Source organism: Pseudochaenichthys georgianus, chromosome 20 (genome assembly GCF_902827115.2).
Source record: "Pseudochaenichthys georgianus chromosome 20, fPseGeo1.2, whole genome shotgun sequence".
Classification (NCBI taxonomy): domain Eukaryota; kingdom Metazoa; phylum Chordata; class Actinopteri; order Perciformes; family Channichthyidae; genus Pseudochaenichthys; species Pseudochaenichthys georgianus.
Window position 1 is genome coordinate 15,016,142 of NC_047522.1, and position 68,735 is coordinate 15,084,876.

Below are 68,735 nucleotides of genomic sequence, written 5' to 3' on the forward strand. Positions count from 1 at the left end.
ATAATTTGGAATTGTTGTAGTTGAAGGTATAATTTGATATGAATAATTTTGCAGTTTTCCCCAAATAATTGAGATGGGACTTTTTGCTTGTTACAATGATACTATGCAAAAACGTATTACTCCACATTTTGTATTGAAAAACTTCGATTACTAGTTACTCTGAAGATTCAGATTAATAATACACAGTGGATTAGCAAACAAATCTTATTATAGGATAACATGCAAATTGTTTCAGTCATTTACTCTGATATTAGCTATTGTGGAATGGATTATTTTACTTTTGGTACTAAAATGAGTTTTTGATGATACACGTACCTACCTTTACTCAAGTAATTGGAATTCAGAACTTTTACGCTACTTGTAATTCATTATTCTACTTTTACTAAAGTAGAGTATCTGAGTACTTCTCTCACCACTACCATTGAATCACAGTCTGTCGATGGCTTATCTTTCTTTAAATATCCAGCTCTGCCTCCCTGGTCTGCGGTCTCTTTAAATCCAGATCCAGAGGAGGAGAGCAGCGAGTCCTCTCACAGTTGTCTGGCCGCACTCAGCCTGATAAACAGCTGCTTACCATTTAGGCCACTTCACAAAAGTTTTCTCCGAACTCCTCGAATCGGGATTTTTTTTTCTGCTCACCGCTCTTTGTCGGTGGAAGTTCAGATATAGAAAGTCTGCACTGCTGGAAGCTGGATTCTGGACTGTAGCTTTGCGTAATGCTGAGGCGTCCTCTGCTCAACATCTGGATTAACTATTTGGAGTCAGAGCTAGCGGCCCTACACAAAACTCTGACTGTCTAGCCTATCTCTGTGGAAAGACTACCCGTTTCTCTGGAATTTAACTGCTTTTGATACACCGAGTTTTGCGCATAGATTATGTATTCTTTAAAATGGGTGCGAACAATGGAAAACAGTATGGAAGCGAGGGTAAGTGCTGCAGTTATGACTTTTTAACAACTTTTATTTGAATTCCACTGGAAACAAAGTATTTTTAAATCAAACCATACACTATCATGTTACCGCCGTGCCATAGAGTCTCTCATAAACTAAAACAGAAAATGTGCGGTTTCTTGGCTCTGTAGCTTCGTTCAGTTTGCCCCTGGACATCAGAGAGCTTGCCTAAAATGAACGTGTTTTTCCCTATAACTCCAGTTTTCTCTGAGTAAGAGCTTCCTCTTTGTGTGGAGATCAACTTATGCCTTATTCCATTCAACAATCTTCAAATTGTTACGATATGCATTGATATCGAGCTTAAAGCAACCCTTGACCATAATTTCCACACGTTTAATTGATGGTCAAAATAATTTAACTAAATTATGGTTAATTGATTTGGACTCTTTAGTAATGGTTATATTCTTCAAAGATACAGAGTGGTTTCTGGTTTGCATCTTTTAAACAATAACAGTAGCCTAAAGCATTTTAAATGCAAATATATCTAACTTTTAGCCACATCCCTAAAAAATGTTTTGCCAGATTTGTTGTCTTATCTTATTGTGTTATTGTCTATGGCTTGAGTGAAATGCATTTAACCAACTTAATGTAAGTTAAAGTTACATTTATAAGCTATAATGAAAGTGTGGGGGTGGTTACCCTCCTATAACTTTGGTATTTTTGGACATGCAAAACGTTAAGTTAGAAGCAAAGCATCTTGCACAACAACGTTTAATTGTTCAAATATCATCTCATACGGTATCATCAGTCAAAAACAGCTGACTTGGCAGGGCAGTTCATAGGACAACACCAAGTAGCCAAATGTATGTATTTTTTTTAGATTCTGTAGATTCAGAGGAGGTGGGTCAAAGTGCACGAGTGTTTGGGCATGTGGGCACTCAGTCACTCTTATCTTGATAAGAACCAATTCCTAAGATTTTTTTGTCTGCAATCCTTTAAACTAATGGGGTTTTATTTGGCAGCCATTTTGTGCAAGTATGTCAATGAATTTATGTAAACTAAAATATATAGACACCCTGACAAAACATAAATTACCTATGTCATTAAAAGATGTGGTAAAGCTTATGGAAACAGCCCCTCTTTCTTAACGTACAAGCATTTCTACAGTTTATAGTAGCTAAAATGTTAAGTAAATATGTATTTTGACATTAACTAGCTCTTGTTAAGAAGTATCGTACATAAAACATACAAATAATGTCGCACAGAATTCCTCTCTTATTCATAAAGGAAAATAACCAGACAGAATATGACTAGAAATGCTACAACATTTGGGCTCATTATTATCAATAATAAGCCAGTATTACAGTTGTATAAGACAACACAAAGTCATTAGTAGTGTAGAGCTGATGGTCAGGCAAGCACAGACATTCACTGTCCTTCTCACTCAGCTAATGGATATATTTAGAATATCATTTCACTCAACTGGAATGCAGCTTAAATCCCTGGGAAATCACGTTTTCCTGATATCATAATAGCGAAAATCCATATCTGCCAACCGAATCTCATACCACCATATTGCTGAAATCTCAGCAGGACATTGAGCCTCAGCTTTATTGCTATGGGCATGGTTGGTTTATTCAGTTTATACCAGGGTATTAGCCTTTATATTATCCGCCTCCTCCTCCCATCCCAACTGTCTTTTTCAGCTAATCTCCAACATTACTTATTCAGGAAAACTGTGGCTGGAATCCACCAAACATATCGTTTCTGTCTCCAGAGCAGAGATGTTTGTATAAATAACATTCCAGTGAGCTCTCTTCCTAAGTCAATAACTGCGGAGAAAAGATTGAAAGTCATGATGTTAAAACATAACAAGTGGACCAGCTCCACCCAGGAATCCGGCCTGTTCAGGTACATGAAGAGATTCTGTCTCAGATTTCAGTCTTCCTTGAGCTGAATCTGCAACATATCAACTTGTTTTACTCTCATTAGTTTAGCAGGTTGGACAAATGTGATGTGCATTATAAAACACAGGCATTATAAATCAAACTAAGTGAGGTCGGCTACAAACATTGGCTTTCTCACTGTTGAGATATCCTCTCACTAAAACCTTCATCTTTCAAAAACATTTTGAGGTAGGCCCATCAAAAGAAAAGTCAAGACAATGTAGCAAGGACAATATGACAGTATGAATATGAACAATTAAAGACATCAGATTTCATGCAGAGGTTCCATTGCGGTTCACATAAATGTTATGACACTAACGCATGCCTGTTAAGTATCTAAATCCTGACTGAGCCATGTATCTGAAGTGTCCTATCAACAAACATCCATTACAACTTTAAGTTATATATATAAGATTGCAGTCCTTCTTGAGTTAGAGAGGCCAGTGGTTACTAGTAGCTTAATTCTTACACTATTTTGTCAGAAGAGAAAAAAGAAATGTGTCTGCATTGTAAACAGCCAAACAAAGACCAAAGTTGTATAGTTTCAGGCTACAACTTACTATTATTTTCATTACTGATTATACAGCTGATGAATCAATTTGTCTATGACATGTCAGCAAATAGTAAAAAGTCCATCAGAACCCAAGGGGACATCTTCAAATGTCTTGTTTTGTCCAACCAACAGGCCAAAATCAAAGATATTCCATTTAAAAGTATGGAATACTCAGGACACCATCTCATATCATTTTTGGAAAAGTGACACAGGCAATTATTAGATTATGAAATCGTTGACAATTGGATATCCAAACAATCAATCAACTAGTAATTGCAGCTTTAGGTTTTTTTTTAGGTTAGGGTTAGGTTAAAGGGACCAGCATCTTCTCAACAACTGCAGAATTTTGCAGTTAATCAGTCCACATCTATTTTTTAGTGTGATTTCTTAATTAATTACACACTAAACTATGCACCAACCACCCACCGACAAATTATATAAACATCAGACAGGAAGCAGGAGCTTTTCTGAAAGTCTTTTTTTCCATGAAAATCAGAAAACAATTGTTCAATGTTCAATGTTCATACGGAGGAAAATAACACTGTAACAAGCAAAAGATGAATATATAAAATAACTTTCTAGGCTGCTAACATATTAAAAAAGTGGACACCTGCAAGCATGAGTAATGCTGAGTAATTTCTGGGGACTGAAGAAGCCATAGCAGATGTGCAGGCTCAGTGATGTCACCGCAAAATGTCACACCATATGAGCTGCACTGGTTAAAAAGGATTTTATACGTATCGGTGGGATCGTGTGTCTCTCGTGCGGCTGAACATGGCGTCACAGGTTGCATTTTTTCTTATTTTGGGAACTGTCTAGTCTGCACTTGATGTGCATGTGGGCGTGACTGTTTGGGAATACCTCTTTGTGCTGGGTGAAAGGCTCAAACTAGTCTCAGGAAAGCCACAAAGCTGCATTTATGATCTGACAGTGGAATGAAATGCCATAAACAACTACTCCGCCTGCAGTCACCATGGCAGTCAAGCTTGTTGTACTCTAGCAGCAGATGCACATGTTCAAAGAATATCTCTTTGAAATGTTGCACTCGTGTGTGACTGTGTAGAAAAATCTAAAATCCAACAAACACAAGAAAAGCTCATAAAGTGAGAGTTGTAAAAGTGTGTAAACCGAATAACAAGCACTTTTGTTTGGCGGTTGTACAGGAGCTAAGAAGTACACAGCTGATGATAAAAGCTATTGTAATAATTCATTATTGTACTTGCTTAAATCTTTTCTCATTCGTGTAAGTGAAGGCTGAGAGGGATTTGAGGAAACTTTATTCTTCTTCAGATATAGCAAAAAATGGACACTTGTGCATGTGCCAAGCTTAACCATTCTTCCAAAATGGAGAATCGTAAAAGTCATGAAAGCAGAGAGGGATGGGCTTCATATTTTTCTTACACCTCATTCATTCTTACCACATTTCCTAAAGAAATTAAGCTTAGAAATATTTTTTTCTCAACAAATTTCAAAGGCTGTACCGTAAATACTGTTGTAGAATAAGTATTTAGATCCTTTACTAAAGTAAAAGTGCCAGTACATACTCTGTAACAAGTGTAACATGTGACCTATTACTATATATAATTCATTATTAGATTGTTATCAAGTTATGTCACTAGTTATTCCTGTTTTGTTCTTTTTTTGGAAAATGTGACCTCTTTTGTTTCTCTACCACTAGTTTAGTCTTTAGAAATGCATTGTGAGATACTTACGAGTATTATTTGAGTGAATATACTTTTTCTAACAATGGTAAAAACCAGTATATCATAACTTTACTGTGTCATGTTAAAGTGGTTATACTCTGTCCCAGCAGTTTTGTTTTTCTTCCCTTCTCCCCTGCAGGTAAAGGGAGCTCAAGCATCTCTTCTGACATAAGTTCGAGCACAGATCACACACCAACCAAAGCTCCAAAGAATGTGGCTACCACTGAAGGTAAGGCATCTGGTGCTTATTAACCAAACTCCACTCCCTTCGTATTCTTCTCCTCCTCCCACCCCTCTTTTTCCTCCTCATCCACTCTCTGTACTGCCTATTTTTGGAGAGAAACCTGCGTGTTCCTGGGATAACCCTAAACTGAAAACACAGCTCCCATCAGAAACCAAAGGCATTTCTTTGGACTTTGTTTGAGGAGAAGAAAAAAGAAAACACTTCTGGCTTCTCATTGTGGAAGAATGCTTATCTAAACTGTGGTCGTATCAGGCTTAAAGCGTTGCCAGGGAGGGAGGTACGTGTGCTGGAGAGAGAGAGGAGGGTGAGAGGGTTTTTTGCTGTAGAAGGTGTAGGGAGTAAAAATGGGAAAAGAGAGTTTCACCTTCTGCAAAGGCACTCTTCCAAACCCTGGCAGACAGACTGTAGGGAACGGCTCCTCTCTGTCAGGAGTGTATGTGTTACAATGTAAACTGTGTGTTCACTGTAATGGTTAGAAAATGCGTTGCAGATGATAGATGCCTTTGGAAGCCTCCTGTCAGCAGGTCTAAAACATTTGTAACAATCTGTCAGTCAACGCTAAAGTATTTTATATATTATTTTAAAAGAACAGGGCAAAATAATTTAAAGTTGGAGCCTAAAAGTACTGCAATGCCAGGTGCTTTTTGTTCAAATTCCTTATAAAAACATTGAATTTGACCACCATATGGCAACTTGAAATCCTAAAGGCAAATTCCATTCTTATTATTTGACAAATACATATATTTAGAATCTTAACACAAGCTTAAATCTTTAATATACATGTACATTTGCAGTTATCTTTTCACTGCTCGGATATATCCTACATTTAAACTTGCGCAACAAGCTAAAAACATGGACAAACCTTCTAAAGTTGATATAGCTAAAGTGTTAGCTAAAGTTATTTCCCCGTCTAAGACACAGAGCAAGCTTAGTATTACATTGCAGTTCGGTTTCTGAATGTAATCGAATATTTCCTTTCCTTTTTGGCTCCGTTTTGGTCTCCACCAATTCCTCAGGAAAAATATTTTGCTCTTTAGCGGCTAAATGCCTCTTGATGTTCACAAGCTAGCTAAGCTAACTTTGTTTGATGGGCATGTAGCATATGGTGGGTTTTGCAGAGCATTTTCATAGAGAAAAGAGTCACATACGGGAAACAAGGTTAACAACACAACAAAAAAGTTGGGAAAACAAAGATCTAAACACGATAAAAGTTCTTCATAACGCTGAGCTGAACTGCGGAGTTAGTTCACTGTGGGTTCATCCCTCAGAGAACTCCTCCAAACATAGTCATTTGATCCTTTGTTTAAATAATATGTATAGATAAGTGCCGTGAAGCATTACAGTATAGAAGACTCCTTGCTTTATATCATTAAAACGACATTGCATCCTACAGCTCATTTAAGATTTAAAGTATACCCCACAGAGCTTTACAGGTTCTGGAAGTGTGTTAAACTTCCACAGGGCAGGGAATGTTACAGGAGTATGAGTCAGTCACTGTAAATTAAATCTCAGAACCCTGTGAAGTCATTGACTTCTCTCAAAAACTGTATCAAACCCCACCCATGGTCTCTCTGTCTTTGTGCTTGTGTTTCTCTCTCTCTGAGTTGACCACTCAAACTCACGACTCTTTTGCACGCTCATTCACATATACACTTACCCTGTTCCCCTCATGCATTGTCATCACCAATCTTACATTTGCTCTGGCACGGTGAATGTAGTATTCTTGTGGTTTTAGAGCTGCCCACAAGAAAACAAATAGCAGCCTGTACTTGTAAGTGTCACTCAAATGAAGATTTCAAGGTGTTTCTCTGAGAGAGAAAAACCCCGGTCGAGCTCCTCACGAGACGTCAGATCTGCTTTTTGTCAATTAGTTTGCTTTAGTGAGGTTAATCAATTGAATAACCTCGCTAAATTCAGAGCGAGATGTTCTGTCCTCCTCTGGGTGGGACCAGGGAGATTACTTTTTCAAATGATCTGTAATGACTCACTTGGATTTGTCCATTGAGGAGCTGTATTGTGGAAATTGATAATTGTCTTACTTAGAGAACAACCTGTACAGATATAAATATACGGAGTAAAAACCATGACCAGTGGCTTCACTCCCATCATTTTGCTCCTGTGTTATGACTAAAGCTGTTATTTTTTTCCTTCATGCTTAGTGGGAGTAATTACATGGTCTGGAACCGCTATGGCCACAGTCAAATCCCCCCTCTTTAAAAAGACACACACATGCATGTACACACGCTTAAATGCCAACCAACACTCACACACTCACACACAGTGGTAGATCACACAGTCCATGCCCACCTCGTCCTGTGGTCCACTAAACCAATCAGGAAGTAGTCTGGGCTGTTCCCCCACCACACACTGGAGGTATCCATATTAACACAGTATCCTGCAAAGATGTCACTTTGTTAGTTAGTTTGTTAGTTAGATAAAGGAGACCTATCCTGTTATATTTTAATAATATATTGTAGGGCCATACATATATATGGTATATTTATACGTTTTCTTTTTCAAAATACCAAACAGATCATGTATTTTAGCCATGCCTCATTTTGCTCTATTTTCCTCTCCTCCACCCTCTCTTTGCATGAGCTGCAGCTGACCACGCCCCTGGCAAAGGAGGGGGCCGAGTTACAAGCGTCATGTTACCATGCTGCATGCCACGGCAACCGCTCATTCCCCTGATTGGTGGAGAGTTGGCCATATAGGCGGAGCTCCTCGTCACTGACGTCACACTATTTTCAAATCTGTATCAGTCTGTATCAGATCCGTTTTTAGAGATTTGGGCAGTGGCGGCCGGCCCATAAGGGCGCTAAGGGCGCCGCCCCACCTCTTGCCAGATACAAAATAAAAAATAAAAATAAATATTAAATAAAAAAATATATATTTAAAAAATATATATTTAAAAAAAATATATATTTTATATTTTAATTTTTAATGAACAAGGTAAATATCATACAATTGGTATCACAAAAATGTATAATCTACAATACAATCTCGTTTAAAATTGTGTTACGATGTCTAAAGTTACTGATAAGTCACCTGTTTCCTGCCTGGCCTTGCCCATGGCATTAGTTTATCATTACCGGGCAGAGCCCCCGAGCGAAACAGCAGCAACCAGCAGGTTGCAAAAGTCTCAATAGTAAACTGTGCCGCCGAAACATAATTTCAGCCAATCAGCGCCATCAAATATTTTGGTCACGTGGGCGCTCACGTTGGCGCCCATGTTGCTTACGTGCGTTGACGTGAGTTGTTTTTTAGACTCGTGAGTGACCAAGGTGACGCAGTATTTGGATGAGAATGGTGTGCAGGTGGAGTCGCCGGAACCTCGGTCCGCCCAAGAGCCACTCTCCAATCCTTTTGAAAGGAGAAGTTTGGGAGATAAATTGATACTTAAAGACCTTGGACCGGACCAACCCGATTTGTATATATCACAGCAAGCTCGTGAAAAAGACAAAACGTATTAACAAGGCTTCTCACATGGCTAGCTGGATGCAAACAGGTAAATGCTATCTTTTGTTTCACATGCTTGCTCTTCAAACAGCCGGGGACAGATACGATCTGTTCAGAAACTAGACAAAAGTTAAACAAGTACAAACCACAGACTGTCTGTGTCATGGCGAATACAGTCGCTGGTTTATTTATGTCTGTAGGCCGTTGTTGTGAGTGTGGACGGTCGGAGCATATATAGCCTTAGCTTAGCCAAGCTCCATTCAGGGAACAAGCATTCAAAATGGTTTTTCGCCTGCCGTATGTCTGCAGACTTGTCAAAGCATTAATTCATGGTTTTTACTAACCGGTATCAGTATGTTGTTACGTCGGCATCATTTAGAAACGTGTATTACAATTTAATCACGGTAAAATATGTTCATGTTGTTGTAGTTGTAGCTCCCGAGCCAGCGCGTCTTGTTTGAATGATGCGAGTAAACACAGCTGGCAGCTGCGGTGAAACCCGAGCGACTAGAGCGATGCGATAGGAGCGTTTAGAGCGAAGCGAATATTCGCATCGCGTCCGGTCTGAACGCAGCATTAAAGCGAGCTCCGCGCTGCACTGGAAACGCGCCATTACATCACCAGAAGTCCTAATTTAAGGGGTCATTTCTCCCAAAAAAAATGTTTTTACTCACTCTATTAATAGCCCCACCAAAAATATTTTCCACCAGCCGCCACTGGATTTGGGTATGGAGGAAAAGAGAGACGGTTGTGTTTTCTGACACTTGGTGAGTTCCCTGACACACCGGGGACATATATTCATGTATAAAAGACGTACAAAAGTGCATTTTGCATGATAGGTCCCCTTTAACACAACAACTCATTCACAGAAAACATTTAAAGTTTATAATACATACTTTTTTATTCTTATTATATTCTTATTAATTGTATTATTATTTTTGACTGCATTTGTGCACTTTTAGTTGGAGTGTGAAATATTACATTTGAAAAAAAAAAAATAAAAAAAAGTTATTAAGTGGTAATAATCGTTATTGTGATTTTGTCCCTAATAGACTTCAATAGAAGTCAATATCTGATTTGGTTACAGCCCAAGTAAAGAATACTAAATGGTACAAGCTGACGATTTATCCCTATAAAGTATTTATCCTCTTTTCCCAGGCATTGTCCAAGTAATGAGACCAGCCGTCTTTGGTTCTGCTTTTTCTTACAATCAACAACATATTATTTGGTTTCAAGTAAAAGGCATATAAATGATATTGTGACAAGTGAACCATATAATTGCACTGCTTTATAACTTTAGCTGAGCAGCAGCCACTCTGGCTACAAGTGATAATTACAAGATAATGGCAAATGTTAAAGCAAGAAGTGTCAGTGAACTCTGAACTGAACTATAAGACGTTGTGTCTCCAAAACCCCAGAGTGTATTCAATTAAGAAAAAGCATTATTTAATTGTTATGGCTTCAACTTTTTAATTGTGAAAGAATTACTATTTTTTCCTCTTTCAAAAGACACATACTATTATTTTAAAACCCTGTGTCAAAGATCCAAACCAGAGCCACTAGGAATGAGGTGCTGGAGACTGCACCGAGAATAAGCAGAAATGTTTCATTTTTTCTAAAAATAAAACATCTGAAAATGTGATAATCATCGCAAGACGCTTTAAACTCAATGAACCGTAATATTAAACAGCCCTAATATCAGCATATGGATGGAAAGTGGCAAGTTGCCTGTAACATGCATTCCCACAAAATCAACACGAAGGAGTAACACTTATTCTGCTCCTGAAAACAAACCGAGTCAGACACATTTTTGTCTCTGTTTTCATTTATTATTTAGAATGGCTTGTGGCTTGTGGTCAGACCCAGTTGCTTATTAGCCACATATTGAAAAGACAGTAAATACTTCCTGTGGGAGGAAAGTGAGTATCTCCCAGCAGGGGTTCCACAAGGACCCTGTCTGGGCCTCTAGGGTTTTGCTTTTGCCCAGCCAAACTCAGGGTACCTTAGGAATGTGGCTCAGACATGACTGAAGCTAAACTGACAACACCCTGAGATGTTCAGCCTGTGTGTGGTAACTCTCTTACCTCCTCCTGTGTCAGCTGTGCAGAATTTGAGATGTAACGCCGACTCACAGGGGCGTCAATCATCGTCAAAGCAGCCATACTTTAAGGTCAGCTCCTTCACCCGTTTATAATGGCAGCAGGAAGGTAGCTGAGGAACAGGGAATGGTGGGAACAAAGAACATGTCCACTTCCTTTATGCCTGCCAAGGACCACAGAAACAGTGATAACAGCAACGGGGAAAAGCTGACTCTGTCCTTCCAAGAAAACACTGTAGTAAAAGATAACACTGTAAACATGTTGTGATTTGTATTAGGAAATTATGAAGCTGTATCAAACTGAGATTTTTATTCTTTACAAGTGTCTGTCTATAAATTAGTTACAGCCTTATGCACAAGTACTTATTGCCAGGTTTATATAGTACACTATCACGCTAATTATAGCCAGATCAGACAGTGGAGAGAAAACTACTATACATGTTTCACAAGTATATGATAGAAAGGTAAGCAAGTTGGAACTGTTTACCTCATTAAGAATCAGAATGCCTAAGATATATATTTTTTAATTGCATACATGTAAACAAATAAATCCAGGCCATTATAATCTTTATTTTATTAGATATGTTACATTTTCAAGACCTGAGTACACATACTGTACAATAATACAATATACTTAATAAGAACCATAACATAGATTGAAAATAAAAACATAAAAGAGAAAGAACATTATTTAGAGCCATGACTAAATAATAAGATTATGCAAAAAAGAAGAAGTAGTAGTAGTAGTAGAACCTTTATTTATCCAGGAAAATCAATTAAGAACAAATTATTATTTACAATGATGACCTGACAGGAGGCAAAGGCTTCCTGAGGGGATGGGGTTTGGGAGGAAAAAAAATAAAAAGACAGACTCCGGGCACTACAGAACACATAGAGCAAAGATGACAGGCATAGCAGTTAAACATATAAAAACTCTAAAACAATATTGCTGTGGTTCAATCAGTCATTAAAATCAGCATCAGGCAAAGCAGCTACATGTGTGTACCAGGGTGTCAATAATAGTGACATTGAAGGTGCGGGGGAAGACAAAGATTTTCATTTTCAACGTTTTTTGAATGACATTCCAGCTATCTGCTGCTGCAAATTGAAAGGCGGAGCGGCCAAAGGATGTATGGGCTTTGGGGATCTTTAACAGGATGCTTGTAGCTGACCGGGTGTTGTGCGTCGGGGGTGGGCGGAGTTGCAGTAATTGTGTGAGGTAGAAGGGGGTGAGGCCTAGGAGTGTTTTGTAAACAAACATCAGCCAGTGGATGTTGCGCCTGGTCTCAAGAGAGGGCCAGTTAGCCAGAGAGTACAGGTCACAGTGGTGTGTCCTGTAGGGGGCATTCGGCGAAGCGAATGGCGGAGTGATACAGAACGTCTAAATGATCGAAAGCTCCTTTACACGCCAAGCGGTATATTGTATCGCCGTAGTCGAACAGAGGAAGGACAGTCATCTGGACCAGAGAGAGTTTAGCAGATGAAGTGAATGAGGAGCGATTCCTATATAGAAAGCTGAGTCTAGCTTTAACCTTGGTCTGCATTTTGGAGAGATGTTCTGAGAATGACAGATTACTGTCAATCCAAAATCCAAGGTATTTATAAGATTTAACTATTTCCAGGTCCCGGCCATCGGCGGTCACAATAGTGCCAGTTTGGGAGGCACCACTGCGGCCAAACTACATGATCTTGGTTTTAGAGGTGTTCAGGACCAGGCCAAGGGCAGAGAGATGTGACTGGATTCTCTGAAAACTATCCTGAAGAGTTTTCAGGACAGTATCTGGGGAAGGGCCAGCAGTGTACAGAATTGTGTCATCGGCATGTGGATAGAGGAGTTGCCCACTGATTTCTCCATGTCATTTATACATATTGAGAATAGGATGGGTGCTAGAATAGAGCCTTGTGGTACTCCCAAAGAAAGACAAATATACTTCAGCATGTCAGGCATGTTCATTAGAGACCACAATTAAATGATTATTCAGATTCAGTCTATCATTTGATGTTTAGAAACCAAGTCAAATAAGAAATGAAAGGCTTACGGTCACCTTGTTTTTTGTAAATTATTGTTCTAGTTAAATGTTATGCAAGTTTTTAAATTAGTATTGGCATACATTTGCTTTAATCTGGTCCATTGCCATTTTCTACCTCTACCAGTCCCCGCTCACCTGATCCCACTTTTCCTCATCAGCCATGCACATATTTAAGCAGACCTTTCCACTTGCTCTGTTTCTTGCCTTTGCTTTCTGGCCCCTGTGTTGTTGACCTGAAACTTACAATCTGAAACCTGTCTGTTTGAACATTTTGACTTCGGGTATTCCTGCATGACTCTCTTCTGATCCATGTGTGTAGCCACTTGGTGACTGCCTGTGGAAACCAATTATCTCCAAACAACAGCTTTTTCTCAGCTGAAACAAAACGTGCCCTGTTTCAAGCTTTGTGACAATGCATTTCCTAGATCCAATGGGTTTTTAGACAGTTGCCTCCCATGACTGCCAACTTGGTAATTTGATACAACAAATGCCCTTGACTCACAAAGCAAGAACTGGGTTAACGTTGTCGTAGACCAACACCGTTTGGAGGTTTTACCTAAAAAAACACTTCACTTTAATTAACACAGGAGGAGACCACTCTCTGCTTCACATTAACAATCAAAAGTAAATGTTTTTTTGTAAAGCATGACCATGATTAATCCCTAAATATAATCATAAGTTTAATGCTCAAATGACAAAGATCCTCTCTCCTTAACCAAATAGTAACTTAACCTTAATTAGCAAATGAAAGGCTCTGCACACACACCAGTGTTTTCTATATTCATGGGATCACACCATCTTATATAATAATGTTTCATCAATACACACTTCGATCAGTTTTAGTTGACAGTGTTGCCACTTGAGGGTCAGCTGTGCAGTCTAAACAGCCCCTCCACAAATCCCCTGTCTCCAGCATGTTAAATATTTTTGCCCTCCCAAAGGCAACAAATCCCTCGCACTTCATCTGCAAAGTAACCTCACTCACTGATGACTATTTTCTCGTGTTTACTCAAGCAGCTATATAGTGTTTCACTGTTGATTTTTGCCGTGCCAAGTATGAGAGAGCCTTAGCGAGGTGTTTGTGTCTGTCATTGCCGTTGGGAATTATAAACTGCAGAGAGGAGATTTTAAGCTATCCTCCATTTATTTTGTAACTTTCTTTTACCATTCATCAGTAGATACCACTGCACTATATCTTTTAAATCAAACAATTCTGGCAAAACTTTGATCCCAGACTGACAAATGTACCTTTTAGAGAAACTTAATGCTGAATTTGTTGTGCTGCTCTACAGCTGTGTTGGAGTTTCTCACACGGGAAAAATACGTTTGTTTAGATGAAGAAGCATCTGTTTTTTGAGGGGGAAATATTTGGCAGGTGATTGACTATTTTATGGAGCGTTAGAGGAAGTTGTGTTGTAGATTGATCCCATTTTATGCTGAGGAATTCACCGTCTCAAGAAGTTTGTACTAGCAGTTTTGGGGGGAAAAGAAGACTGTCCCTTTTTACTCTCCCTCTGAAGACAAAGTAGTTTTAATACTTTTTTAAGAAGCAAGAAATCAGTGCTGTACTTTTAAACCTCATTGGAAAGTGTCTTCGTAAAGAGAGCTACACAGAGAAACTAAGTATGCTAATGCTATTTTCCCCCAGATTTTCTCCATCAGCTGTCCACGCTCCTCCCCCTTCCTTTCTACCGCCTAGAAATCTGAGCGAAAAAGCACAGAACAAGGCAGTGAAAAAAAAAAGAAAACAAGTGAAAGCAGTTTAGGGAAAGAGCTGGAGGAGGAGGGGAGGTAAAGGCAGTTCAGTGAGGAGATCTCATAACTCTTCTCTGATTACGGCTCTGTTTTCTCATTCTCTGTCTCAGGGAGGAAGCGCCAGCCCTGTTGTTTGAATACCATTTTCTTCCACAGGCTCACATTTTTCAGTCCTACTAGCAGCATGTTTGACAGGGGTTGGGGAAAATGCCACTTGGCCCAAAACGCACGCATGCTTACTTTAAGATGTTGGCTTGCGAGTGATGTTTTTACTGGGAGACACCTGGGTCTTTGGGCTTTTCATGTGGCAATATGACCAGCTCAACTGACAAATTGGACCTCCCCTCCTCCTCTTTTCAATATGTGGTTTGTTACATTACGTAAGCAGCAAAGTGTCAGATGTGGCTTAAGCTGCAGTGGTACAAAAACAGAGGGGGTCTTGGTTCAATAAATTAAACCAGAACAACTAAAGTTGTTTTATACTAGGTTGTAAAAAGAAAACGGCTTTACCAGCGCCAGGAAGTGGTACAAATCTTATCTAACATTTTTTGTCAAAATCATTGGAGTTTATGCCCTTTAACTCTGCCTGGAATGGCAATTGTATACACTCAAACTTGATAAGATAATAGCCAACTCTCTTTGTGTGACTCATTTTCACCAACTCAAATTTTAGACCCGGTTCCATGATGTGACTGGTCAGAACTGTGGTATGTATGTGATGCACAATGGAACACACATGGAAAAACAGTGGAAAAGATAACCATGCAAAGGGTCTCAAAAACGAAAAGTCCCTTCTACCATTTCAGACAAAACAACATCTTTCTGGAGTTAAAATGAAAGATTTTTCGTCAAGAGTGTAATATAACCGCAGCAGTTCCAGCACTTCCCTTGTTCTGTTGCTTCGACCACATGAGATCATTACATTTGCTCCTCGTCACGACCAAATGAACCGTTTAGGCCAGCGCTCGCTTTTCCATTCCCGTGTGATGTGGAGTTCTTCTAACTGTTTGCTGTGTGTAGCCAACGTTACCCTCCTCAGTCATTTAGCTCTACTGTCACTCCACACTCCAACCCTCCTCACACACCACTGCCAAATTGGATCGATTGTACAGAAAGGCATTTCATGCACACGATTCTCTGAAGAAAAAGTAATCTTAAAAATCATGATCTAACAACCTATTAAACAATTATTGAATGTTATGGCTGAACTGTCATGTTTAGTGGAAAATCTGTGCCGTGAACAAATGGTCATTTCTGACTTTCGATAGATCAGACTTTTAGATTTGGCTTCAAGATATCCATCGGCTGTCCTCCTCAGCTGAGGATTTATAAAGTGACAGAAGTGTGGAGACGTCTGTGTCTTGTCAACTGACAGAAGGGTCTTTAAGAGGCGGAGAACTCCCGAGGAAATTAGTCGTGTTGTGGGGGAAAGAGTTTAATTGTTCCTGGTGCATGTGTAGCGAATCTGTTGCTGCACAGGCTTCAAAACTCAATCCCGAGACTGAGTGAGTGTGAGAATAGCTGCAGACCAGAAGTAATGGGGGTTGTGTGGAACTAAGGAGTCTGTTTCCTGTCCGAGTGTGCACATTGTAAAGCAGGGGTGGGGAACCTTTTTCCTCTAAAGGGCCATTTCAATTTTTTCAACATCCTCCGAGAGCCGTACAAATTATTGACCTCTGCTTAAAAATCACAGCACATTCATTTGGCCTTTCTTTCATGCTGTGCAAAGAAAAAGCAACCTCTTAATCCAGATATCTCACCATGACTCGCGCATGCATGCACGTGCACGGAGTGGCATGACCACCAAAACAGAAAGATATGGACACAAGATGTGTGCAAATTTATTTAGTTTCCTATCCATGTGGACATGATTTAAGTGGGGGGGGGGGGGGAACCTAACCTCCTCTAGGGCGGTCCAGGGGGGCTTGCTCCCCCGGGAAGATTTTTTTTTAAATATTGAAGTTGAAAGCGTCACTTTGGTGCACTTTGAGAGCAAAATGAAGAGATCTATGGAAACATCTCTCAACACCCATATGAAACAGAACTGTAAGCAGATTTACTTTTTCTTTATGGATATTTTACAAATCACTCTCCTTTCAAACTGTATTCTTGTTTATTAATAACAACTTTGTTTTACTGTCATATAGTATTTTATACCTGTTTACTTTATTCTCTTGTTTTTTGATAACTATAATGATCATATAAAGATGTGCCTTTACCTCACTGGTTGGAGAAAAAGCTTCTTATATTCGTTAGCATAGCTAGCTAACCAGATGCTAATAACAACACAGTTATTGACTGTATGATCAGAATGACAGATGAACAGATCGCGACTGGGCTTACAACTAAAGACACAGCCACGCAAAAACTGCGGCATGTGTAGCCTACGGATTTATGGGTACGGCAATTTTGTTTTGCAAGTCCCGGAGTAGCGTTCTGGTGCTCTCCGTCAGCACTGCACCCCTGTCAGACGAGACATATACCACGTGATGACACGTTAGGCTCGTGTTGTGTTCAAGGACCATGACCGTTGCCAGGAAAAACAGGAACTCGCTTGTTTAATTATTTTGCGGTCTAGATTTCTTTAATTTTCTTATTTTTTGCGTGTGTTTATAAATTACCTCGAGGGCCAAACCAAATGGTCTGGCGGGAGGTTCCCCACCCCTGTTGTAAAGGAACCAGCAGGCCCTATTGTCTCCCCGGTCGTCCGGTGACGTAACACCTTCCTGTAGTGAAGGCTTTACTGATAGCCCCACCGCCATACCGTAATATCAACTTCCTTGTATTCAATAAAACCCAAGACAGAGCCAGATGTTTTTTTTATCTCAGGAGTTCTCTCTCAGTCGGATCTTTCCCCTTTAAAAACAAAAACTGGAGCACATAACCGTTTAGAGCTGATAAATCAATTTCAGTCAAATCCCTCCTGCCTGGTTGTTTTTCAAAAACACATTCTTTGCTTTTTTTACCCCCGTGTGGATTTTTCATTTGATTTCCTGACCTATGAGCAGAAAATGAGCATCTCTAATTCCCTCACATGCAGCCCATCACCCTGTCACGGTGCTGGGAGGCTTGCAGAGCAGGAACATGTCACAAGGCTAATGGCATCGAGGTAATGGATTGGTCTGTTCTGCCAGATGCAGCAGTAATAATCCTGCGAGCTCCAGACAGGGTTTTAGCAGAGCTTCACGGCACTGCGAGATCCTGAAAAGAATCCCTATAGCTTTAGTTTATGAGCAGACTGCGTCAAAGTCTGGATTGACCCTGCCTGTGCACTTGTCTTCGTCTCTGCTAAAGTCTGCAGACTCTTTTGCCAATGTATCTTCCCCCTCTCTTGCCTCTCTTTTAGAGGCCTTCAAATGAATCTGTTTTTGTGCGTTACTTATTCTTTCAAAAGTCAGAGGGTTTATGTCATTAAGGCGACATCGCTCAAAACATGCAGCTGCGCCTCTTCATCACGCAAGCATCTTCAGTGATCACTCCCATTGATGTACATTTAAACTTGTGGTATCAAAGCACGATCCAGATGTGTCTCAGAAGTACGTTGATGTTAATGTGATCCTGCTGCGGCACTGCTGTGGATCAGCTTAGATTTGGGTATTAGTGGCAAATGATTTCAGCCAAGTATGCCTTTCTGTGGCTATATGCACATTCAAAATGCATGACTTTCTCTTTCATTTCACCACTGCCTCGTTGTTCTTTGTCCAGGGTAAAGACCAGATGTTCCACTGTTTCTCCTCTGATTTCCTAAACCAAGCTGAATCTTCCACCATCTGCACTTACAGTCCCTTCAAAAGCATTTGAACAGCTGCATGGTATTTGTTCTGTTAATGATAGGTTTGCAGTGATACAGAGATATAAAACACGACACCTCACTGGTTAACATATACAGATTCCAGCACTAACTTCATTATTTCACACTTAAAGTGTGGAGCTGAAGGTATAAGTCCCAACAATCCTGACCCAAGGACCAATGACTAGCTTTTTCTAGAACTTTCAATTGTATCAGATGGTCTTTATTAGTGGATAGAGTTTGCAAAGTTGTCATGGTAGTAGATCTGTTGACGTGCAATGATTTCATCCAAAGCGCTTCTGGGACTCCTCATGTCTGTTGGCAAATAATTTGAGCATAGAGTTCATTTTGGACCAAGGAAAATGCAGCACACTTAACAAGCAATGTGAACTCATGTCATATTTTGAGGCTTTGGCAGATGCGTTTTGCGTCGCATTTTGGCGCAGAAGGTTTGCAACACGCTACTTAGTGATGTAGCTTCATGTGATATAACATAGAATGTAGGTCTAAGAAACAACACTACTTGGTAAGGTTTAGTTAACAAAATCACTATTAGAAAATGACCTACAGTTTGAATGGTTATGGTTTGGGTTGAAACATGCTACGGATGCTATATCATGGACTCAGTGACGTAGCATCCCGGAAAACATTGTGCCATATACAAATAAGTAAGCTTTGGGTTTTACCGGGGCCATGAATTGCGTGACTGCTCAAAGTCCTGTGATTTCTGACCCATGCCAACCCCATTTCTTGGCTTATAATTATGCTGATGGTTTTACATTGGAGTTTTGTTAGGGTTAGGTTTAAGGAAACAGGGGTTAGGGTTGCCTTGTGGATTGTTAAATAAAATGTTGATACACGTTGCCCAAGTTGCAGCTTATGGGGCCCTGGCAGTGACACCATGCTGTAAAAAGCCCAAGTTTAGGGCCACTTAAATGTGATAGTTTTAAGCTCTTGAAAAACCTTGTAGAGTAAGTTCACCTTGAAGTTTCCAACAACAGCTTCAAAAGTCAATGTAGTTTATTATTTAGAGTGACTTTTTATATTATAGTCAATACAACAATAGTGTATTTTTTAAGGCAGGTCCCTGATTGTAACCTAAAGATGATAAGGATTTTAACAACCTAATTACGTATGATATAAATGTTGCTCTGCACCAGATTACATTTCTTTGCTTCCTTGTTGGGTACATTAATATGCTTCATGTGTTTTTGTTATTATACGAAATGTCTTATTTCCACAGTATCTAAATGACTATGGGTTGTAAATAGATCATAGTATATCAACATCACATAGATTTAAAAAAAAAAAAATAGCAGAGGTTGTCCAGATGCTTAAAGGATTTACTCCATATCCAGAAATGACAAAGTGTGAAAAGAAAAGTGAATATTTCCGTCATAAGATTATTTTCCGCCACTTCAACAATGCCTTTTCTTTGTGCAGAATCAGTGGTCAATAGGGATTGGATAAACAGATGTCTGACTCGACAAGGAAACACAGATACAAAACACCTGCACATCCCAGGTGATATCGATCCGAGATCCAGTGCGTCCAACTGCAAAGCTGTCTTCATTTATCTTTTCCCATCAGCTGTGTCCAAGTGTGACTGAAAGAGGAAGGAGGTGAATGTAGTGTACTTATTAGAATTTTGTTTCTCCAGGCTTGTAGCTCTTTTCTGATCAGTACATGTAATTACACAATTACTCAAGCAATGTGTCTGTGTGGAAAACCGGATCCTCTCCTAGACTTTGAGAGACTCTTTACCACAGGATTGATAGTTGAATTCAGCTTTTTTACCTTAAATATAAGGTTAACAAATATTATTTTTGTTATATGGAAATATTAAACTGAAATGGCAAAAATAGACTGATTTGTTTGTATAGCTCTGTGTTGCATATCGTGTGGTTTCCAGCCCTGTTGGATAACTCCACAATCACTAGGTATTAACTCAGGAATCTTGCAATATTTGCGGTGCACATGAATAAACATTAAAACTCAGCACCACGCATGTCATGACATATTTGGACAGGTGTGTGAAATTTGAAATAGGTGAGGTGTTTATAATAAAATCAGACGGTTAAATCCTTTGTATTAAGGTAAAACAATAAACAGGCGAGTGTAAGCTAGATGACCTTAAGGGAAAATTCCTAACCATAGGAAGACCACCCACAAGAATCTGGTGCAATAAAGTCAACCCACAAGAACAATTAAGCTGTAGGTGAATGGAGTTTGATGTAGATTTCTTGATTTATTTTTCCAACTGAGAATGTTAAGTCCCACAAATAGGATTTAAAGTAGCCGTGAAACAGTGGACATGTCCCCGAGAGGAAGAGTCTGTGGATGTCATCAGAGGCGAGGCAGGAGGCTGACAGAGCCAAAGTCTGGAATACCTATCTGCAGGACAGTCGTAAGGACAGTGTCACTGCCCAGCTGTCTGTCCCTGCACACAAATCCACATGACAGGCAGGATGTGGTCCATTTGTCATGAAGATGCTGACATAGGCTGTGTAGAACCAGCTGACCTGGTCCTGAAGCATCTATTAACAAACACGGTTCAGTCTGCATGACTGCGACTCGAAATGGAGGTTAAAACGTTGAAACAGTTACAACGGAACACTTTCTGACGGTTCATTAAAAAACACACATAAGGTTCAAATGTACAATATGTTTTACCATATGTGTAAAAATCCTGCAAGAACGCAGGTACTCAAATTTAACAAACTTTAGATCAAAATCATGATCTAAAATATCAGCAAATTGTTGTTTCTTAAAGCATCTTAAAAGAGATAAGACAAACTAAACCAATACATTATTTAAACGTTTTCTTTTTTATATGGCTGTTATTGTCTCCATCACATTGTTAATCCTACAGACTTATATGACATATTTAGTGCAAACTATAATCTATATAATAACTTGAAGAGCAATTTTAACTCAGTAACAGTTTGCCCTTTCTACCCATATTTTAAGACTCACAGAATAAATTGCATGAGATCGTAAAGATGCATGGAATATTTTGTCAAAGTTGTACATTTAAAAATAAAAACATAGATTAATGCCTTTGACCAAAACTTGTATATTGTATTTTGGAATAATAGTCCCAATTTATTACTTTGAAAATGATATATAACTAGACACAAGTTCTAGATCCATCCTTATCATTTCATAACTAAGTCTAAAACATCCAGAATGATCTGTATATTAAAAGATGCCCATAAAGCCTTCCCACTCATTGTTGGACATGTAAGCGACATAATACTCGTGACTACTTGAAATGCTTTTAGTGATTACTATCAATCCAGCTTAGTTTCACGATATGGATGACTTGGAGATGTGGTGAGTGGAGGCAGATAGCATCAGAGAGGAGCAGTCCGTGTCCGGGTGTGACGGTTCGAGCCCAGGACTCAGATCCCCACACCCCTGCTTACGAGACGGAGGGCTCCACCGTCTCACGCCACGGTGATGGGATCCAGCCACCGCCTCTCACAGCTGCATCTTTAGACGTGGCGGTAATCAGTGCACATCTGTCAGGAGGGCCTCAGTGTTTACACAGGGTTTATCGTATATTGTCAGCCCCGGCACCAAACTCTTCAGCTGGTCGCTTTGAAGCCATAAAGTGCATCTGATGAGGAGGCCCTGTAAGTGCCACGAAGATAAATGTGACACATTTTTCCCAAAACAAGATAACGATGTCCATGGAAACTCCTCTTTTTTGATGATAAAAGCTGGTGTGGCTATGGCACCATCAGAACGAACCCTGACCCAATTTCCTCAGCTTTTTTTAATTCCCTCAAATAACTGACAAATATAATGTCATTGTTTTGAAACAGCAGCGGTGAAGATCTGGTGCTGGTTCTTCAAAAAGAACATTGAATAGTTAAATACATTTCATAGAAGAAGAAGAAAAACCAGTGTCGCCACGGACAGAAGCCTCAAAGGACCAGAAGAAAGTCTATCAATATATCTGGTTTAAGGCGGAGTTTACACATCAAAGTCTGTAAACAGGTCTTGCTGAGTGTGACTGCATATGAGAAAAAGCAGTCTGTTTGTAGATGTTCAAGAAAAGAAATGCTAAATCTGTGAAGTACAAGTCTCTGGTAAAACTCAGTCTGTATAAAGTCTTCTGTGGCTCTGAAGGGAGCTTTGATGAGTCTTGAGCATATACCCCGAGGGTTATCTCAGTTAGGGCTTGGAGTCTACAAGCCTGCATTACAAATTGGGTGCATGGAGTTCGACAGATGTTGCAATTTACCAGGCAATGAAGAGATGCTGTAGGTTCCATTATTGGAAGTGTAGGACCCTATGTTTTTGCAATGTGACCCTATAAAGGCCTAGATTTTTTATTAAAATCGTATGTCACTTTAATGTAAAGCACATTGAGTTTCCCTATGCTATATGGATACAGTTGCCTCACTTTGAAAAGTCAGCCCTAAAAGTCTGGATATCCCCTCTGCTTCGTAAATTATGACAAGTGTTTTTTCAATATGTCTCATATGAGTCCCCCAACTATGTGTAAGTACAATACTAAATTGCTGGAATACCCCTATGGAAACTCTTTTGTTGCAGGGTCTTACTAACAGGATCACCATTAGCCGCTCTCTCCACCTTTGTGAAACCCACAGATGACAGTACGTACTACGGTCATTGTTTTATTAGTTGTCAGAAAGCAATTCAAGGAAATGAAAAGTGCATGAGTCAGATTGAAGGGAAATAAAATGAAAAGTGAAATGACAGTTTTCATTGCCATTAGGGTTGGGAACCGAAACTCGGTTCCAGATGAGAACCGATAAGAGAATGCCGGGTACCGGGTACCCATACAAAATACACAATTGCGGTTCTGCTTAACGGTTCCTAAACGCGGTAGACCCTGTATTCCACCGGGTCAGTCTGCGCCGCGGGTCAGTCTGCGCCGCGGGTCCGTCTGCGCCGCGGGTCCGTCTGCGCCGCGGGTCAGTCTGCGCCACGGGTCCGTCTGCGCCGCGGCGACCTGGTGGGATACAGCCAGGGGAGGACTGGCCATCTGTGTGTTCTGGAGAATCACAGAACGGCCGGTCGTCAGCAGGCCGTTGACGGCCGGCTCGGTACGCTGACGGCCGGCACCGCCCTTCATTTTTTTAAACGGCATCATGTAAGTTGCGGCGACAGAGGTCCACAGTTTCCCCGCAGCGAGGCTCCCCCGCCCTCCCGTAGACAGTTCACAAGCTCAGTCACTTCATAACACCAAAGATGGATCGCGGTAAACGCTCTAAAGTGATGCTCCACTACACTAAAAAATAAGGCACAGGCATAGCTCAGTTAAAATAAAGCACAGCTATTGTGCAATACATTTGTATTGCATGTATATTTTTTATTTGTAAAAATGTCAGTTAAAGCTTAAAAAAATAAAGATATTTTTGCTATCTAAACGTTTGACCTCTTTCTTTTACAATTTTGGAATTGAAACGGGGAATCGATAAGAACCGGAATCGATACATTTCAAACGATACCCATCCCTAATTGCCATGTTATTTCTGGAATACTTTCAACATCATTGATGATATTAAAAAGGTTAAGGTGGATTTTCCCTCTTTTATAGAGGCTGATACTGTCTAGTGTGCCGGATTAGTACCTCCAGGGGCCCCTGGGCACTGAGCGCGCATGGGCCCCCCCCAACCCACGTACCAACAAGTAACACCACGCCTACCCAATCATACCAACATGACCAATATTTAGAATTTTCAGTCTATCTGGCATGTCAAATCGCACACCCATTTGTCAAAAGCAGGGACTCAGCTATAGGTCAACCAAAGTAGGTCTAGCCTTTTGCCCTTTTAGTAAAAAATCACAAGACAAAGATACAATGTATGGCTCAGGAATACCTAATATCACTCAAAACCTCAGAGCAGCACCCCACTTAATGCCAAAATATGACTGGCTGGCTGTACAAGTACACAAGGAGTTGTATTAGTTACGAACATGCCGGGCAGCGCGGCCCCGTGGGTTAGATGCACGTTCATAATGCTGAGGAAAATAACTCTGAGAAGAATGTTATTAGCACATTTTACAACTTGAGGACCTAATGTTTTTAATAAGGGCTATACAAACGTTCATACTGGGTAGTTAAAAAAAAATTATCCAACGATTTACAGACCACTCTTTCCCAATGTAAATCATTAGGCGCATTCACACTGCAGTACTTTTCCCACAAAGGTTCATGAGAACTTAGTTCATGAGAACTCTTTTGTCAAGCGGCAAACTCTGGGGAAGAGCCGGGAAGCCAATACGGAAGTGCCACACACTGCAGTTCATATATTGGCCGATAGGCGATGGCTGCAGAAAGGAGCAATTTACATAGACCCCCATGTTAAAATGCCCAATTTTACAGCAGAAAAAAACATGTTTCTACCCCTGGCTCCATACATTTTTATTATCGATATAGTTAGATTCCACCTTCATGATTATGGATCTGTGAGTGAATTGTTTTCTAACGCGACCCTTTTATTTATATTAGGTCTTAAAGTTTGTGCATAAATTAGGGCGTGGTCACATTGAGTGACGGCTCTGTCAAGTGCCTGCCGCTGTTAGCTTCTTGTCTCTCTGCTAGCTGCTCCGTGAAGCTAGCTACAGGGACTCTGCCTGTTCAGCTCATCCAGGAAACACAACTTGTAGCCGGCCGTGGTTGTTTGTTCTTCATGCTTATATATCGGACTATTGTGACTCTCTCTGCGGTTAAAACAGACGGTGCATGAATGCGGTAAGTACAATTCGAGTGCTTTATTTATGTGTTAATGATTTTAATCAGCTACGTAATGAATGGTAAGGCTTGGGTTAGCATGTAAGCTAGTGGTAGCTACATCGGTGCTAACGATGCTAATCGTAGCCTCCAAGTTAAAATCATAGACTGTATATATAAAGGTTAAAACGAAATAGACAAGTGTTAAGCGTTAAGTGGGATAATACTGTTGAACAAACGGCTTCTGTTTGAGGTTGATAAAATAAGGTTACATCCTTGTAACTTAGAGATATTTTATTATGTAGGTAGAACTGTATGTATCTAAGGTTAATTTAAATTGGCTATGCTCAAGTATGTAGACAAGCTAATGTCGAAGTAGTGTATGTGAAATCAACCTCACAATAAGATGTGTGTATATTACAATTATTAATGTCATATTTCAAGATGATTACTTGGATATTACAATATGGTTGATTGAGCTGGACTTCATTATCGAGCTTACACGTTAACGTCACAGTCATCTGAAGAACGAACCCAAACCTTATTGTTTTTATTAATTGCATTACCAAATGGGTATCAAATAAACAGTAAGCATTGGTAACACAACTTCCAAAGTTACAGTAAAATAAAAAGGACCCTTACTCGGACAATACACAATCCAACATGTTCAACAGAAGAGAATCAGTTATATTGTTTGTACACATGGTACTTTACATATATATATATATATATATGTTGGTTTAAGGTGTCCAGGTGATGCAGACAGGCTGGACCAGAGAGTGAGAGACAGAACTGGACTCCTCACAGCAGTGAACTTCAGCTCAGGTACAAAGACTCTTTTTTCATACTGTACAAAGAATCAAGAAAGATATTGGTTTAAATGAATGAAGTATTGACTTGAATACACTGATATACATTCCAATAAACAATACTAAATACTAGATCACCTACACATCAGTTAAGTTGAGGGTTTATTCCATGCAAAAAGTTACATTTAGATATTTAGCAATATGACTTTGTCAGCTTTCTAATTTAATGTATTGAAGGCAAAGATATTTAACACATAGTGAGAACTGCTACTATTTATCTCTCAATATTGTCTGTAAAAATGTAGTAACAGTTATTCTTTCAGTGAGACAACAGAGCAAGCTTCTACAGTTGCACTACGTTTTGTAACAGTTAAATATTATTTTGATAATAACATATATTTCAATGTTGATGAACTTCATACTGTTCATTCATAATCTGATTGCTCACTGTTCAAATAAAAAAAAACCATTACAATTACAAAATAATTATATCTACACCCCCTAAACACACAAACACACCGCTTTCATAAATAACACACTTGTTCTGCAATAATATGTTTTATGTTTCCTGTCATTTTTGTTAGGAAAGGACATGCCTGAAAGACACGACATTTTCTCCTTCTCTGAGGGTCAAGAAGAACATCCAAGAGTATCATTAAAAGCTGATGTTATGAGATTTTAAGACCAGTACAGGACATTCACTAAGAAACTACTTTTATTGTAAAAACAGTCAGCTGATTGAATGCAGCTATTTCCACATCTACACTCCATCCGCTGATTATTTCTATTTGCCTTTCTAACTTTATGAGCTTCACATCACTTGTGCCTTGTACCGCAGAGTTTGCAACGTCACAAATAAATGGGGCCAATCTTCAGTTAGATGTGAATGTGTAATCTAACATTTTCAGTAAGAATAATGGACAAAAGGAATGCAAATACAAATACAATTTATTGATATGTGAACCAAAAGTTAATCAAATGTTTTAAATAAAAAGCACATATGGACAGAAGGTGTAAACCTATTAAATGTATAAGTAAACACATTTAGTCAAATAACGTGACAGACTAGGCCTGTGCAGTTGGTATCAGCTTTGCCCAGCATGGGCTCCTTCATCAGCCCTGGTCCTCCTCACTGAGGAAAGACCCTCAGTCCTCTCCAAACCAACAGACAGGACGTCCATCACACGGAGGTTTCTCCCTGAAGTCTCTGCTGCTCTCTGGACACCAGGCTGTCTCAATCCGTCCACACTGAATATGAGAGGGGAAAAATGAAAATAATAAATGCTTTAGACAATAAGAAACATAAAGTTGACTGTTGAGTTGCTCAGTTTTTTTAGATTGTCAATACTATTACTGTATAACTAATATCTCAGGTTAAGAGGCACATTCAAATAAAGATTGGTCTTTAAATACATTTTGTCTTTTGAATTGTTTGTCTACTCTAAAGTCAAGGATCTAGAACTGGTACTTAGTTTGAATAATACAGTCTGGTTATTATGCTGTTTGGAGGAGGCCTCACAGGTAAGAGCACTAACTAGCTACCATCACATGTACCTTAGCTTGACTTAAATGTATTAAACGTATAGTTAAGTGATATCAAAATATAAATAACTAATGTCATGCAAACATTAATATTTGCTTGATTCCAGTGTTGAATTTAGCACAATTGCATACAAATGTTAAGGGGTTTTAAGATTCTGAAGTATTATGCTAAAAACTCAATAACTTAGATTAATATTTATAGTTTTGCTGAATAGTTTCAAGGCCGCTTACCTTAGAAACGTAAAATACGACGGCAGCTTGCAGATGGGGAGCATGTTAGCTTAGCTTGGTAGCTTCAGCTAGCTCTGGAACTTCCAGCTCGGTGGCAGCAGGTCCCGCCTCGGCTCCGCCTCTTTGCCCTTATTTGGAGAAGGCGGGAGTTGAATTCTGACGTCACTGTTGAGCCGTTAGTGGCCGACTCCGCCTACTAAGGGCTTCACGGCAACTGCAGAATCCTATGGGTGACGTCACGGACCCTACGTCCATTTATATATACAGTCTATGGTTCACACCAAAAAGAGCCGGGACTAAAATTAGTTCATGAGAACCTTTTTACCCCCTTTTCAGTCCGACTTTCGTGGGAGAAAAAGGTTCCTATGTCTGATTGGCTGGGCGGATTGCAAACCACGCCCCGTAAAACTCCCAAAAAGTTTTGTGAAGCCGCCATTTTAGTATCCTTGCATTAGCATTATTAGCATTAGCATTAGCCCAGCGCAGAAACGCAGAGAGACTAAGTTATGGCAACACAAAATAAAACATGGGAGCGGTGGAGATGAGGAGGTGTCGGCGTTCTGGCGATTTACTCGGAAGCCAGTCCCCAACTCCGGGGACTTCCGGCCGGGGACTTTGGGCGGCAGTATACGCCGTGAAGTGGTTTGCGGCCTGCCAGTAAACCCAAAGCAGAAGAAGAAGAAGTGACGTCAGCGGCTTCATTTGCCTAATCCACCCCCAGGGATTTATTCCGGTGTGAACGCGATCTGTACTATAGTTCATGAGAACTAAAGAGTTCTCGTGAACTAAGTTCTCATGAACCTTTGTGGGAAAAGTACTGCAGTGTGAATGCGCCTAATGGAAAAAAGTGTTTCCGGGCCCAGCAACCTAACGGAGGTGTAGTACTGCCGTTTGGCCACAACGAATATTCTCATCAGAGTCCGGCGCACTTCTTGGGGGGCTTGAGTGAGACCTACAGTAGCCTACAGAGACGGTTTAGAAAATATATTAATTTGACCCTATAGAAAAGCTGTGTTATTTATGGCGAAGAGTTAGTGTCATTTAAAACAATGTATGATGAGTGAGGTTGTGCTCGAAAAAAAATTATAATTAAAATATTTGTTTAGGTTGCCCATATGGTTAATCCGGCCTTGAGTGTACATTTAAGGATGGTTTAAGTTGGCTTCCAATTTCACAGCTTTTAATTTGGACATTAAGCAAAAGTTAGGGGCAGATATATTACTTAATGTTGTAGAACATTTTTGAGATTTATTTTTTGTCATTGCCTTTTCAGGTTCGACTTAAGAAACCTTGTGTTTATACCTTTTTAAATCAGCAATGGTAGGTAGACTCCAGGTAGACTCCAGAGACTGCTTAAAACACAACTCAGATTTGTCATAGCTTTTCCCTATCAAGCTAAGTAGCTGTATCCTTATCAAGTTAAGATGTGATATGGCTGAGAGAATGTTTAAGAAGAGGTTACAATCTGATGGTTTGCAAGATAATAAGGAAGATTGGACATGAGAACATTCACATATCGACATATCTTTCTTGTCCTCCTCTCAGGTTTAGACTCCAGCCCTCGGACTCTGAGCACCCCCAGCCCCGGTCTCATCCTCCCATCCAAGTCCTCCTCTCTCTCCTCTCCTGCCCTCTCCAGTAACGGCCATGAGACTCACTCCTCTTCCTCCTCCTCTGCCCACGCTGAAACCGTCGCCGTGGTCCACTCTCAGCCTGGCACTCACACACGCTCCCGCCAGTCCAAAACCCACCACCACGCCCTCGTTGACCTCCTCCCTGACCTCACCTTTCTGCAGATCTTCTCCCACCTCCCCACCAATCAGCTGTGCCGCTGCGCTCGAGTATGCCGCCGCTGGTACAATCTGGCGTGGGACCCGAGGCTGTGGAGCACTGTACGGCTAACGGGGGAGCTTCTCCATGCCGACCGCGCCATCAGGGTGCTGACCCACCGGCTGTGCCAGGACACCCCCAACGTGTGTCTGACCCTGGAGACGGTGGTGGTGAACGGCTGCAAAAGGCTCACCGACCGGGGGCTTCATGTGTTGGCTCAGTGCTGCCCGGAGCTCCGTCGCCTGGAGGTCGCTGGCTGTTACAACATCTCCAACGATGCTGTGTTTGAGGTGGTGTCCCGCTGTCCTGGCCTGGAACACCTAAACCTCTCAGGTACAAAGAAGTCACCTAATCAATCATAATGTCTTGAAACAGACCAATATGACAAATGGTTTTAAGATAGGTACAGCATGTGACACCCTCTGTCCTTTTAATATAGCAAGGAAAACTCCCCAAAATAAACCCAACAATAAAAATTGAAGGAACTTCACGAAAGCCAAGGATAGAGATCCGTCTCCCAGGAAGATAGATTGGTAATATATGTGAGGTTACAGAATAAAAACATAGTAAAATTACAAGATAGACCAAGGGTGTCAAACTCAATTTCATTGTGGGCCACATTAGCATTATGGTTGCACTCAAAGTTGTCACTTTAAAACTATATAAATATATGTATATAGCCTAATATAAGTAATGTATTATTACATTATGTGCTCTGCATTGGATTATTATCAGTTCTGGTAATAACTTCATACATAACTACGTCTGAAAGCAGAAGTCTAGGGCAAATAATTGAAAGCAAATATTCAACAATTACACCAATTGTATTGTATATTATATTCTTTGCAAGCTCTTGCGGGCCACATAAAATGAGGTCGGATTTGGCCCGTTTGACACCCCTGACATAGACAATCTAAATGGTACAATTATATATGAAAAATAAGGATCAAGGCAATGTCATAAAGCTTCCAGCCGGCAAAACAAACCATGGCTGTCCTTCAGAACCTCTGCAAAAAATCTATAGCATCTTATCTAGCCTATTACACAATACCACGATTGGTGTCTAATGGTTGGCTCTTCTAGAATTATTACTACTACCCTATATCACGCACATGTGTGGATGTACCTCTCTTCAATCCCTCTCTTCATTTCCACTGGAGCTGGTGAAATCATTAGAGGAGCAGGAGAAGCTCTGCCAACCTTAAGCTCCCATGTGGGAGAAGAAAGGCTTTCTTAGCTGAAAGCAAAACTTACCTCAACGCGAGTAAGGAGAGGGGTCTGCTGCTTTCATTAAGGAAGTGACACAAATAACATTGACTTGGACTGGACTCTGCGGCAGAGCAGAGTCTGCACCATTAGCATCAGGAAGTGAGCCCTTTGTTGTAAAAATAGACTTTAAAGAAAATTGTGGTTCTCTTTGAAAGGAATACAATCATGAAAATCAAGTGTTTTTTTTATCTGGTAAGGACATCGGCCTTAGATTATTTATTTTTTTAGAAAACCGACCACAATAATTGGTTTTCTTGAATGCACTCATGCTACTAGCTACAGGCATGCAGCCAAATACAGCAGGTTTTACTCTGGCGCCCTCCAGTGGCAGGGCATAGAGCTTCAAAAGTGGAATTTTGCTAAAGAAAAGTTAGTCTTAAAACAAAACCCACTTTGTTCTTGCTGTAGTTATTCCTCCTGTTGCCTCTGGCAATAAATAATTTTAGCATTCAGAATAAGCAGTCTGTATTGTAAGTCCTTTTAAGTTTGAAATTACACCTCCAAAATGAATTGGTCATGTGAACATCTGTGAACTTATCCTTTAAACAAAAACAATCTCCTTGTCAGAAACCAATTGCCTTTGAGCTGACAACCTCTGCTTCCTCTTCCTCCAGGCTGTTCCAAGGTCACATGTATCAGCCTTACCCAGGAGGCTTCCCTGCAGCTGTCCCCTCTTCACGGCCAGCAGATCTCCATCCACTACCTGGACATGACAGATTGTTTTTCCCTGGAGGACGAGGGCTTGCGAACTATCGCCTCGCACTGCCCCCGCCTGACACATCTGTATTTGCGCCGCTGCATCAGACTGACGGATGAAGCCTTGCGCCACCTGGCTCTCCACTGCCCATCAATAAAGGAGCTAAGTCTCAGTGACTGCCGCCTGGTGGGGGATTTCGGCCTGCGTGAAGTCGCCCGCCTGGAGGGCTGCCTTCGCTACCTGAGTGTGGCCCACTGCACCCGTATAACTGATGTAGGCATGCGCTACGTGGCTCGATATTGCCCTAGACTGCGTTATTTGAATGCCAGAGGTTGCGAGGGGCTGACAGACCACGGTATGAGCCACTTGGCCAGGAGCTGCCCCAAACTCAAGTCCCTGGACGTGGGTAAGTGCCCGCTTGTGTCGGACAGCGGGTTGGAGCAGCTGGCTATGTACTGCCAAGGCCTGAGAAGAATGAGCCTCAGAGCGTGCGAGAGTGTGACAGGCCGAGGACTCAAAGCTCTGGCTGCCAACTGCTGCGAGCTGCAGCTTCTCAACGTGCAGGACTGCGAGGTGTCGCCAGAGGCTCTGCGCTTCGTGAGACGCCACTGCCGGCGCTGCGTCATCGAGCACACAAACCCTGCTTTCTACTGAAAGAAGGCAGGGGAGTTATTGGACTGACAAGTGGATGTTCCAATATTCCCTGCTCCGGAGTTGGCAGAGTTCAGAGGCCGATGCGTCAGAACTGGTGTGCAATACTGGCCAGAAATTGACTCTTTAATTCCGCTTGGTGGCTGTTAGGGCTGAGATTACTTCCATAGACTGTATTTAACCTATTTATCTGTAAAAAGGCAGAGAAGTGTTTCAGTATTTGACTTTTCTCGACATCACACATTACAATGTAACAACATGAGCACTTGGTACAGTTGTGTTACCATGTAAAAGCAATGAAATATATTGTATTTCAACACCATACGGCCTTAGAATATCATAATCATTCATTACTGCATCTATTTATAAACAGGTTCAGATTAAACCACTGAGATGTACCTACAAATATGATTTGGCGACTTAAATTTGCAGTTTCACTTTTGTTATGTTGCATATGCACTTTATGCAATCGTGTTGACAATCACTTCAACTGAGCTCATCCTGTTTTTTTTTTTCATTTCCTGTATATTAAACTATTAGCCAGAGATTTTTGACAGCCAAATAGAAACAAACTGTTGTTGGGAATAAACACATTGCTGCTATAACTGTGCCAATAAACGTCTTCAAAATCCAACTGTGGGTGTTTAACTGAACTCCTCTTCACAGTTAGAGGATTTAAGCCAGCACATGTTTGTGAGTCATTAAGGTAACTGAGTAAATATCCAGGATAACCATATATGGATGTTTTGAGGAGTGCGTGTGTGTGTGTGTGTGTGTGTGTGTGTGTGTGTGTGTGTGTGTGTGTGTGTGTGTGTGTGTGTGTGTGTGTGTGTGTGTGTGTGTGTGTGTGTGTGTGTGTGTGTGTGTGTGTGTGTGTGTGTGTGTGTGTGTGTGTGTGTGTGTGTGTGTGTGTGTGTGTGTGTGTGTGTGTGTGTGTGTGTGTGTGTGTGCTTGTAACCTTAGACGGTGGTGAACACACCTGTCTACAAGGTATCATTCAGATATAAATATCAACTTTGCACTCTGGTTTTAAGGCTTCAGAGTTATTTAAGTGTGTATGTAAGTCATTATTCCTGCAGTTATAGTTCCTGTCAGCTATGGGAAACCTTCTCCTCCACCTGTTCCTTATTGTTGTGCTCCTGCAGTGTTCCTTGGCTCAAGCACAACACAAAGTAAAACCAGATCATCTCCAAACTGATCGAAATGACTTTTAATCATATTTGTTTTGATACCTTCTGTGTATTAGAGAGCTCTGGACCTGAAGTGACTCTAAAATCTGGCACTGTGCGAGGACATTACACAGCAGTGAAAGGTGTAGAGCAGCAGGTTGAGGAGTATTTAGGCATCCCATTCGCTCATCCACCTGTGGGGCCCTTGAGGTTTGCTGCCCCCCAGCCAGCTGAGCCCTGAGATGGGGAGAGGGATGCAACTAAAATGCCTAAAATGTGAGTACAGTATACACAAGGGTTGTTGTTGGAGCCCCTGTATCTTAATATAATCTCTTACTAATTGGTCTTTAATCTTCCTTAAACAATTAGGAGGGTTCTTGAGGTTTACATTACGCTACATTTCATTTCAATTCAATTTACTGACAGTAAAAGCGAATAACCATACGCTTAGATTACTTACCTTAGACAAATTGTCTATTTTAAGACAAAGAGAATCCAAGTACTGTTTTTTCTATAAGAAGTAAAACAAGTTTGATTTAAACAAAAATCAGTACACAACAAATGATAGTGCACATAAAAATGTGCAGGTCAGGGTTAGGGTCAAGACTTTGTGTCATCAAAGCGAAGTATCATGGTCTATGATCATATTCTGCTTTTATGAAGAAATATCTGAACTATACATGTCCTTAACCTATAAACACACAATATTAATGTAGTTTGATTATCAGCCTCATTGCTAACGTCAAGGGGATTTTGGATGAGGTTTTCTACTCCTAAAACAGAACAGAGAACTTCCTGTTTCACTTTGGTTCTCTGTAGCATATCTGCAAAACTAATAATATTCCCATCAGCCTCAGTTGTGGTTTGTGTTAAGTGCTAGTTGGGAAAAGTTGTTGATCGCACACGAAACTAATGTGGTTTACGTGGTCAACATTATACGTGCTAAACAACAGCATGTAGCTCAAAATAATCATGGCTTAAATCAGACTTTCTGTGTCTGCAGGATACAGCACCTGTGGAGGAAGCGTGGAAAACATTCCCACTGACGTATCCATCAGTAGAAATATCCGAGGACTGCCTTTATCTTAATGTGTACAGACCTACTGGGACTGTCTCAGGAGACAAACTGCCTGTTAGTTCACATGCACAGCACACATATAATGACTCAGCAGAATATGCAACAGTAATAAAATATGGCAGTACTGATCAGCTGCATGGAGTGAATGAGTGTAGCGGAATGAATGGAAAACAGGCATTTGCTTAAAACTCAATCATACAAAGATCACAGAGACTGTGTTCAGTTTGAGTAATTTGGGTTTGTTTGTTTTCCAGGTGATGGTGTGGATCCATGGGGGAGGCCTGGCTGCAGGGTTGTGGTTGTAATTCAGTATCACCTTAGTATTTTGGGATTCCTAAGGTACGTTTCAGACTCAGATACATTTAACATTTTCGGTTTATCGTCCAAAAACGTGTTTAAATAGGAAACATAAGGTGTCAAATCATCATAAATAGTTATTTAAATAAAAAACAGCCTTAGTAGTTCATCATAAAGTTAGTTATTAAGCGATAATACAGATGTACAAGTCATTTGCCATTTTAAAAAACAGTTAGTAATTGTAGTTCCTTCTGTTTGCCAGTAGAGGTCTCTAGAGGTCCTAGATATCTCTGCGCTCCTGATGCTAACATGAGGTGAAAGTAGGCTATAATGTTGTGGCATTAATATCCCTCCACCATAATGTATTGTTTGCTGTTTTAAAAAAGCACGGGTGACCAGCATGCACCTGGTAACTGCAGGGGCTTCCTGGATCAAATAGACGGCCTTCAGTGGGTTCGTGGCAACATAACGGCCTTTAATGGAGACCCTAATTCAGTGACCATCTTTGGACAATCTGCAGGTGGCATCAGTGTCTCTATGCTGGTGAGATAAAGGTGAATAATTCACTTAATATATGGAATACAGACTTGTAACACATGTTTCTGTGCAGGTACTGTCTCCATTAGTTGAGGATTTATTCCACAAAACTATCGCCATGAGTGGAGTGGCACCACTGGAAGCTCATTACGCCAGCAATCCACTGGCTATTGCTCAGGTACTACAACTGATAATAACTGATAATAATAATTTACTTTTCCCTGATATTATTCCACCAATCCCTCCTGCAGATGATAGCCAATCTGTCTGACTGTGAGAGCAGCAACAGTAAGAAGCTTGTCGAGTGTATCAAAGGCCGGTCTGAGGAGGAAATACTGAGCGCCATGAAGAAGGTACAATAAGCAGTTTATTGTTTTTTAATTTCCTAACATTTCGGAGAAGTCAGTTGAGCGCCTTTGTAAAGCTGAACAGGGTATTTTTGGTGATTAAAATCAGAAGAAGGGCCCCTAAAACCCAGTGGCGTTTTCTCCCGGAGGCCAAGGGAAGCCAGGCTGCCCCTGTTTTTTCGTATTGTAGTTATAATTTAAACAAATAAATAAAAACACTTTGTTTTGTTTCTGTAATTCTCCTTTCATGTGTGTTCCTGCCGGACCGTCTCTCCGTCTCTCCCCCATTCTCATTGAGTATTTTACAAAGAGTGAAACAGCGCCCCTCTAGATGTCATGGTGAAACAGTAGATTGCATTCACTGTTGCGAGAGGAGGCCAGCAGAATCTAGTTTCCCTTGGTGAAAAAAAATTGAGGGATTAACCAATCAGATGAGGCCCACGTGATGCCCCTGCCAACCTGTGATTGGTCAGGGCCATGCCAGGGGAAGCTAGCCGCCTCTAGCTTCCCTTCAGGGGCGGCTGGCGATTTGATTGGACACTGCCATCCAATCACATCAACATCAATTTTAATACGGTAACTGTCATCACCGCCGTTAGAAATTATCAAGCAAATGAAGCATTATGGAGGGAGGAGATTTGGCGTACTTAATTAAGCATAACTTCACTAAACTTCTGCTACAGCAGCAACTAAAAATTAAAGCAGATGGCAGGACAACGCCCACATTCGAGCTGTGTACACAGAGGAATAAGGGATCTAATCGGACGTTCAATGAGGACAATTATGTCCGCACGGAGTGGCTAACTGGAAGCGCTAAACTTCAGCGTCTATTTTGCTGGCCATGTCTTCTTTTTGACAAGGGTTCGTGCTCCCTGAACAATCCTTGGGCAACTTCAGGATTCATCGACCTTGCCAACCTGTCACGGGCAATTGAGAGGCACGGTAAATCTAAAAATGATATATATTGCAGCCTGTCCTCCTACAAAAAACGACCAAATAGGTCGATTGTTTAAGCACCTAGATTACGACCCATAGCCACGTTTTAAAGTGTAGCACCTCTAGTGGTCGTGTAAGAAACAACATGCTCCCGTTTATTTACAAATAACCCTCTCTGGAAAATCCTAAATTGTAGAACAGTTTGGCCATTAAAATGCTTTTTGATTAGATTTCTAGCGAGAAGTGTATATTGTACTTTTAGAATCCACGTCCAGTGGATGTGTAGGATCTATAGTTTGATAGATATTACGAAGATGATTTGAGGTCTCGCCAGGATAACGTGTATATGCGGCAGCTTCCATGTAAAGTTAGCGTGGGTGAAAACAGTATTTCCGGTCTCGAAGTTTTCATAATAAAACCGGATATATTCCCCTCACTGTCAAATGATTACACAGTGATATCTGCATTACTCATCCACTAAAAAACATCAGTTTATCCTTGTTAATTACACACTATTGATTGGTTTAAATGGTGTACAATGCTTTTGTGTTTTTAACCTTCGAGTCAGAGAAACAAATAGTTTTTTAGGAGTTTAGACACTACAGTTTCCGAAGACACTACACTACCCAGAATCCCCAGCTATCGTTTGGGACTACAACATCCGCCTTGCTTTACAAACCCCGTGATTAGTCATCAAGCCCTGTGATTGGATGTTGGAGTGGCAGTGCGACAAGGTTACGCTGTCAAACAGCTCTTTGAAATAGAATGGAACCACGGCAGACTTTCCAAAACTGGAATTGGACGGGTCCAGCCCCCGGCTCCAGCTTCCCCCCCCCCCCCCCCCCTATTGTGTGTTTCGCAATATATGGCACGTCTCTTTATAAGACGTTTTCGTATTTCCCACAATTAGAAGTTGGCAGTATTAAACGTGTACACCCTGGAGGTTTAGGGGATACGAAACACAGTGGTGTTATCAATTGTAAAACATATAATTAATAAATGGTGAAATAATATACCCACAACTAAGGTCAGAAGAGCTTTATTTAACAGATGGTTTTATGTCTACCCCTCCTGTTGTTCATTGATAAGCCGGAAACATGCACTTGTCAAGGTTCAGAGGCACATTTTGCAAATATGGCAGTAGCCATCGATCATCTTAAGATAAAATAAGATATACTTTATTGATCCCAAGTTGGGAAATGTTTTTGTTACAGCAGCATGTACTACTTTGTTCTACTCCACTACAATTCAGAGGTTAACCTGGTATTTGTACTCTACTACATTTATTTTTGTTACTTTGCAGATTCTGATTAATGATGTGAAATATAAACAACCCTTAAATCAGACTTTAGTTACACCTGAGTAAAATTCAGCCTTATCAGTTTGTCTGTTTTGCACATCCTCCTGTTAATATCTTTGGACGTCCTGCACTAAATTGTTTTATTGTAGAGATCACTACAGTATCTTCTTGATATTTTCCATTCTATATTTCTATCATTGACCCCTATTTTGTATGTAGGCTACTCTTAATATTTAAATGTTTTCATCAAATATAACTTATTCTACAACTAAATTCAATAACGTGCTTTAACCACTAGGAGGTGCGGTTTAGACCAGTGGTCTAGTTAATACAACATCATAATATCGTACATAATATGACTATAAACTTTATTGGGAAATTAAAACCGAACGTTAAAGGAAAATACAGTTTCAGTCTCTCGATGTGAAGCTTATGCATTGTACCATGAACTTGTATAGATTGATAAAGCTTATAGTTAGGGCTGATTAGATTCAGCCCCTAGTTTTGCTGATATAGGCTTAGTTTGTCGGGGGACATCTTACTTCTTCCTTCTCTCTGTCTATACCCGTGTACACTCATGTTCCGATTAACCCAGCTTCCCCAAATGTCTTTCTTTTTGGTGTCTATATACGCTGGGATCCGGAGTCATGGATGATCCTGCGGTCCTGTGTCCTGGATCGCGAGCGCTGGATCTTGAGTCGTGGCTGTGGTCCTGGATCATAGGTCCTGGATGGATATCCTCGTGGATTCATCTTCCTATTATACACACATGCATTTCCAAACATTTGGACTACCTATGTTGCAAATGTATTATCTTTTCAATTTACACACGGCATCTATTGCACGTCTGTCCGTCCTGGGAGAGGGATCCCTCCTCTGTTGCTCTCCCTGAGGTTTCTCCCATTTTTCCCTTTAAACTGGGTTTTCTTTGGAAGTTTTTCCTTGTACGATGTGAGGGTCTAAGGACAGAGGGTGTCGTATTGTCATACTGATATTCTGTACACACTGTGAAGACCACTGAGACAAATGTAACATTTGTGATATTGGGCTATATAAATAAACATTGATTGATTGATTGATTGATTGATATAGACCTGTAACAGTCAACTGCATGAGGAGTTGGAAAGGTAGTTCAGAAAATCAGTAATATCTTTAAAAACTACAAAAAAGTCCCTTTATATCAGCTGTGCACCTTTATGGTGTAAACACAGCCTATCTACTAATTGGATCAAATATAAAAGTCAGCCGAATTAGTGTTGATACTGCAAGGAGACGTATTGTGTGAAAAGAAATGGAAGATGTTGTTTAATTGTTGATATATGTATGGTCCACGTCACGTATTCAGTTTTGGCGGCATCTCTTCCAGTTTGTCAAAAGGTCTTCTGATCAGGGCTCTATAAATACATATCTACGGCAGATCTGTAATATTTAATGCAGCCGAACCGTGTATTGCAATGCCGTTATGTGATGACTTTCAAAGAGAAAAGCAAGAGCACTCTGAATAAAGTTTTATTATTATTTTTTGAATGTTTTCCGATTTCATATCACATAAACCCCATATCCCGACGTGCATTGCGGCGTGATTTTAGCCTATCAAAACCTCTGAAAACAGAAAGGTGTCTCTCAGAATCGAAAGAGAAAAACCTATGGGAAAAACACAAAAGCATTGAACAGAATTTAAACCAATTAATGTCGTATAATTAACTAGGATAAACTGATGTTTTTTAGTGGATGTGTAGTGCAGATATCACTGTTAAATCATTTGATCATTGGTTTTATTATGAAAACGGCCAGACCGGAAATACTGTTTTCAACCCGTAACTTTACATGGAAGCTTGCCGCATATACACGTTCTCCTGACGAAACCTCAAATCATCTTCGTAATATCTATCAAACTATAGATCCTACATATCGACTGGACGTGGATTCTAAAAGTACAATATATACTTCTCGCTAGAAATCTAATCATAAAGCGTTTTAATGGCCAAACTATCCTACAATTTAGGATTTTACAGAGAGGGTTATTTGTGAATAAACAACACTCTGTAACGTTTGCATTGAACGGGAGCACTCGAGGCCGACAATTTTAAAACGTAATTATAGGTCGTATTAAGCGCTTGAACAAACGACATATTTGGTCGTAATAAGGTTCTTAAACAATCGACCCATTTGGTCGTATGAGTTGGAGGACTTGTTGATATATTGTGCTGTGAAATTAAAGCTTTTTGGACGCGTCAGGATTGCTGCACACGCTGTCCAACAACAGGTTGTTTCACAAGCCACCAGGAGAGCTGATACAGCTTCTTATTGAGGATGACCTACAGGCAGTGTTGGGAAAGTTCACTTTCTAAATGAACTAGTTCAGTTCACAGTTCACACATTTTAAAATGAACTAGTTCAGTTCATAGTTCATAATTCCAAATCTTGAACTAAAGTTCATGGTTTCAAAAATGAACTAATTTATAGTTATTTTTTCAATACGTTGCTGCGAGCTATTATTTGTCTCCTGTACGATGTTAATGGGATTTGGGTGGTAGTGGATCTGTTTTGGCTCTCTTTTTTATTCGCCACTCACACATACCGTGAAAGGCTAGTCGTGTGCTTATTCTCAATGTGCCGTTTAAGGTTTGTTGTTGACGTCGTCGATGTACGGACTTGCTTTTTCAAACCGGGCGGACACAGTTTACACACAGTTTTTTCCGTCTGAGTCAGTACTGACTTTAACGTAAAACTCTTTTAAATGCTCATACGCCGACGCCGTAGAGCAGGGGTCTTCAACTAAAATTCAACGAGGTCCAGTTAGAGAAAAATCTCCCCATGCAAAGGTCCGGAACATCAAAATGTCTAAGTTGCTTCATGAATTAGTGTGATATATATTGAAGTGACCTGTAGCTTTATCAACGTCTGCATGTAATCAACAACTGACTGCCAATCAAATAAAGAAAGTACAATTCAAAAACAACAATATTTATTGTCAATTAACATTACTTAAATACTGTGGATATGTGTAATGTTTAAATATTGAAGTTAAATGCATCAATGTGGTGCACTTTGAGAGCAACATTAAGAGATCTATGGATACATCTCTCAACACCCATATGAAACAGAACTGTAGCATATTTTCCTTTTTGGATATTTTACAAATCACTCCCCTTTTAAACTCTATCCTTGTTATTTTTAACAACTTTTTTGTTGCTGTCATATAGTATTTTATACCTGTTTTTCATTTAGTCTCATTACTAACTATAATGATCATATCAAGGTGTGCCTTAACCTCACTGAGCTGAGGTTATTTGAGCCTCTCAGGAGATAGCTCTCTTCCACCTGGTTGTAGAAAAGCTCTTTAAATTCGTTAGCATAGCTAGCTAACCAGATGCTAATAACAACAGATCGCCACTGTGCTTACAACTAAAGACACAGCCACGCAAACACTGCGGCATGTGTACGGCTCCTTATGGGTACTGCAATATTTTAAGGGCTGGAGCAGCGTTCCGGTGCTCAGCACTCCTTTCAGACGAGACATATACCACGTGAAGACACGTTACGCTCGTGTTGTGTTCATGAACCTGTCCTTGGCCAGGAAAAACAGGTACTCGCTTGTTTAATTGTTTTTGCGGTCTAGATTTCTTCTTCTTTTTTGAAGTGAGAAGTTGTCCGTCTGTCGGACTGACTCCCCCCCCCCCACCCCCAAAACGAAAACTCTTCGGTTCTCCACGAATTACACAAGTCACCCAAATCAGCGTCCCTATTAATGTATTGATTATAGCTCCGGGTCCGTATAGGTCGGCGTCTGGGTCCGGATCCGGACCGCGGTCCGCCTGTTGCCGACCCCTGCCGCGAGTGCTGCTGCAGCTGCTCTCGGCTTCGTCCATACTAATTAATTAATTCATTCAATGCTCGCCGGTTCCGCGGTTCCACATTGTTTGTTGTGAGGAGTCTGATATATTTATATTTTAGTGCGATAGCTAGGGGTGACAGGCGCGTACGCGTCACAGGCAGCTTGCTGTTGCCAGATTGGGTGGTTTTCCGCATTATTTTGAAGCCTGTTTACGGTGTGTTTTAACTGGGTTTTCGGCTGAAAGGCATATGAAATCTGGTACACTTTTGAACGCCATTATAATACAGTGCTGCGAATGAACGCACTTTTGAACGCCGTTATACAGCGCTGAGAATGAACGCGTTCTCAATTACGTTCATCTAGCGGAAATACAGTACGTTCAGTTCACGTTCGCCCAAAATATGAACGCGTTCATGAACGATCGTTCATTGAACGCGTTCAGGTACATCACAGGGCACACTCTCCGAGGTCTCCAAGCTGCTCCAGCTCATGCTCACGATACCAGCCACCAGCACATCAGCAGAGCGCTCCTTTTCCTGTCTAAAAAGGATCAAAACGTATCTGAGGAACACGTGTGGACAGGACAGACTTGTCAACCTAGCCACAATATCCATTGACTCTGTTGTTGTGGAGGACCTAAAGGCCGCTGGGAAGTTCTATGACATTGTTATTGACCACTTCGCTACCATGAAAGACAGGAGAATGGCCTTCCTCTTCAAATAGGGCGAGTGAAATGCACACAGTGGCGTTGCGCAATATTTCGGGGCTCCCCCGCAGGTCGGACCATGGGGCCCCGCCCCCTCCCCTAAATCAATAATAGAGTGACATGGGATGGACATCGCGGCCACTTTTTAAAATGTTTATTTTTTCAGGCATCTTTTGTAAACAGTAGGCCTATAGGTCAGTAGGAACTTTCTGTATAATATACATCTGATTTAAACAGTAAGGTCAGTAGGAACTGTATAATAATATACATCTGATTTAAACATCATTGACAAATACAAACAAGTGGCTGTGTATTTTTTGTAACATGAAGGTATATTGTAGAACGTTATAGCCTATCATCATTGGAGTTCACACAACGGAACGGTTCACATATATATAACATTCTGTATAAAAGAAAAGTAGCCTACAAAAAACAAACAAATAAAACACATCCTATAGGCTACATAGAGGATGCAATCAGGAGCTGCTTTGTAGGCCTATTATTTTATACGAGCGCGTCTCCTGGCATTCTTCTGCGCAAAGTCCTGTATAACAGTCTTTAAATCTATACTGCGCGCGCGTCGGCTCTCAATACTAAGGACTGCTAACCCAGACAGTCTCTCTTGCGACATTGTGCTCCTCAAATATGTCTTTATTAATTTAAGATTTGAGAAAGATCTCTCAGCACTGGCAACAGTCACGAGTATAGTTAAACACAATTTCAGTGCTGTGGCAACATCGGGGATACTTAGCAAAATGGACTGATTTTCAATGAGCAGGGTTTGTGCAAGGTCTTTGATTGTTCCACACTCAATTTTCTTTATCGTAGGCTTAAGAGCATTACGGAGGGACAGGATCTGGAAAGGAAACTCGGCTGACAGGTCGTCTTTATACTGGCCTGATAAAGCACTTGCGGACTCAGACAGATCCTTGTCTGTTGTGCGCAAAAGTTCGCGGGGAAGCAGAAAAGAAAATCGCTGTGCGACTTCGCTCATTCCAACAAATCGATTTTTGAGTTGGGCAACGACAATATCGATATTTGCGTAAAATACCGCCACTCTAAAATGCTCCCCTGGGTCTTGGAGCCGCTGGTCCTCGCAAAGCTCTGAAAAGTGCCTCTTTGTGCGCCTTGCGCGTCTGTCTTTGAAGAGACTGTGGACACCCCATGAGGATGCCAGGTTTTGCGCGTGCGCTTTTAAGCCATCAAACTCTCCTCGGAGTTGGGCAAGTGTATCGGTTGCGTTACCAAGTATTGCTGTCACCTGTAAGAGGTCCACGTCTTTGCACTGGAGAGCTTGGGACACAATGTTGACTGTTTCAAGGACCTTGCCCTGTATTACAGTCATTACAACAAACTCAAAGCTCTCCATGGCCTTTTTCAAGCCAGTCGCCTCGGCACGTTCCTCTTTATGGCGATTGGCGAATACAACTTTCTATTATTCTAACCTGTCTCGAAGCGTGAGGCACGACTAGCTGGCTCGGCTGTAACGGGGCTGCTAGGGTCTGTGGGGGCACGGCTAGCTGGCTGGGCAGCCTTGGCTATGCCTATGTCTGAACTGGCCTCGGAGGGGGCACAGCTGACTTCTTGCTGACCTGCAAAAAGGAACGGATTAGATTCCAATTCCAATGTAACCTGTAGCATACTCTTACTGGTTATGGCGAATAAAACTTTCTATTATTCTAATGTCTAACCTGTCTCGAAGCGCGAGGCACGACTAGCTGGCTCCGCTGTAACGGGGCTGCTGGGCTGTCTGCCTGGACTCGGAGCTGACAGCCGGGGGCCGGGGGGGGTTGCTAGCGGTCTATCTGCATTAACGTTAGAGTCTACGTCTACCTTTGCTGCCTGCCGGAACAATGACGTTATTTTAGGTCGTTTTGCCCTCTCCTGTTCGGCTTTCGCTCTCATTCTGAGCACCGCTTGGGAAGTGGCGCTTCATTTTTCATGTTTACTGGCAATGCAACTAATGAACGTTATTTATATGAGCAATGCTTCCCGCTTTTTTTGAACGCTGCCCAGCCTGCCAATGAACATTAGTTATCAGCCGGCTAGCCCTATCGCAGGTGAGCAAATAATTATAATGATACACTGTTGTACTACTACAGGTAGCGTACACATGACGTAGCAACATAGCAGGGAGGGGGGGGGGCCCGCCCTCTGCGCCCTGTTCCCGCATTACGAAATCTAAGAGGATAGCCTACAGTGGGGGCGGGGCCCCCTAAGCTCCGGGGCTCCCCCGCACCGCTACGCCACTGAATGCACACCCCTTTCTCTCTGTGCATACCTGTTGCCTGAACTGCCCGTGTAGCTATGTGTGCCATTTCTGATGTGGTTCTGTTGGTTATTGTGCATTGCTTGCCTGGATTTAGCTGCAGGTGTTCAGTCTGAAGTAGTTGTTTTATTGCAGTTGTTTAATTAGCACAGGGTGCTGCTATCCGAAAATCAGCACTGCAGATAGCATGCCATATCGGGCCCGATCAGCTGAATAGATGAGATTGTTTATATTTTTGTGTTACTTTTGGACTACGGACTGAACTAATTACAGAGACGAGGACTGTTGCTGCACTTGCCGTGTGTGTTAGTGTAACAGATGTACATATGCAGTGGGGTTTATTTAATTTAATTTTGTATAATCACACACATTCTGTGTTTTATATTATTTTATTCTGTGTTCTTCATTTTATTGAATTTTAAATACCTGGCAAGGTCGGAGAGCTGTGCTCAGGAGTTTATTGTTGTGAGGACTTTCATTTCCTTTCTTTGTGATTTTACTTTTTGTATATATTGTGTCCCTCACGTTTCCTCTTCCCTTTTTTGTAAACGTTCCAATGAGAGGAGTCACTGATCATTTTATCTGTTTCAGATTCAGACATTAAACAGAGATCGTCTCAACTTTACGCTGACTCGGCGGGTCTCGTCCATTATCAACACAACGCATTCTGATACTTTGATGTGAACGTAAAACTTTAAAGGTCTCCTGATTTAGTTTGTGAATGAATGCTTCTTATTTATTAATTACCGAATCTGCACTGCGCATTGAGCGGCTGGTATTGCATTGGTGGGGGGAGGTTGGCATAAATTAATAAGAAAATGCTTAAATTAATAAGACGAGAGAGTTTCAGCTGGAGAGTGCGTGCGGACCTGTCGCTTAGATAACAGGCGTGTACAAGTCCTGCATCTGTATGATACAAATGTGTGTCAAATGTTACCGGGCGCTGTAATCACTCATCTGGTTACGTTATTGACCCCCCCCCCCCCCCCTGACCCAAAAACATTGGCTTCCCCTACATTTTTCCCCACCCCACGCTACTGCTAAAACCACTGAATTCTACACTGCAACAAATTGTTAAGGAAGTAAGATTATCTTACATTTAGTCGGATATCTTCAAGGTGTGGTTTGGATTTACCAGTGTCAACTATGCAGGGCTGTTTGACTTGATTCATGTACGTCACTTGCCTTCGATATTTGATTTACCTTAGTAGGGTTATGTTTGGCCTAATGGGAGGCACAATCATGTTGTGAAACTATTCAAGTTAAAGCATGTAAATATGTCCCACATTTTCACTTATATTTGATTGGATATTTTTGCAATATCTTGGTTGGTTGACTCCATTTCATATATCCAAAAGAAAAAGGTCCACAACCATCTAAAGCTTGTGTGTTTTGGTTGACTCTCCCCACTCTCATAGTGTATTTTTAGCAGTGAAAAAAGCATGAACAACCAACTGTTCACCAAATGCTCAGAGCCGAACAGAGGACTGACACTGTTAGAGAGCTGGTGGACATAATGGACTACTACTACAAGTCAATGTCTCCCAGTGGCCAAAAGGATCCTATTCATTGCAGTTTTAAACTTCATTTTACTGTATTACTTCTTTAAGTTGCATTCGTTTCCAGATAAAGTATTTCTGGACTCTTTTTTTCTAAAGGGTTATGTGATCACAGACCATCCTTTATATGATAAACACTGTATGCTTAGGTGATATCTGCCTTTATATTTCAGTTTAAGGTCCAGCTATTGACGGTGTGTTCCTGAAAGGCCCACCTGAGGAAGTTCTAAATCATCAAGAATTCCAGAACGTTCCTTTTATGATAGGACTGACCAATCATGAATTTTAATGGATGCTCCCAAAGGTACAATGGCAAGACCCTTTATATCTTTTTTAATCACAATGGATGTCATTTGTTTGGTAATTTCCCAAGCATATAAATGACACATTGGTAATAGTGTTTATTTATTTATATGGTATGAAAAGGGAGGATGTGATATCAGTGATGAACATGTTCTTTCCCGCCCGTGTAAGTGACTTTCAACACACATTCATATTCAATGCTTTATTTCCATGATAAATAAACAACAAACAGAAACCAAAAATCCTTCAAGTATTCATAAATATACTAAAAAAATGTTCTTACATATTAATTCTCCTTCTCCTTTACCTCTATATTTCCTCTGACAGGCCTCAGGTGCAAATGAACTAATACTTAATGAATACTTGCAACAGGCCGACTCTCCAGAGAACGTACTTGACGTTTTCACAGAGATACTTGGCGACATGGTGCTCGTTCTTCCTGTCCTTGAAGTGGCTGCATACCACAGAGGTAATTTGCGGTGACGCCATCACAAACCTCATCATTACAACATGATTTGTATTTAATTCCTTCTCCAGATGCGGGCGTGCCTGTGTACGTGTACGAATTTCAATATTCTCCTCTGATGCACGGTAGAACAAGACCTGTCAAAGCAGACCACTATGATGATGCTTTGCTTTTTCTCGGAGCCTGCTTTTGTACCGGACACACTGTGGTTACAGGTACTGGAAACAAGCCTTATTGTTGCACTTTTGATAAAGTCAATAGTGTTATGGATGTGCAATAATTCGTATTCCTCCATAGGACATGTGTCACAAGAAGAAGAGGAACTGAGTAAGCTTGCAATGGCGTACATAGCAAACTTTGCACGCAGCGGGTAGAGTATTTTATTTCATTCTTTGCTGCTTTTTTCCTCTTAGGAAGTGTTTAGTCTACTAGTTCACATTGCTTTCACATTTCTATTTCCCAGTCTTAGTGGGGTTTTATTTAGCATTTCATTCCTAGGTCTCCAAATGGGCCCAGATTAGTGGATTGGCCTCTTTACGACCAAAACAAAAACCACCTGAATCTGAATCTGCAGCAGACAGTCGGCCGAGGACTGAAGCGGAACAGAGCTCACTTCCTTGATGTTGTCCTGCCTGATAAACTAAAGTCTCACTTTGTTAATGATGAACTCTGATCTGAGGGGGATGTTGAATTTCAGAGTTTGTTGTTAAGTGTATAGCGTCTTTGTAGTTGGATGTGTTTCTGGTTAATCTCGCGGACCTCCCAGTTTGGAGTTGTGGCTCTATTTGTGCAGGTGCATTCAAGAACAGGCTGTGGTGTTCGAGCAACCTGGGAAAAGAGAGATACAAAATATTAAATTTCTATGCCTTTTTTTTGGTGTGAAATAGGAATAGAAAATAGAAATAGGCAGAAAACAGGCATATTCTTGTGTGTTGTACCTGAGATTTGAGGACACATAGCTCCCTGTGAACTTTTCTATATTTGTTCTCCAGTTCCAGATTCTTCTCCTTCAGCTTCTCCCTGTCCCTGCGCTCCGTCAAAAAGTCTTCCTTGTAAACCTGGGCCTGAAAATGAACAATAAGAAAACATTATATACAGATTCAATTGAGCAAGACCATTAAAGGAATTGACCAACATTTTGGGAAATACTGTCCTTTGTTAAGATTGATACCATGCACTCTCATGTGTATCAGCTTAAAATGAGCTTATCTTAGCATAAAGACTGGAAACAGAGACAAACAGTAGTCTGAGAGTTGAACAAAAAAACATAATGGCATGTTTACTCGAAATCTTTAAAGGTTATTGTACGTGGACTTTACGTACAAAGCTAGGCAAGCAGTATCCCCTTACTGCAGACATTATGCTAAACTAAGCTAAGCTAAGAGCCCTCTGCCCTGTAGCTTCATATTTTACATACAAACATCTGAGTTGTATCAGTCTTCTCACCTAACTCAAATAAAACAAAAACAAGCACATACATAAGAAATACATTACTATGATGATGAAGAAAGCTTACCTGGTGTTTCCAGATATCCTGTAGTGTTTCACTGCTCGCATCGAGAGGATTAGAATTCTGAAGAGCCTCTTCTAGCGCCTGGACAAACATATTAAAGCAGCTGTTAAACCACTGTTGCAGGGAACAAACTCTCAAAAGGCCCTCATTATGATATGTAACAATTTGGACTCACCTTGTTCAATCTTAGGATCTCCTCATGCTGATGCTGCCCTCTCCGGGTCAGAGTGTTGTTTTGTGCTCGCAGCTCCTCCGCCTCTTTTTCTGCTTTTAGTATTTCCTCACCAGTCTGAAAAAATGTCCACAAGGATTAAATTATCATACACACTTTTACAGATTTAAAATGTAAAGGTCACCTATTGTGCAAAATACACTTTTCCATGTCTTTTTATACATAAATGTGTCCTCTCATAGAGGAAAGATTCAGTAAAAAATATTCTCTCTCTTTTTGTCCTGATACATTTATAAATAAAACCTGTCCGAAGATTAGCTGCTCAGATGTTTTTTGGGGTTATACAACTGTTAGCCAATAACCAACCAAGGTAACATCCGCCCACCTTATGGCCTCCTTATAATCTCCTCCTAGAGAACCATTACGTTGCTTTAAACCAATCATCTAACAGAGGGGCGTGGCCAGCAGCAGTTCATTAGCAGTTAAAGGTACAGACACAGAATCAACACTTTTAAAACAGGGCTGAAACAGAGGGGTTTATGGCAAGCTACAATGCACGATCTGTTTGTAATTCAAGCCAAACACTTCAGAGACAAGTTTTGTATATATCTGAGACCTTTAATATATTGTTGAAAAATAGTATAATAGGGGACCTTTAAATGATATCTGGAATTAAAATGAATTCTGTATTTACCCATGTGTTCTCTTTATCTTTGGCTTTCTTGTTTGATGTGACGTTCTTTCCTCCTTCACAAATCTCCACTGCGAGGGGATCATGTTGCAGTAATGTTTTTAAATCCTGAACCTGAAAACGAGACGTGACACAAAACATGAAGGCACTGCAAATACATAAAAGTAGACAAACTGACAAATGCATTCAGGACTGTGAATTTACCCTTTCTTTGTAGTATCGTACCATGGTGTGGTACTCTTTTGCCCATTTCTCATTAATACACAGAAGCTGAGTGAAAGAAAAAGAACATGAATGTTTTAAGTACTGAAAGGAAAATGTGTGTTTTGGATGATTATAATCTAACTTCTGAAATGTACTCACCTCCTGCCTTTGCTCTTCCAAGATACATATTTGGGCTTTCATTCTGACATCACTGCTGGCAGCCGAAGTTTTTGACTGAAGCAAATAAAAGAGGAACTGTTAAAATGTGGCACACGGATTGTACAGCTATGACTGCACTGACAATTATGCAATTTAACTGTATCCACTAACTTCCTTTTACACATTTTTGGAAGTTTTGCTTTTGAGTGTTTCCAGTAACACAAAGAACATGGTCTAACTTTGAGGTCAGGGAATCAGATGGTGACAGCATGAGTGATTATCCTCTCAGACGTATCTTCCAAGGTTGCATCTGTTTTCTTACCTGATTGTCTCTCAGCAGGCTCTCGGGAAGATTAACTGCAGCGGAATGAGGCTTTTCTCCAGTTGAGCGAACCGCCACACAAACATCATACCTGAAAACATTAAATCACGTAAACAAAAAGGACAATTTTGCAGTATTTTGCCTTTAATTAATAGCATAAATAAGTGCAACTAAGTAAGTACAATTTGTACGGACTCGTACTTCACTTAAGTGTTCCCATTTTATGCTACTTTATTCCTCAACATTTCACAGGCCAATATTGAACTTGTTGAAGACTTATTGTTAACTTTAACATAAAAAAAAAAATGCTCCTATAGGTTGCAATACTAATTCACCCTGTATTATAAACTCTGCTCCACAATGCTGAACATTAAAATGCTCATGCACTTATAAGTGTTAACAGAACATAACAATCACAAAATATAATATTCTTTAATAATATAACACTTTAAAAAGAGTCATTGTGCACAATGAGTACTTTTGCTCTTGATACTTAAGTAAAAGTCCTGAATTGAAAATTGTATTGAGTACATTATGTTGGTACTGTGTAAAACGACTGTTTTAACTTTAACTTAGATTATGGATCTGAGTACTTCTTCAACCACTGCAGGCCAGTAAATCAAAAATAAATATGCATGCAGTAATAATCTCTGATGAAATGAAGGGATGTTCCTGACCTGTTTATGCCTGGCAGTGATGGATACAGTCTGTTGTCTGTGGTCTGTGATCTCTCCACAGCTGGCCTGTCCATTGGGTTTGCTTGTTGTAACTGTCAAAGAACAGAGGAGCAGGTACTTTATACATAAGCCATTTTAAACCATTATCAAACATGTATATGAAAGGAATCAATGAAAAAGAAAGTCTGACTGCAGGGGATCTGAAACTTTATTGATATTTAGAATGTTTTAATCTAAAATGTTTATTTTAATATAGCCTATATGGCTAACTGATTTGTTGTTTACATACTACTTAAAGAGAATCATTAATAAAATAATAAAGATTCATTTATATTAGTACAAATGTAACATAAATACAAAAACCCTCAAAATTAGCAACTAAACTAAATGCTGACCTGATATATAATTTTGTATATCAAGTATACAAAATAAAAAAATCTTATTAAGTTATATAGGCTATTAAATGTTATTAAGCATGAATGAATCAAATGATATATAACAATAACTAAAGAAATATCAATACATGTGGTAATGATACATTGTAAATAAAAGCTAATATTTGACCTTTTAAATAATAATCTAATTCATACATCAAGCCTAATAAAGCCAAAATAAACAATACAAAATGTGAGGTTACTACAACGTGCAGAAAATGCCACAGCTGATGTCAAACCCACGCAGAGGATGTGAATCATTTCACACCGCCTAAAGTCAGGCTGCACGTGGAACTATCTTAAAACCACTTAATTTAACACAACAAACAAGAACACAGGAGTATATCCTATGAAGCCATTTTAAAAGTTCTTAAATCTTAAATATGCATGCAGACACACACAAACAATTACAATCACATAAAGACCCTCACCATGTTGTCAGATTCTCGTGTCCTCCACAACAGCTGGATTCTGAAGCAGTGACTCCTTGTACCGCACATTTTATACTTCAGGATCCTGAATGACGTGGGGAAGCGTGCATTGTCCAATCATATGCCGGGATTCCCTCGCGCGGCGGGGTGTATTCAGGGACAGGGTCGCCGACGACTCTGTTGAAGGAAAGGAAAGTACAAGTAACTGATCAGCAGCACGAGCGGTAATTAGCGATGCGTTCATGGTACACTAAGAATCGATGACTAAGAGAACATATCTGACTCCACACTGCAAGAAATTACACAACTTTAATGAATGCTATTTTTTTTTTCTTTAGCAATATGAGATAGACTTTCGTTTCTTAATCGTTTCCTTCTCTTTTTTCAAGGGAAACTCGACTTAAAACATTAATTTGAAGAATTGAACAATGGAAGAAAAAATATATAGATACATAATCGCATGCAAAAAGAAAAAAAAACGATTTATAAACATGTACAAAACGCCTACATTTTTTTTTTTTTTATTTTTTTTTACAGTGTATCCTACTGTGCGTTTTCTTCCTGGTAGGTTTAAATTCTCACACTAAGAAACCGGAAGACGTGTAAAAAAAAATGTCAAGATGAAACTGTCCCACCAAAAAAGCACATAAGCTGCTGTGGGCTGTGGGAAAATCACACATATCGCAGGCTCTATCATGTTACTCAATCTGTTGACTCAGAAGAACAGTCTTGTTTCAGGGAAGACAGAGCGGGGGAAATACGCTGTGCTCCTCCTCCTCCGGTAACAGGCTCTCAGCAGGGGACTCACTCCACCCATGACTGCTCATTTATTCTTTCTAGAAACATGTCTTAGTTTTACATAATGCATTCACTTTAAAGATTCAACCCCACGCTTTTCTTTTTGATATCAGGTGATGACCAAAGGGAAACAGGCAACATTTCCCCCTCTGAGACTTTTCCCACCAAAAATATTCCTTTTGTGGATTTTTTAGTTTTTAGTTTTTACTTAGGCCTACATTGTTTTTTGCAGATGTTGGGAAGGTTTCAGCTGGGTACTGTGGGATATCCCACTTCACCAATAAGTACAAGATAAAAGACACAGTCCTCCCCAATAAGGATGTTAATATATTGGTGAAAGCCAATACAGTTGAGTGCCAACGCCAACGCAAATGTATTTAGTTGCAAAAAACAACACTGATATAGGTGGAGAAAATATGATATTGTAATTTTTAAAAGTACAAAGTTGATTAGTCTGTCATTGTAGCTAGTCTGTATTGGGTGTCTTGTATGACTTTAGCAATTATTTGGTTTCACTGAGAAGATATGTTGCTTTTTGAAGGATACTTTTGTTTGGAAGCAGTTCTTTGGGGGTTCAGGACCTAATTCTAGATCATTAAGAAGGTAATTTGGGAAATATTATGATTCACTTTTTGCTGTTCCTATCTACTTTTTTCAGAGTGATATGAAAAAATGAAGCGGCTGCATTCGAAAATAGTCATTCTGAGTACCGAAGAGCACTCAAAATGGACCTTATAGATTTAAAGCTGGGTTGGAATGTATCATTCATTTATTCAGAGGAGCTCACACTGGAAGTGGCAGTGCGGACTCTGGAGCTCTATCTGAGGAGACAGAAGTGACGTACCTATTTATTTTCATAGACATATTGTTATGATGTCTCATTATAATCATCTAAGGCTATTCACTGATAGCAAGAGGCACTACATTTTTTTTAATTACACATATCGATGGAACATTTTTCCTTTCATGCATTTAACCAACCCTTTCAGAAATAGAACACTCTGTTCCTTCTAACAACAACAACAACAACAACAACAACAACAACAACAACAACAACAACAACAACACTTTACTTACATCAGATTGGATATACAAACGCACCCTAATCTTGGGCCATCATTTGGCTGCCATGGCAACAAAGACTCCAGGATTGTACTTGCCTTGCAATAAAACTACGAGGTTTTCATTCAGTTTTTAACGCTGGCTTAACAAAACAAAATATAATGTGTTGATTGTTGTTATTAGAGAGAGAAAAGCTAGCTAGTTGTTTCCCCCTGTTTCCAGTCTTTATGCTAAGCTAAGCGCTTGTTGGCTGGCATCATATTTCTTGTACACATAGAGTGGTATTGTTACGATTATCGTGTTATGTCACGTTTTGTATGTCTTGTTTTGGGTGTTTTGCTGTTCTCCCTGTCATGTTTTCCTCTTGGTATATTGTCTGGCCCTTTTCCCTGGCCCTTTCTCATTTCATCAAATCCCCCTCCTCGACTCCTCGGTCCTCCGGTAGTGACCCGGAAATGAATTTCAGCGCGCCATGTTGAAGGACATCTCATTTCTCTGGCCCAATCCCAATCCCAAACCACTCCCTCGACCCTACCCCTCCGTGATGGAGTGAACTCCGTCTGTAGCCACACTCGCAGCTCAACGAGGCTCCCTCCTGTCAGATGGAGGGAGTAAATACAGCAGCAAGCTTTGGGACGGTCTCCCCTCTCTCCGGCAGAAACAGGAAATGCCGTAACTGTATGTAACAACGGTTTCAAATCAGCATCTCTTAGACCAAAAGTTTAAATGAATAACTCAAATAAAACTCCAAACATCTTTCATTGTGTTTCAAAGCTCTTTTAGTTTTAAACCTGATGTTTATAAGCTTCTTAGTTTTTGCAACGGTCTGGAAATATACACAACTTTATAATAAAATGCACACATTTACCTTTTTCTAGACTAAACACAGGTATGATCCTAAGTTAAAAACATATGAGGTTATCATGAGGCTGTTAACATCGCAATTTATCATACGTATTGGGATCATTGGTATTAATGTGGACCGGAGGGAGAGGGTGACGAGCATAAGTTTGACTTTCCTTTTTTATTTCAATTCCAACTTTGGTCATGAAGAATATGTTTCTCTGTTGTCCACGTTCATAAAGCAAAGCAACAGCATCAGAGCACGGTGCAGAGTCTCTAGATGAGTTTACAGTAGTCCCTCGTTCTTATTAAACATCCATGTTGTAGTCCGCTGTATAGAAAACTGTAGTTTCCATAGTTCCCCCACAGCAGCAGACACACATTCATGACGTCCGCTGGCGCATCATAAACACGTCGGATAGTGAAAGTGCATTCGGGCTGCAGTAGAATAGTCCAAAGATCAGCTCCTAAGTTCTAACCCTATCGTCTTTGACCTCTGAGTGAAACGTCACGGGGTTAAGGGATAGTGGACAGGAGAATTCAAAAGGACTTAGGAGAAGAGACTGCGGTACTTCGATGAGGAGAAGTGTGAAGCTAGAAAGCTGATGAAGCGATTTCCTGCTCTAATTGTTATATTCTGTTTTGCACAGAGAATAAATCCCGTTTGGCAAGAAGGAAGTCGTTCTCATTTACACAACGCATACACAACGCAGAGACCACATGTGGCGTCAAACCAGACCGGTTACAGTGGTGCTGTGACCCGGATTCACAGTGCTTCAGACTGTTCCATCGTCGTTCCTGAGGCTGTGGATCAACACCAGCTTGGTCACCAGAGGTTGCTACACGCCGCACACTTACTTTCATGTATTGAAGAAAAAGAATTACATAGAGGAAATTGTTGTTTTGTTTTTTTTCTCTCTGTAATTGTTTTACATTCATTGTTACAGGGTTAAAAATGACATATGTTACTGGTAAAATGGATGGGGACAATGTTCTAACTGACAGTTTTAGTTTCGGTTTTGGAAGAGGGAAACCCATCAGTGGGTCCCCTTTTATCCCAGTCAGAGGTACAGCTAATGTAGATTCGCCAGCTTTTTGTTCTACTCGCATGCCAGGTCATGTAGCATCTCCTCAGAGTGAGGAGGATTCACATTCAAGCCTTCCAGATACAAATGATCCAGCTTTAAATAACCTGATAACACACATTGCTCAGCAGGTAGGACAAACTATAAGAGAGCAGTTAAGGGGGGAATGTGAAGCAAGGGGTGTTGGAGCCACACCAGCTCAGAGCGGTGTTGGCCAGTTACCCAGTGACCACACTTACCTCAACTTGACCGGTGCAAAGTTAGTGTTGCTGTCAGATGTGAGAGAGCCTCCAGTCTTCAGAGGAGATGGATCTGACAAGAACACAGTCTGTGAGTGGGAATAGTTAATGGGAGTGTGTTTCAGGAAACGAGCCACACCTCTGAGAGAACAGCACATTGAGATAATGTCTAAGTTAATGGGCAAGGCTAAAGACATAGTGAGGATAACTCTGAGGAACTGCCCATCCATGAAGCCTCAAGATAACCCATAATTGATCTATGACATCCTCAGACAACACTTTAGTGATGTGACCTATTCATGTATGCCCATGGCTGATTTCTACAGTACAGTTCCAGTGGCAGGAGAGTCCCCCGTAGAGTACTGGCTTCGGCTAAACAAGGCAGTTGATGCAGCGGAGGAGGGCTTAAAGAGGCTTGGGCGGAAGATGGAGGATTCTTGTCAGGAAGTAGCAATGATGTTTGTCAAATACTGCTCAGATCCCACCCTTGCTGCTGTTTTCAAGTTTAAGGCACCAAATAAGTGGACAGCTAGTGAAATCCAAGAGCATATCGATCGCTACCAAACTGAAATGAAAGAACAGGTGCTTTCCAAATCAAAGAGAGTTAAACCAGTGACAGTTCATGTCCAGGTTTCCGCACCTGACGTTTCAGAGTCAATATGTCACCCACAGGAGTCATCTATGCAAGGTGAGAACAGCACAGCATCCAAGCCCTCTTGTAATGATGACTGTATGAAAATGTTAGTCAGTTTATTTGACAGAGCATTGTCACAAAACAACCAGGTTACACACAAACCACTCCCCTCTGATCCATTTCAACCGATAGCCTGCAGGGTCTGCCAGTCTCTAGATCATTCCACCCTTGCACGCTGCAGGCAGAAACGCCTCTGCTTAGCATGCTTCGAGCCAAACCACATCAAGAAGAACTGTCCTAACCGTCCGGCTGGCCGAGGTTCTCCGGCTTTCCCGCCACAGAATTCTCAATCTTTAAACTAACTGGCCCGCATTTAGTGAGGGAATGTGTGGGAAACAGAGAATAAACCCTCAACAGTGGTGATATTGAAACTAATTATATAAAAGCATGCGCAGCAGCACCAGCCGATGCTAAGGTAATAGTGCAAAATACACAGAGAGTGGGCCCTTTTGATGAGTTGTTTTACACCCCTGTTAGCATTAACAACACATTTCTGGTGCAGGGGATGTTGACTCTGGTTCCATGGCTTGTACTCTCAGCGAGGAGGCAGAGCAGAAGATGTTGAGTGAGAATATACTCTCAGAATCCATTCCTTTGACTCAAGAGATTGTGCTAATAGGCTGTGGAGGGACACTTAGCAAACCCAAGTGTATGTACGAAGTGGAAATGAAACTGTATGGGGAGAGCTGTATCGTACCTGTCCTTGTGGTGCCTGGCCAACGAGATGACTTAATCATAGGCACAAATGTCATCAGATTTATCATGCATCAGCTGAAAATAACCAGTGACTATTGGCGCCTGGTTTCCAGTGGCAATCTTCTCCCAGAGTGTGAACAGTTCCTTGATCTCATGGCAAACTCATCCAGGTGGAGAGGCGAGGAGCTTCCAGACAGAATAGGGACCGTTAAACTCCAGCATGCGGTTACGCTAATGGCTAAGAAAGAACATATTGTTTGGGGTAAGTTGCCAAATAACGCTCCCATGTCTCCAGGCAGCACAGTAATAGTTGAGCCCACCTCATCCAAGTGCATGCCTCGTAACATCATGATCGGGCGTGTTATTACACCATTGTGGGGTGACAGATGGATCCCAATGAAAGTCACAAACGTGTCAGACAAGCCTATCACCCTGAAAAGAAACAGCAAGTTGGCCGACGTGTTCCCCTGTCTAGCTGTTGAAGAGTTTGAGGTTTTTCAAGGTACCAGCCAACTCAACAACGTTAAGGAGGAGGAAAGTCTAGGCAAGGCTAAACCTACAGATTTTAAGCAGCGACTACAACAGGTTGGACTCACTGAGGTTAATATCGATCAGTGCCAGGCTGGCCAAGGAGGGAAGGAGAGGTTGGTCGCGCTGCTTGAAAAGTACAATGACATTTTCTCCAAACATTCTATGGACTGCGGTGAGGCAGAGGGCTTCAAGCACCGCATCAGGCTCACTGATGAGAGACCATTCCGTCTCCCTTACCGGCGGGTGCCACCAGCCCATTACCAGAAACTGCGACAGGTCCTTTCAGAAATGGAAGAACAGGAGATCATCAGGAAGTCAGTAAGTGATTATGCCTCTCCCCTCGTACTTGTGTGGAAAAAAGATGGCAGTTTGAGACTCTGCACAGACTTCAGGTGGCTGAATGCGAGGACGCTCAAGGATGCTCACCCATTACCACACCAGTCAGACTGCTTGGCTGCCCTGGGTGGGAACACCTACTTCAGCACAATGGATCTGACTTCTGGCTTCTATAACATCCCAATGGCAGAGGAGGACAAGAAATACACTGCATTCACTACTCCAATGGGACTGTATGAATTCAACAGGATGCCCCAAGGTTTGTGCAACAGTCCTGCCTCATTCATGCGCATGATGCTCAGCATATTTGGAGACCTGAACTTCAGCAGTTTGCTGTGTTATGTTGATGATCTGCTTGTGTTTGCTGCAACTGAAGAAGAGGCGTTGGATAGGCTGGAGGTTGTTTTTCAGCGGCTCAGGCTTCACAACCTTAAACTGAGTCCAAAGAAATGCCACCTGATGAGATCTTCAGTCAAGTTCCTAGGTCACATTATAGATGGTAATGGAGTGGCTATGGATCCAGGAAAAATTGAGGTCATATCAAAAATGTCAAAGTTGGACCTGATGGAAGACGATGGTTGCACACCATCAGTAAAGAGGATAAAGTCTTTTCTGGGGATGGTGTTCTACTATCAACATTTTATCTCTAACTGTTCTGCTATGGCCAAGCCACTGTTTGCTCTTACTGCAGGCCAAAAGAGACGAGGGAGAGTCAAGCTAAACTCCAATACCGGCTCCTTCAGGAAACTGAAACCCTCTGATGCCCCTTTCACACCAGCGCCTTTTCAGCTCCGGCTCGGAGCTAGAGCCTGAAAAGCGCCGGGTTTTCCAGTTCACACCGGAGCTGCGCCGGCTCTTAGCTCCGGAATCCGCCTCATTTCCAGCTCCAAAAAATTGTCGGTCCAGAGGCAAGAGCTTTGGAGCTAAGAGGCGACGTCGCTTACATCTCTCTTACGTCGAAGCGTGCAGGAAACTAAACCCACCTCCCATGGGTCGACTGTTATGCCTGCCTACAAGTAGTAGTGTCTATAAACACACTTTATAAAGTCAGGCAACACTAACCAGGCTTCGTGTGATTCTGTTTATTTGTACCTTACTTTGACCATCCGTTCGCTGTTATCGATCATTGTGGAGAGAGGCAGACGTGTTGTTTTGTATTATTGCAGCTATCGGATGCAAGTAGTCAGTTTAGCTTCGGTAGCTATGCTAACATCACCCGTTTTATACCAGAGAAACTTTCATAACAGCGTTGTGATACCAGTCAGTGTCAATTCAGACTGACACACATTCACTTAGGCTAAGGGAACTGGGGATATGCATCAGCTGCTTGTGTGAGTCGGACAGTGAATACTTTAGAGCGGCCGCTGCAGTGTGAGCTAACCGGGAGCTAACGGGAGAATAAACTCCCGTGGAAGAGCAGCCAGCACTGCAGCGGTCGGTAAATGCTGCAGAAACACATTAATAAACAATGAACCACGGCACTCTGGAGAAAAGTATAAGGTTGGAGAAGTCGTTATTCAATTTATTCTGGCTTCGTGTGATTAAAAGCAACACGATCATCGACCCGACGCAGTTGTTGTTGTTGTTGTGAGCTGCCGTAATGGCTTCCGTTGGGGAGCAAATCAGCTATGTAAACGGTGACGTCATGACGCAGCAAGGGCAGCTCTGGGGCGCCAGTGGGCGGTGTGCACAGAGCGGGAGCTGAAAAGGGAAACCGGAGCTGAACCAGAAAAGCTCCCGCTCGGAGCTAGAAACTGAAAAGCGCTGGTGTGAAAGCCGCATGATTGGACAGAGGAATGTGATGCGGCTCTTTGTAATCTGAAAGACAGTCTCTTGAGCTACGTCGTCCTCTCACACCCAGATTTCTCTCGCCCTCTGATTCTATCTATTGATGCCTCTCTGGACGGGCAAGGGGCCGTGCTATCACAGATACCAGCTGGTGAAGAGAAAGCACGTCCCATTGCATTTGCAAGTAAGACTCTCAGTGGCTCTCAGAAGAGATATCCCGCACATAGGCTTGAGTTTCTGGCCCTGAAATGGAGTGTGTGTGAAAAATGTAGCCATTGGTTAAAAGGCCATGAATTTACAGTATGGACTGATAATAACCCTCTTACCTACATCCTGACGAAACCGAAGCTTGATGCGTGCGAACAGCGCTGGGTGTCTAGGCTCGCTCCTTACACATTCGACCGGAGACATATACCTGGCACCAAGAACATAGTGGCTGATGCTCTCAGCAGAGATCCTTTCGCAAGATCAGTAAGCCACAGGCTCATCACAGAGCAGTACAGTCACCTTCTTGCTGAAGCCGAGGGTGTTAGTCACGACGGCATTCAAGACACTTTCCGACTCAAAGTCCAGTGTCAGCGGATGAAGAAGTTACCTGGTGGCAGCATTAAGTCTCAATCTGACCCCCTCATGTGTCACAGTGATTCTGGAGCTATCAAGGCTCTTTTGGATGTTCATGCTCAGTGGGAGATTGCTGCCGAGACAAGAGCTGTGGAGTTGGCTCAGACTGTCCAGGATCTTTTGCTGCCGGGCCAAGACTCCCTTCCTGTGTTCTCGTTAGAGGAACTCAACCACAGTCAGGAATTTGATCCCATTATTTCAAAACTCCTACCATTTGTGCTTCGCAACCGCCGTCCTTCCAGACGTGAACGATCAGGACTAGATGCCAAAGTTATGGTTCTCATCAAACAATGGGAGAGACTGAAGGTTCAGAATGGTGTCCTCTATCGGGTCACCAAGGATCATTTCAGTAAACAAAAGAGGCATCAGTATGTTCTGCCTGACAGTCTTAAATAAAAAGCATTACATGGCATTCATGATGTTGCTGGGCATCAGGGACAGGCTAGGACCTTGCATCTAGCAAGACAGCGGTTCTTTTGGCCGAAGATGGAGTCTGATGTCAAAGAGTATGTCAAGTGCTGTCAAAGGTGCATTCTGGCGAAGACACCAGAACCCTCTGCTCGAGCCCCACTTGAAAGCATCAGGACGTCGGCCCCCATGGAGTTAGTGTGCATAGACTTCTGGAGTGCGGAGGATAGTAAGCAGCACTCAGTGGATGTTCTTGTCATGACAGACCACTTCACAAAGCTAGCACACGCTTTTCCATGCACTAATCAGACTGCAAAACAGGTCGCCAAGAAGCTGTGGGATCATGTGTTTTGTGTGTATGGCTTTCCAGAGCGTGTTCACTCCGATTAGGGAGCTAATTTTGAGAGTGAGCTCATAGCAGAATTGCTCAAACTTTCCGGAGTCTCCAAATCACACACTACGGCATACCATCCAATGGGAAATGGAGGAACGGAAAGATTAAATCGAACACTTGGGAATATGCTGCGGTCTCTCTCTCTAAAAGAAAAACACAAGTGGCCTCAACAGATACAAGCTCTGACTTTTGCATATAATGCAACAGTACATGAAACAACAGGATATGCACCGTTCCAGCTTATGTTCGGCAGAACCCCGAGGCTCCCTGTGGATGTGATGTTCAAGCAAGTGTTGCATGATCCAGTGGTTGTTGATTACAAAAGCTATGCCAAACCGCTCATGTCACATCTTCATGAAGCAGTAAGAATTGCCCAAGAACACAGCATCAAAGAACAGGACAAACAAGCAAGTGGTTACAACAGAAAAGTGAGAGGCACTCACCTGAACTTAGGGGACAGAGTGCTCATTGCAAACAAAGGTGAGAGAGGAAAGAAGAAACTGGCTGACAAATGGAGTGCAATTGTGTACACAGTTAAAGACAGAAACCTGCAGACACACACATACAAGCTGGTGGACAGTAGTGGAAACACTAAGATAGTTCATCGAAACCTGGTCTTAGACATCAGCTTTTTGCCTGTGGTGACAACTGGAGAAGACTTGTGTGATACTGAAGTGGAGGAAAGGTCGTATACGACTGATTCCCTGGACTCTTTGGAGGAGGAGGAGGATTCAAGAGGCAGGACCAGTACATGGATAATGAGTGGATCAGAGGAAACCCGGAGTCAAATGATTATGAGTGAACGATCGTCTGAGGTGGATCAGTCAAGTCAGGGCATTCCAGAAGTGGACTGGTCTGCAGATGGTCCAATTCAGTGCTTCCCAAATGACCAGAACCGGTCCAGCAGAGACACTAACTAGCTGATTCAGACTCATCATTCATGTCACATGTACATTCAGGACACCTAAACACTCACATCCTGCAGACACAGGTCATGTCACAGTTACACAGGTACAATCGACAGTAGAAACTGAACCTGTAGTCAGGACCAGGGCAGGCAGGGTTAGCAAAAGAGTCAATCGATTCATTGAGTCCATGGTCCAAAAGCCTTTTGATTTAAGGGGTTTTGTGAGTTCAGTTAACCAGAGATCTCAGTCACTACTTACACTGTTTTAAAGTGACAAGCTTGTAGTTTTTTTGTTTTTGTTTGTACCTCTGATCTGGTGAATATGCCTTTTAAGGGACAATGTCTAATGTATGTGTTTTGTGTAATATGTTACATGTTTGAGAGTAGCAGGGAGTTGTATGGTGTACAAGGCATCATATTGATCTAGGAGGGACTAAGGCTTGATCTCCCTTATGTTTTCTCTGAACCTATATAGTAGGTGGCTTTTACAGCCGATGGTAGAGCTAAGAGTTTTTCAGTTAACCCTGCACAAGTTTGATGTCAGTTGTCTTGGAGGTCAGAATGGTTTATTCAGAGGTACACTATGGTCTGAATTTTTGCGAAATATAGGAGGGGTGTATGTAACCGATGTATAACTTCACTTGTTTATATTTCAATAAAATCATTGTCCATACTTTATTTGTAAAACTTGTCACTGTCACTTTATATTTTAGATGCTTTTATTTTGAAAAGTACATTTTATTTTGGTACTCTTGGCACCGGCACATTTCTGCAGACTTGCGCTGCTTTCCTCAGTTAGCTTCAGGCTGCACTGAGGAGAAGTAAGTGGAACGAGTGGTGTCATAAATGTTGTATTTTATATGTTAATAGATTGTTTAATGTTACACTTCACACAAGCCAAACCTATTTCATATATCCAGTCTCTGATAGTGTTACGTTATTATGAGAGTGCTTTGTTTGATTCTGAAATTGTATATATTTATATAAATATATACATATACATATATATGAGATGTCTCAGGAGGTTAAAAATGCCTGTACCACTAAAGTGGACTGGTCCAAGCTCACAAATGAGGATAGGCTATTGTACTATGGGAGAACTGATGTCCTATTGAGTGATCTATATCTACCCAAAGTGGCAACTCTGTGTGTTGATGTAGGTTGTAATGAAAGCTCTCACCGTGAAGACCTCTGTAACATGTATGATTGTATTGTGGGAGCTGTATGGGAGGCCAGTAGACCGTGCTGTACCTACTCTAGGAAGAGACACAACGTCAAGCCAGGGTGGAATAAACATGTGGCGGATCAATACGCTGAAGCCAAGAATGCTTTTGGGGCCTGGGTCCAGGCAGGAAGGCCCAGAGAGGGGCCTGTCCTGGATCTCAAAAAGCGTACAAATGCTAGATATAAATATGCAGTTCGTTATGTCAACAAACATTGAGTCTATGGCTGAAAAGCTCCTTCATAATGATGTGACTGGCTTCTGGAAGGAGGTGAGAGCTCTGAACAGGGCCAGTACATCGTTACCATGTACCATAGAGGGAGTATCTGGAGCCGATAACATGGCTGAGTTGTGGAGGCAACATTACTCTACTATACTTAATTGTGTTAAAAGTGACCCCTACAAAGTTGGTAGTGTTGTGAAAAGTGACACAGTGGGAATCACAGCTAAAGAGGTTTATCGAGCAATTGCACAGCTAGCTGATAACAAAGCATGCGGCTCTGACCGAATCACTGCAGAGCACCTTAAACTGGCAAGCCCAAAGGTTGCAGTTCTTCTTGCCATTTGTTTTACCGGCCTCATGACTCATGGTATGTTGCCAGACTCCATGTTGACTGTTACTTTGGTCCCTGTCATTAAGGACAAAGCGGGCAATGTAGGGAGCTTGGATAACGATAGACCAATTGCTCTCGCCAGTGTGTTATGCAAAGTCCTGGAAAGAATTGTGTTGGATAGACTATGTTCTTATATATGTACCTCAGATAACCAGTTTGGCTTCAAGGCTAAGCATGGTACTGAGCTATGCATCTATGCTTTGAAGGAAATGGTAGAAACATATAGAAGACAGAATTCCACATTTCTGATTGGTTTCATTGATGCCTCTAAGGCTTTTGACCGAGTTAACCATCATAAACTGTTTTTAAAATTGAGACAAAGAGGTGTGCCTAACAGTATAATTAGGATCCTGGCTTATTGGTATGCCAACCAGAGCATGCGGATCAAATGGGGGAATGCAGTCTCGGCGCCATTTGGTGTTGGTAATGGAGTCCGCCAGGGGGGGCTCCTCTCACCGAGCCTTTTTAATATCTATATGAATGATCTATCAGATTATTTAAGTGTCTGTAAAACAGGGTGTGTGATTGGTAATGTGATTGTAAACCATCTTATGTATGCCGATGATCTGGCAATTGTTTCTCCTAGCAGTGCTGGTTTTCAACAGTTGCTTAATGTTTGTTCTGATTACGGAGTCAAATTTGACGTTAAATACAATGCTAAGAAGAGTGCTGTAATGATCTGCAGAGCAAAAGAGGATAAGAACCTTTGTTTTCCAACATTCTATCTGTCAGGACAGGTGCTGTCTGTTTGCTGTAACACCAAGTATCTGGGACACATCATCACAGATGAAATGGCTGATGATGATGACATGTATAGACAGCGGCGTGTCTTATATATACAAGCCAACATGTTGGCTAGAGAATTCTCTTGGTGTTCAGATAAGGTTAAGGTGAACCTCTTTAGAGCTGATTGCACTCCTCTCTATACTGCCCCCTTGTGGCTCAAGTATAAGAAGGCGAGCCTCCGGAAGCTCCAGGTTGCATATAATGACTGTTTGCGTATACTGCTTAGAAAACCAAGGTGGTGCAGTGTAAGTGAAATGTTCTGTAATGCACGAGTCAACACGTTCCATGCTCTTTTGAGAGGTCTGATGTACAAATTCATCTGTTGATTGAATGTTTCTCATAACTCTGTCATTATGCTGCTTTCAAATCCGTGTTTCAGTACTGTACGATACCAGTCACCTCTGTGGAAACATTGGTATGGCTGCCTTTTTTTAGTTTGTATTTGAGTGTTGTATGTTTTGTAATAATGGACCAAGAGTCTCTTTAAATAAAGATGATGATGATGATGATGACGATGTGTGTGTGTGTGTGTGTGTGTGTGTGTGTGTGTGTGTGTGTGTGTGTGTGTGTCCGCAACTGTAGCCTATTATTGTCTCATTATACCGCACTGTGAATGAATTAAAAGTAAATATATAAGTCGTCATGAACACATCTGTCCATCAGACAGAGGGCTGCTGTGCCTCCTGTCATCATTAATGGACGTCTCTTTAAAATGACCGCTCAGAGGAGAGGAGTTCTCATTTCTCTAACCGCCTGCTGCTTCCCCTCCTCTCTCCTCGGTTCCCCTCCTCGGCTCCTCCGCTCGCAACTCCTGTGGGCGGGACTAAGTATCGAGGAGGGGAGTTAGAGAAATGAGAAAGGGCCCCTGTGTTTTTCCTCCTGTCGTTAGTTTCCCTGGTGTGTCTAGTTGTCTGACTGTGTTCACCTGGTGCCCCTGTGTTTTCTCCTCCCTCCTCACCTGTCTCTTGTTTGTTTGATTAGTCCTGGGTGTATTTAGGTTCTGTGTTTTCTGTTAGTCTTTCTGAGTTCCTTGTCGTATTTGGACGTTGTTCACGGCGTGAGAGTACTGTTTTGTCGAAGTTTGTTCCAGTAGCCTTGAAATAAAGGTATTTTTTCTGTTCATCTGCATTTGGGTCCTGCTTGCCTCACTCAACCCTGACAGAAGGAACTCACCAAATATGGGCCCAGCAGATCCTTTTGAGCAGGAATTGTTGGATTTTACTTTTTCTTTGGCTACCTGCTCTGATCAATGGATGGGAGCGTCCAGGGTTCAGCTCTGGCAGCGGCGCGCCAGATAACTATGGAGAAACCAGGCTTGGTGAGATTCTTGCCGGGCGGGATTTTGGATTTCCTCATGGTGTGTTATCCCCTGCCTGACAGCCCCAGGCCTCCCAACTCCCGTTATGACACCACAAGCATCGGTGTGGTCCGTTTGGAGTCAACCCTGGCTTCTGCCCCAGTGTTTGCTACAGTCCAGGAGCCATTCGCTGGTACTCGTTTGGCTTTTGGAGGTCCACGGAGCCTCCAAACGGCTCCTAAAGGAAGGAGTTGCAAGGCCAGGTTAGCAGCACAAGCCCAAAGGGCCATGGTTCCAGAACCAGTTCAGCCTCCAGCAGCCATGGTTACAGACCCAGTTCTGGCCCCAGCAGCCATGGTCCTTGCTCCAGAACCGGTCTCGGCAGCCATGGATTCGGCTCCAGAGCCGGCCCATACAGCCATGTTTCCGGCTCCAGAACCGGACCTTACAACCATGGCTCCGGCTCCAGAGCCGGCCCATTCAGCCATGTTTCCGGCTTCAGAACCGGACCTTACAGCCATGTTTCCGGCTCCAGAACCGGACCTTACAGCCATGATTCTGGCTTCAATTCCGGCCCCTGCAGCCATGGTTCCAGACCCAGCTCTTGCCCCAGCTGCCATAGTCCCATCTCTTGTCCCTTCTCTAGTCTCTTCTCGAGTTCCCCCTCTAGTCCCTTCTCTAGTCCCTTCTCCAGTCACACCTCTAGTCCCTCCTCTAGTCACTTCTCAAATCCCAACTCTAGTCCCATCTCAAGCCCCCTCTCGAGTTCCCTCTCCAGTCCCAACTCAAGTTCCTACTGAAGTGCCGTTGGAGGTTCCGCTGGGGGTCCTGCCAACTCCATGTCTTGTCCCGTTGGGGGTCCCGCCGACTACTCTCCTGCCGGGGGTCCTGCCAACCCTATGTCCTGTCCCGTTGGGGGTCCCGCCGACTACTCTCCTGCCGGGGGTCCTGCCAACCCTATGTCCAGTCCCGTTGGAGGTCCCGCCGACTACTCTCCTGCCGGGGGTCCTGCCAACGCTATGTCTTGTCCCGTTGGGGGTCCCGCTGACTGCGCTTCTGCCGGGGATCCTGCCAACCCTGTGTCCTGTCCTGTTGGAGGTCCCGCCGACTGCTCTCCTGCCGGGGGTCCGGCCAATCCGGTGTCCTGTCCCGTTGGGGGTCCTGCCGATTGCCCTCCTGCCGGGGGTCCTGCCAACTCCTGGTCCTCTTCCGTGGTGGATCCTGCGAGGCCTGTCCCACCGGCGCCGGTTCCTGTCCGGCCGACACCGGGTTCTGTCCGGCCTCCGGCGTTGTCCCGTCGGCGCCTTCCTGCCCGGCCCCCGGAGGGCCACGACCCTCGCCCTCATGCTCGTCCCCCTGACTTTTCCGGCCGCGGTCCTCGCCCTCATGCTCGGCCCCCTGAGTTCGCCCGCGGTGGCCTTCGCCCCTCCATAACCCCCACCTTGGACTCTGTCTTGCCCCCAGGCCGTCCGCCCGAGTCCCCCTTCTCGGCTTCTGCCTTGCCCCCTGGCCGTCCGCCCGAGATCCCTTCCGGCTCCTCCGCGGTGCTCCTGGGTTGTCAGCCCAAACCCGTCCTCCTGACCCCCTCCACCCACCCTGGTGGTTCTAGTTTTGTGTCCCTCCTCCGGTCCCCCTCCACCCACCCTGCTGGACATTGTTTGTTTTGGACGTTTATTGGACTGTTTTGGTGTTTTAGGGACGTCTGGAATCCGTCCCTTGAGGGGGGGGGGTTCTGTTACGATTATTGTGTTATGTCACGTTTTGTATGTCTTGTTTTGGGTGTTTTGCTGTTCTCCCTGTCATGTTTTCCTCTTGGTATATTGTCTGGTCCTTTTCCGTGTGTTTTTCCTCCTGTCGTTAGTTTCCCTGGTGTGTCTATAGTTGTCTGACTGTGTTCACCTGGTGCCCCTGTGTTTTCTCCTCCCTCCTCACCTGTCGTTTGTTTGATTTGTCCTGGGTGTATTTAGGTTCTGTGTTTTCTGTTAGTCTTTGTGAGTTCCTTGTCGTATTTGGACGTTGTCGAAGTTTGTTCCAGTAGCCTTGAAATAAAGGTATTTTTTTTCTGTTCATCTGCATTTGGGTCCTGTTTGCCTCACTCAACCCTGACAGGTATTGTCTTATCATGGATTCCAAACTCATAATACTTTAAATAACAAGTAACCAGTTACCGTGTACATGTTATCCTCTACTGCTATAAAGCTTATTTTTGGCATTGTAGTGTTGGTGGAGTGACTAAAACTATGACGATGTTTACCGACATTACAGTACTTGTCTCGGTACCATGTTGTGGTTTTAGGGAAGGGGTCTTTCTGCATGTAACACCTGTTCAGTGTGTTCCCAGCACAAACAGCTGTGTGTTTACGGTATGTGTGAGTCTCACACAGCAGCAAGTCACTAGAAAGGAAAGAAAAGGTTGTTTCTGAACTTGGCGTGACTCCTGCTTCCTGCCACAACGATCAAACAGCACACTCTCGACTCCACTCTTTAAGCTCCTGTCTGTGTCACCGAGAGCACGCCCTCGGCTCACACTACTAGATAAGACCTCTTGTGGCCTACACCTGCAAAATAAGTTGTCCTTTTTTTATCAGCCCTTTCTATTGTCTTCGGTAGTTTAGTGGTTGAATATATGTGCATACATCTTCGTATAGGTTACGGTTTCACATGAATCAAAAGAGAAAGAGAAATATTTAGCTTCAATACCATGTGTATTTCTCAGAAGTAAATCATATCTTTGTGATTTCAGAGAAATGCCCCAATAACTCATTGTATTACTTAAGGTAACACCACAGATGAACTT

At 41.8% G+C, this 68,735-nt stretch overlaps 2 protein-coding genes and 1 pseudogene across 2 annotated transcripts; 2 read left to right on the forward strand and 1 right to left on the reverse strand.

Moving 5' to 3' along the window:
- Positions 1-520: 520 nt before the first annotated feature.
- LOC117465746 (F-box/LRR-repeat protein 7-like) lies at positions 521-32,843 on the forward strand. Its single transcript, XM_034108744.1, has 4 exons — positions 521-926; positions 5,232-5,321; positions 29,308-29,925; positions 31,476-32,843. Exons 1-4 carry the CDS (start codon positions 890-892, stop codon positions 32,210-32,212), a joined length of 1,482 nt encoding a protein of 493 aa, XP_033964635.1. The 5' UTR covers positions 521-889; the 3' UTR covers positions 32,213-32,843.
- Positions 32,247-47,687, forward strand: LOC117466059 (cocaine esterase-like; annotated as a pseudogene).
- Positions 46,736-51,860, reverse strand: LOC117465747 (TNFAIP3-interacting protein 3-like). Its single transcript, XM_034108745.2, has 10 exons — positions 51,618-51,860; positions 50,753-50,844; positions 50,076-50,166; positions 49,754-49,828; positions 49,595-49,660; positions 49,394-49,504; positions 48,703-48,816; positions 48,531-48,608; positions 47,953-48,078; positions 46,736-47,842 (listed from the first exon to the last, which is right to left on the reverse strand). Exons 1-10 carry the CDS (start codon positions 51,684-51,686, stop codon positions 47,708-47,710), a joined length of 957 nt encoding a protein of 318 aa, XP_033964636.1. The 5' UTR covers positions 51,687-51,860; the 3' UTR covers positions 46,736-47,707.
- Positions 51,861-68,735: the final 16,875 nt, after the last annotated feature.

Bases quoted from the DNA above. Each gene is read 5' to 3' on its own strand.
- LOC117465746 (XM_034108744.1), top strand. From the start codon at position 890: ATGGGTGCGAACAATGGAAAACAGTATGGAAGCGAGG. The intron at 5,322-29,307 runs GTAAGGCATCTG...TCCTCCTCTCAG, and splicing joins GAATGTGGCTACCACTGAAG to GTTTAGACTCCAGCCCTCGG. The intron at 29,926-31,475 runs GTACAAAGAAGT...CTCTTCCTCCAG, and splicing joins GGAACACCTAAACCTCTCAG to GCTGTTCCAAGGTCACATGT.
- LOC117465747 (XM_034108745.2), bottom strand. From the start codon at position 51,686: ATGTGCGGTACAAGGAGTCACTGCTTCAGAATCCAGCTGTTGTGGAGG. The intron at 49,829-50,075 runs GTAAGAAAACAG...TATTTGCTTCAG, and splicing joins GCCTGCTGAGAGACAATCAG to TCAAAAACTTCGGCTGCCAG. The intron at 48,609-48,702 runs GTGAGTCCAAAT...ATGTTTGTCCAG, and splicing joins AGATCCTAAGATTGAACAAG to GCGCTAGAAGAGGCTCTTCA.